Here is a 72,089-nt window from a genome sequence, read left to right as displayed (position 1 = left end):
CAATTGCAACAGTGAGTGATATCGATGACATGACCATACAATTAATTAGTTTTCTAAAACTACTTTTTTTGTGACTCATGTCGATCGATGATACCCTGTATAGCTAATACAGCACTATTGATTGTAGCACATTAACAAATTACATGTATTTTTTACTAAATATATAACAAAGAACCCTTCACATATTTGCATTATGCCATTCAGTGTTCATCATGGTGTTAAGTCCTATGGTTTTTCAAGACAATGTACATGTCCCTTTAATTTTAAACCGTTAAAATTTATAGGATTTTTCTGATTAAGAGTGGGTTTTTTTCGTGATCTATTTAATATAAGTATTTGTTTTCCTAAATTTTCAGTTTGTAATTATATTTAACCGTGTGTACTTCTTAATCTGTTAAAAAAGTAATTCTATATTTGAAACCTCAAATTGCCGGAGCTTTGTAAATCTACATAAGGAGTGTAAGGCTTTGGAAATGTCTCCTATATCAAGTTGGTCTTACCTTTATTTGGTTCACGGAAGGACTTTATTCTACTTCTCATTTTCAATTTGTTCAACATGTTTTCAGAAACTTCAGTTCTCAACGCTCTTCCATTTCGTACTTTACTTTGACATTTTATTGTTTTGGGATACTTGCGTCACTGATGAGTATTTTGTAGACGAAAAGCGCGTCTGGTGTAAATACAAAATTCAATTCTGGAATATATGATGAGTTTAGTTTTGAAGTGAAAAGTAAATCAAATAATTTGGTCAACCAGCACAATTAACTATAGAGAGAGGGTTTCTCTTCAAGAATTAAAAAACGAGGAAATTCATATAATCCCCATAACGGTATGCTTATGATGTTCATGAAACAATGAAATTATTCCTTTAAGTGTATTCCCAATATGAAACATTATACAAACGAACAGCTGAAGTCATTGATTAAAAATACAAATATATGACACACTAGAACCATTGACTTAGAACGCGCACATTTAAAACGTGTCGTTTGTACATATTGTAGCAATAGTTGTATTCGTCCCCTTTCATTATATATACAGACACTACTTCAAAATACATCATTTGTAAGTTGATCAACTCTTCAAATTGGCGTTACGCACGAATTGTGTGTACTCTAGCTTCTTTAGCAATAAACACTTACCACCAATCAGTAGCAGTCTTAAAAGTTATGATCAACAGCAATTTATAAATTAATATAATATCTATACTTTTGTCCAGTGTCAAAAATATTATGTTTCCTATTCGATTTCTGCTTATGTGTCCATATAATTTTAAACACTATTTCCATTCCATTTATCTCTCCTTTTTTTTCTTTTCGTTCCAAAAGTTGATGGTCATTACATTTACCTTCAAGCTAAAGGTTCAGAAAATTCTGGTTTGAAGTCTAAATTCACAAGTACCATTATCAATCCTGATGGTGATATTTGTTTAACTTTCTGGTATTATATGCGAAGACAAGACCCAGATACATTAAGAGTGTACATAGATTCAGGAAACATCACTCAGCTGCTTTGGACACAGAACGGAAGTTTCTTAGACAAGTGGAACTTTGCTAGTTTAACAATTTCTAAATCAGAACCGTACATGATTATATTTGAGGGGGTTCGAGGAACTGGTTATTGGAGTTTTGTAGCATTGGATGATATTTCACTGCTTAATCGTTCGTGTTCAGGTGAGAAAGACAATCATTAGGATACGTTAGGTTCGACATATTGTTCATCTCATTTATTAAAATTAAATAATCACATTACATAGATATAGGAAGATGTGGTGTGAGTGCCAATGAGACAACTCTCCATCCAAATAACAATTTAAAAATTAAACCATTATAGGTTAAAGTACGGCCTTCAACACGGAGCATTGGCTCACACCGAACAACAAGCTATAAAGGGCCCCAAAATTACTAGTGTAAAACCATTCAAACGGGAAAACCAACGGTCTAATCTATATAAACAAAACGAGAAACGAGAAACACGTATATATTACATAAACAAACGACAACTACTGTACATCAGATTCCTGACTTAGGACAGGTGCAAACATTTGCAGCGGGATTAAACGTTTTAATGGGCCCAAACCTTCTCCCTTTTTCTGAAACAATAGCATAACATCACAACATATAAAAACATACGATAAAATATCAATTAGCAGACTTAACTCAATCAAAAAACGTATGATTACACAAAGAACGAATAAATTTGATCTGCGATATCTGAATACAAATGCACAGTTAATTAAATATTAGAGACAAACAGTCATGACCAAAAGGCTATCAAACAAATTCAAACACACTGAGAAATATTTAACCAATCAATGTTCACTTTAGAAAAAAACCGTTTTTTTATAATCTTGAAGTTTATACAAATGTTGTAAGAATAAGTGAAAAATTGAAGATATTACAAATAATCAAAGCTGGTATACAGCCAAGATCCATATAAATAAAAAATGACAAAGAAGCATTATAAACAGTATCAACAGGTCGAATTAACAAGAAAATACGATTTGAGAGTACTCGCAGTTACTGACAGCTAGTTAAAAGCCAAAACCAATTAATAGTAAAAAATCATGCATCAGAGACTAAAATCGACTAAAACACATCACAGGGATTTAGTATTTTAACGTCATTAATAGTCAAAGAAGACATGACTTGTGCAATGCCAAAAATAAATGTATCGACAGGTAGTAGTATAGTGAAGAGCGACTTCTATAGAAATAAAAGTTAACGTGGCTGTGTCCCCTATACATCTCGCCTCAAAAGATAATGAAATTTAGTTATGTTTTAATTTGCTAATGACAAAATCAATATTAGTGCCAATGTGAACTATATTCAGAGATCTAATTACAATATTGGTACGATAACCCTTACTTATAAGTTTGTTTAAAGGTTCGATGAGTTTACAAGGATCACATAGTGATTTCCTCGCTTTAAGTACAATATTACCATAAAATTTAGGATGAGAAATACCATTTTTAATAAGCTTTCTACAGGTATAGCCAAATTTACTAATCAAATCTTTGTATCTATGAAAGAATTTAGTAAAAGTTTTAAGTAATTTATGGTATCGAAATCCCTGACACAACAATTTACCAGTGATGCATTGATTACGTTCGTTAAAATCTATGACATCAGAACACACACGGGCAAACCGAACGAGTTGCGATATATAAACACCGTATGATGGATCCAAAGGCACATCGCCGTCTAAAAAAGGAAAATTAACAATAGGAAATGAAAAATCGTCTCTTTTGTCGTAAATTTTAGTGTGAAGTTTCCCGTTTGAAATTGAAATGTCTAAATCTAGAAAAGGACAACTGCTGCTGTTTATGTTAGATTTAGTTAAAGTAAGTTCGTTTGGGTAAATTTCTGAAGTATATTTAGAGAACTCTGGATTATTCAACGAAAAAATATCATCCAGATAACGGTAGGTATTTTTGAATGTATCAACCAAATGTAACAATGATGGGTCTTTACTGAGTTTGGTCATAAACTGAGATTCATAGCAATATAGAAATAAATCTGCTATTAAAGGGGCACAGTTGGTGCCCATAGGAATACCTACTACCTGACGATACACTTTATCGCCGAAACGTACATAAATGTTATCAAGCAGAAAGTTTAAAGCTTCAATCATATCCTCACATTTCCAGTAAGTGTATCTAGCATACTTTCCTTTTTCGTTACAGAAAAACGCCTTAAACGAGTTACAGCAAATAAAATTACAATGAGATTTTTCGAAAGACCATTTTATCAAATACAAAAACTTTTTCTTTATAAGATTGTGTGGAAGTGTAGTGTACAGAGTAGAAAAATCATAACTGTCAACAGAATTGTAAGGACCATTGAAAGCATGTATTTTATCTAAAACCTCTAAAGAATTTTTTACACTCCAAAAATAATTAATACCATTATTTTCATAAGCTTTATTACAAAAGTTAATAACCAGTTCTTTGATAGTAGTAAGGGAGGTGGTTAGAAGCACTGATAGATTAGTAGTAGAACACTTACTCGAAGCGGAGATGAAACGGAATTTAAATGGTTTTTTGTGTAATTTCGGTAACCAGTACATGGTAGGGACTTTCAAATGTTCGGAAGATGCTTTAAGCTGGGCAGTGGCAGTGGTATGCTTGTTAAAGGAGAAGGAAACCAAAAAAAAAAATTTGGATAAATTAATAGAAAATTATTATATAAATATATTTTTAACAACGTTTGTATTAAAAAAGTGTACCGTTATGAAATAAATCAATATTTTACAATTATCAATTTTGAAATTCCCGCCTCCATGTAGGCAGCCATTATTGTTTTAGCCCTGACGTCACTCCTACGGTTCCGGTTTACCTGTTCCAGCATCTGAAACTTTGCAAAACTAATTCTATTTACACACGTACCGCGATGGAAAACGGAAATATCCAAAATCAGATGGGTCTTGTTGCTTACAACTTCGAACCTGAGCTCACTGTTCAAGAACTTGAAGATCGAAATAGAGCTGCATTAGCATCTTCTGAAGCTGTAGTTCAGACATTGGATGAATGGTGCGAGTGTGGGAACTGTCAGGAAATGCCGTCCCTTGAAGAAAATGTTTGTTGTAGGGTATCAGATTTGGTGCTACCGAACTTGGAAGACCACAACTGCATTACCATGCACCATAGTTATGACACCTTAATTTTAAATTCCGATGTATTAGCACTGGCTTACATTCAGATGATGATGTACAAGGGACAGCAAGGCCGAGCGCCGGAAGAATTGAGCAACAGGTGAATTTTTGGACATTTTAAAAGTTTTATTAACCAGAATTAAATAAAAAGGTTTCCTTTCAAACTAACTTATATCTGGTTGTCTGCACAAATAATAGACACAGAGACAATTTATTTAAAAAAATATTAGGGGGGGGGGGGGGGTAGGGTGAGGTGGTCCTTCAAAAATTTTAATATTGTCATTTCCCATTAAGTACACGTCGATTAATAATGAGTTTGAACACTACCTACTATAAATTGAAATTGTTCTCTCACTATGAGACAAAAAAAAAAGTGAATTACAAAAAAATCTATTTTTTTTTTCTTTTTTTTTTCAAAGTTTTCACCAACAAATGCAAACTTTAACAGGAACCATGAGTCAGAGTGGGTCAACTGAACTTGGAACTGTATACACCGAATGTGACTATTATTAATGTCAGCATAACTTTCATTCTATTGAAAAGAAAATATAATATTTGCTCCGATTTTTCGAGTGTCTTAAAGTGGAATGATACTATATAAAAAAGAAGCTGTATGACTGCCATGAGACAACTCTCCACAAGAGACCAAAATGACACAGAAATTAATAAAATGTATTTTTGAATGTCATAACCACAATCCCTTTCTATTCTTCTTTGAATATGACTTCCTGAAATCAACAAATTTGTACTAATATATAAGACATATATCAAGCACCACCTCTTGAGCAGAATCAGCCTGCCTTTCCCCGAGTTAAGTGGTTTCTGGTTGCAGTCTTGTTTTCAATGTTTTATTTTGAGGACTGCTGTTTGCCTAGTCGTCAAATGCTCAATGTTGGGAGACTTTTTCATAATTAATGCCCAATGTCTTTTGGACAGATAGAATGACAGATGGAGTAAAGTGGTTACTATATATATCTTTTCTCATCTTTGGTGACCATGTGAAATAAATTAAACTACATGCATTATTGTCAGTTCTGTTGAAATTTGGATAAATCCATTTTTTCCAAAATCTATCATATATTTGATGCTTTCATTTTCATTTGTATATTTTATTACAGACAATCCCGTCTTGTTGCTTACAGACAATTCATTTGTTGGATGCTTAAAGGAGAAAAACTTGGAAAAGGAAGAAGGGTGGTAATTCCTTCTTGTGTTGTCAAAGACATTAGAGATTCCTTCCCAGAGAACAACAATGATTATACAGGATTTCAAGCTGCTATAGATGTGAGAGAACTGTTTTGTTGAAATGTTTTAAAATCATAATGACAAAGGATTTGCAAAGAAACACAAAAATTATACATGAATGTGATAGTTTTGTATGAAGCTAATAATATATTGTTAATTATATAAACTTGTATAAACTGTTGCCTTTGAATAATTATTAAAAACTACTGCATTTATATATGCACCTGTCCGGAGCCTGTTGTTTAGTGGTAGTCTTTTGTTGGTGTAGTTCATATGTGTTTTTTTACTTTTAGTGGTCTAAAACCAATGTCTCTATTCATACAAGAGTGCACACGCTGAAATGTCTCGCCTTCTTTACTTATCATTGATATTATGTTGAGTCCTAAATATAAAGCTTTATTACTCTGAGCAATGACAATGAGGTCAAGGTCAAATAAAACCTGCATGACTGACATATAGATCATAAAATATTTCCATACACCAAATATAGTTGACCTATTGCATATAGTATTAGAAAAAAAGACCAAAAACTCAAAAACTTAACTTTGACCCCTGAACCATAAAAATGAGGTCAAGGTCAGATGACACCTGTCAGCTAGACATGTACACCTTACAATCATTCCATTCACCAAATATAGTAGACCTATTGCATATAGTACAAATGTAGTATAAGAAAAACCGACCAAAACACAAAAACTTAACTATAACCACTGAACCATGAAAATGAGGTCAAGGTCAGATGACACCTGCCAGTTGGACATGTACACCTCACAGTCCTTCCATACACCGAATATACTAGACCTACTGCTTACAGTATCTGAAATATGGACTTGACCACCAAAACTTAACCTTGTTCACTGATCCATGAAATGAGGTCGAGGTCCAGTGAAAACTGTCTGACAGGCATGAGGACCTTGCAAGGTACGCACATACCAAATATAGTTATCCTATTACTTATAATAAGAGAGAATTTAACATTACAAAAAATCTCAACTTTTTTTTCAAGTAGTCACTGAACCATGAAAATGAGGTCAAGGACATTGGACATGTGACTGACAGAAAGTTCGTAACATGAGGCATCTATATACAAAGTATGAAGTCTTCCGCCTTCTAAAATATAAAGCTTTTAAGAAGTTAGCTAATGCCGCCGCCGGATCACTATGTACACCAAACAATCATCATAATCATTACATAAACAAAATGTAGTTATCCTTTAAGCTGTGTAGAGATTGAAGAAAACAACTGAATATACTAATGATATAATTCACCAAAAAACATACATACAATCAAACTCCCCCCCCCCTTTCACCTAACAACCAAACTATATGCAAGATATGATTTGCAGCAGGCCAAGTTTACGAGCATATTACATCCACGCCAGGGACTTACAACCTTACGACTTTTCAAGGTGCGCCAGAGGGTTGCATCCTGTACTGCAAATCATGTTCTGCTTAAATTATATGCAAGTATTTGATAAAGCCAAAATGAAATAGAAAATATGGAAATTCGTAAGTACAAAATGTATGTATGTCATTTGGGAAGGCATAAATTTATTTTTTTAAAGAAAAACATGTATATAATGATCATTGTAATCACATTAACATACATCATGTACATGAACAGTATATATCTATTATCAAATTACTTTAACCAAACCCTCTGGTATGAAACTCGAGGTCAAGTTAATCCTTATATTCATAATAAAACTGAAATATTCATTATTCATTGTTGAAAGTGACATTAAACACCAAAAATTAAATCAATCATTCCAAAAAAAAAAACCTCACCAGAACATTATATGATTTCATACCATGCTGCATGTATGAACTGAATGACAAATTTATCATGTTTGTACAAATGTACAGTGCTGGGAAAAAAGATGCTTGCATGATACAAAAAAATACCCCCAGTAAAATGGTTGTTTCATATTTATATCAAGAAAAATATTCAACTGGATTTTTCAAATCGAGAAAAATGTTTCTGAATCAATGCAGATTTTGAGGGAACAGGCAAAGGAGCAATATTTCCTTCCTGTGCCCTTTCCTTTACTGGCAGTGTCATTGTTTCTTTTTGAACCAACACGTTTTCGATCATAGCAAATACCCACTGATAATTTTTGTTATTAAACACTGGCTTTGCCACCCATTGCCCAGTTGCCTTTGGACAAACCAATTTGTATGCTTTTTCACCATCTTTGTTGACCTTTTGACCACGATTTTGGTTAAGATTATGATCAATTACCGCCAAAGCAGTACGTGTCCACATTTGATCATTATCGAATTCCTGGCGTTTTGGTGTATATTTCAGCAACAGACTGTGAAAAACTTCTAAATTTCCTGTATGACAAAATTCATTTAGCTGACGAATGTCCTTTCTCAAACGCTTGTCCAACACTACTTCCTTTAATGCCTTATGGGCTTTTGAATCTTTTACAAGCCATTTTTTAGTGTCAGACACTTCAGGTTCAATTGGTGTGTGAGCACATTGCTTGAAGAATTTACCCTCAAAAGAGTGTATATCAACAGTATGATTTACAATGGAAATCCAGCTTTCTTCCAAAATGTCCTTATCTCCACCACAATTACTGGCACACCACCACAAATGATTACAAATAGATTTCATCCAATGGTTTAAATCTTCGCAACCTTTCCCTTTAGCCTTCAATGTTAGCTTTTTTTTAATCGATTTGCACAAGTGCCAAACATCAAACTGATGTTGCACTTCCGGAAATTCCTTCTTCATGATGCTTCTTATCTGAACATGCCGATCCGTAGCTAACACCTCAATCCTGAACCCCATGTCAAGCAGAAGAGTCATGCATCTTCGAAAACCTTCAACTTCCATTTTTGAAGATGACCCAGTTTCAGTAACCTTGACAACAACAAATGTAATAATGCGTTGGGTTTCAATATCAAGTAGAGAATAAGTGCAATACTTTGCACTAAAACCTGGTGAATCACACCTTCCATCACCTGCTAGCCGTATCTGGCGATTTTGTTCTTTGATTTTCTTTAACTCTACTTCTTGCAGTAAGGACCACGTGTGTTGAACAACAGGCATTAAATATTGTCTTTGAATTTTGTTGTAGGTGGTGTGTGAAATATATTGTAAGTTACAAAATTCTGCAAACTGTGATATGTGGCTGTATGTTTGACCACAGAATAATGTTGCAGCACTAACTAATAAATTTCCAACTGGCATCTTGCCAAGGAATGGTTGTGAACTCCATTTTACAACTATGTGTCCACTGGTACAATTGGCAGTGATGGTTATTACAGTTCCATTGGACAAGTCTTTAACAATGTCATCTGGATCAACCGGACATTCACAAATGTTGCATTTTAATTTGTTGATTAAAGTGTCAATTGCACTTTCAAATACAATAAATTTGTTTTCTTTAATTAACTTCTGCTCTTCGGTGTAGCATGTTGAAATGTCATTTTCAAAATTGTCTGAATCGGACTCTACCTGGTCAACACTTAGACTGTAATCAACATCTTCTGGATCATCCTCTTGTGTCAAACTTACAAATGACTCATCCAAAATATGTACAGGAGTAAAAATTGGTTCTACTGCACATTTTTGAAAATCAGTTTTTAAAGGAGTAGAAGAAATGAAGATTGGTTTGTCTTTTTTAGCAGGTGTTTCACTAGAACTGGCATGTTGAATTTCTGAAGACGTATCTACCTCTGCTTTAGATTTTGAGTAGCTATGATCAAAAACCAATACATTTTCATCTCCTTTAATTTTTCTGCATACTTCACATGGATGTCCACAAGGAAGAATTTCTGGTATGGTCAATAAAGGTAATTTATCATGTTGTTCAGCATGAACAGGAACATTCTACAATAAATAAAATAAAATCATGTTATTTTTTTTAATCAGCATACATTTAATGCCCCTACAGAAAAACTAGAGTTGACACACTTTTTACACGAGTTCAATGTGAGATAAACTCTTTCAGACAGACATGTACGTGGTTGTCGTTTGTTTATGTGTTACATATTTGTTTTTCTTTCCTTTTTTTATATAAATAAGGCCGTTAGTTTTCTTGTTTGAATTGTTTTACATTGTCATTTCAGGGCCTTTTATAGCTGACTATGCGGTATGAGCTGTGCTCATGGTTGAAGGCTTTACGGTGACCTATGGTTGTTAATTTCTGTGTCATTTTGGTCTCTTGTGGAGAGTTGTCTCATTGGCAATCATACCATATCTTCTTTTTTATATGTAGGCCATACAATCATTCCATACACCAAATTTAGTTAACCTATTGCTAAAAGTATCTCAGAAACAGACCTCATAAAGAAATTGAAATTTGACCAATGAACCATGAAAGTTCAACTGACACCTACCAGACAGACATACACACCATACAATATTCCATACACCACAAATAGTACAAATCAGAGAAATTAAGCATTGACCAATTGCAATGAACCATGACAATAAGTTCAAGGCCAGATGACACATGTCAGTTGGACATGTACACCTTACAATCATTCCATACACCAAACATGCCAAATATAAAAGACCTATTGCTTATAGTATCTGAGATAGACTTGACCTAGAAAACTTCACCTTGTTCACTGACCCATGAAATGAGTTTGAGGTCAATATGAAAACTGACAGAAATGAGAACCTTGCAAGGATTCAGATAGAAAAATATGCAATGGGGGACCAAACAACACATGAATTCACTAATGGCTATAGTGCATGAGTAAATTATCAGTGTTTTTCAGTTATGTATTGAATATTTTATCATATTTTAATTCTTGGATTTTATGGAATCTGAACTATAATGATTAAATTACAGATTTTTTATGGCATAATTCTGGTAGGAATCTTGATAATAATGGAAATGGGATTTTCCCAGATTATGACGATGTAAAAAAGTTTTTTAAAATAAAATTTATTTTCAGCATGTAATAGGAAACATACATATTATATTAATATTTGGCCAAATTGCAATATTGACATACATAGAATAAAGGATGGAAACAGAGAATGTGTCAAAGAGACAACAACCCGACCAAAATTTACATAACAACTCAATGCCACCAATGGGTCTTCAACGTGAGAAATCCAGCATCCAGAGGCAGGCTTTCGATTTTTATCAAGCGTTTAATTTAAATTAGCAACATATTTCATGTACGGTAGTAATAAATTCACGAAAAGCCTATCCATTACTGCATTAGTTGTCGTATATATGACATTTCGTAATAAATTTTCATTTCATTTTTAGAAAACTAAACGAAGTAACCAAATTTAGTTTTTTTTTATATTATTAAACAAAGTCATTACTGACAGTCTTTACACATGAAAAATGTCTATAAATGACAAAATACAGTTGAAAAATAAATTTCTTTTACTAACCGTTTTTTTATGCTGCATTTAAAAACAAAGTCTGTCATTGTAGCATAATCTTCTTTATTTTTATTTTTGACACCCTTTTGAAACTCTACTAATCCTACCACAGGGGCGGATGCAGGAATTTTTGAAAGGGGGGGTGCTAACCCAGGGCAAAGGGGGGGGGGGTGCAAAACATATGTCCCGATACAAATGCATTGATCGACAAAAATAAAGGGGGGGTGCGCACCTCCGGAACCCCCCCTGGATCCGCCACTGTACCACAACCCAGGGTTGATGTCGAATTAACTCGGGTAGGTTCAAAAGGTAAAACTCGAGGGGTTCGATTGTCAGTCGAGTAAACTCAACAGACTATACTAACCCCAGTTGGACGATAAGTAGGCCGCGATGAAAATATTAATAAAATATACACAAATTACCTCAAATGAAATATCATCTGACTGTTGAGGATGAACTGCAGTTGAACTTTTGAACTTCTTTGGTTTTGTTGCTTTACTGTCTGTACTTTCTGACAATGTCCTTTTGTTGGAACTTTTTTCCTTGGTGTTTACAAAGGCAGTTACACTACTTCTGAGCTGAAATAATCAAAAAGCTTTTTTTTTTACAAAAATAAAAAAAAGTGTTCCTGTACTTAACACTTCATGCAGTGTACACTTACGACTTTATGTACAGTACATGAAACAACTTTTTTTAACATATATATACAAAACATGATAGAAATCAATAAAAGCTAATTAGATGCATCACATGTATTTCACAAATTATTTTTTTTCACCAAGATACATTGTACCTGATTTACAATGTGTTTCAATGCTTCACATAGCATTGAGTAGATATTGTGAGCCCCAAAACATGTTGTGTTTACTGCATTTTACAGTGAAACCTGTCTTAACTACAAAATGTAGCTAGTTTTAACCGAATCATAAATAAACAAAGAATGTAAACATATAGTCAGCATCACATTTTTCTGTGTTTAACCCTCTTTTTGCCAGATTCAAATTTCAAACAACGTTACGTACGCCACAATACATGTAGTTTAGGACGTTCACAGTATTTTGTTTCATTTTCAAAATTCAAAATGCACAATGTGACGTCTTTAAAATTACAATTCAGACAATTTGATTTGTTTTAAAAAAGTACACAAATTAAGAAATTGCTACAGCTACATTACATATTCAAATTTTACTTTATATCATTTATGAGGAAGTTTATTTCAGAAACAGCTTTGTAATCATAAAAATTAAAACCAGTGATTTTGTCATTGAAAAGGACATATGTGATCGTGTGGCAAGCTATCAGTGATGGACACATATGTCCGTGTGGCAGCAAGAGGGTTAAGAAATCTTTGTAACTGTGTCACCAACGGGGAAAGCAGGTCTATAACCGCTCCACTCTGTCCGTCAAAGACAGTGGCGGATCCAGGGGGGGGGGTTCCGGGGGTGCGCACCCCCCCCTTTGCCCTGGGTGCCCTGGGTTAGCACCCCCCTTTCGAAAATTCCTGCATCCGCCCCTGAAAGAGACGCTAAATAATGTGTTGTGTGTGACACAGGATTTTATGAAAATTTTAAGTGTGAACTTCGATGGCGGATCCAGGGGGGGGGGGTCCGGGGGTTGGAACCCCCCTTTTTTCAGGATGATCAATGAATTTGAATGGGGACATATAGTTGGAACCGCCCCTTTGTCTGGGGTTAGGAACCCTCTTTTTAAAATGGCTGGATCCGCCCCTGCCCTTTCACGAGATCACCCCCACTTTTTGGTGGGATTCGTTTAGTTTTCTATGTTGTGTTTAGTGTACTCTTTGTCTGTTTCCTTTTTAGGCATGGCTTTGTCAGTTTATTTTTACTTATGAGTTTGAATGTCCCTTTGGTATCTTTCGCCCCTCTTTAACTTTCAGGTGACATCATTGGGTCATAAAAAATAATTCATAATTGGTGTATATATATATATGTACAGTTACAAAGTTATGTGATATGCTTACAAATATCCCCTAAAGTACAACATCCCGAGTGTAGAAATTCAGTACTCAGCCTCCCCCTTTTTTGTATCCTCCACATATGTGTTCATGTGTCCTGTGTGCACTATAGTCTTTCCCCTATAATGCTATATTTTATCTGTAGGACCATAAGCATGTGAAGAAACAAGACTGTGAGAAAAACAAGTAAATTCTCATAATTACCTGTGCCTTCCGTCTCTTCTCCTGAAATATTTTGGTAGAAGTCCTTTCCTTTTGACGATCAGCTACACCAGGGCCAGGTTTTACTAAGGTTGGAACTGCTCCAGGCTTCAGTGTGAGTCTTCCAGATTTAAACCCCAGGGATTCAGCCATCAGATTCCTTTCAAAACAATCTTGTTCAAAATGTTCCTCACAAACAACTCTGCCTTTACTCCACACAAAAGTTTCGATTTTCAGTTTATCATTGCGCAAATGATCTATCCAAAGTTTGCAGAGTTTACGTTTCTCGCTAGATTTTAACGGATCTGGTATTTCAAAAAAGCTCTTCCCACACTTTCCTCTTTCATTTACACAATTGATAGCTTGACAAGACGGCATAATATCGTATTGTTGAAAGAAAAATTTGATGAATATGGTTGCTTCTGGTTAGACCGGAACAGTAGGGATGACGTGGCAAATTTCAACTTCTGTACTCTCCAATACAGAAGAGCTCCTCAAAATGTCGATCTCCAGTAATTGGCGGGAAATTTAAAATTTTTATATTTAAACTAACGGGTTTGACATTTCTGAGCATAATTTTGAATAACTTTAAACAGTAAACCTTATTATTAACAATAATTCTTTCAACTGAGCTAAAAAAAAAATTTGGGTTTCCTTCTCCTTTAACGATTTGACATTACATGCATGTTTCAGCAGAATAAGTTATTTTAATTGGAGAACAACGCTTGTGCGTCATTCTAAAATTTACCTTCATATCCCAATGAAAATTAATGAAGACAAGTACTATCACACAAAAGTGCACAGGTTATTTAAAGAAATAGATGATTAAACTGATTTTTCATTATCATAGCGAAACATGTAGGCATAAGTATTGCAGGCTTCTTTTAGTTGTTTCATAAGGTTGTAACGGCGTTGACCGTGCACCACTTTTTTAAAATGAAAAGCTTCCGCGCTTCATAAAAAATGTACTTCGGTCAACACTTTTACACCCTAATGAATTTCTAAAACAAGCATTCAATATCAAATAAAAATGTGTTAAGTAAAAAAATTGTCAAAGGATATGTTCGTATGGTGTTGATTTAAAGTTGGTTCCTAATGAAAAGGGTGTATTTTGATATTCACAGCCATGTGTGTGTCTGTCTGTGCTACCACAATGAAAATTACATTTTACCTGCCATTATAAAAAAAAATATCTGCCGTGAAGGTCATCTTCAAAAGATTTTAAATGACGGAAAGTATTTATTGTTTTATGAGTAACAAGGGTACATTGAGACCGCCTTTGAGATTTCTCACCTTTAATGTAAATAAATAAATGTTATTATTAATGTTGTAATCATATACAATGTACAGAAGTACTTTTTATTTTAGTTCCTTGATTCATGAACTGGAAATTGAAGTTAAAATTATAGTTTGATATCAAATTTACCTCAGCTCTCTTTAGATATTTGCAAATTATAAAGGTATTTCTTTGGCATTTGGTGGCCCAAAAATTGACCTGTATAAGGTCAATTGGACGTGACATTTTGAAATACAACAATTTGGTAAAGCATTAAATTTTGTGATAAAGGTCCGTATATATTTTGTTTTTTATTTGATAACCCTAATAATTTAATCATCCCCCGTAAGGATCCTTATTTCTTTAGAGGAACTACATTCCTAACACACTACACATTCTTCACAAATCCTAGATTTTAATCGTTAACCTGTGGGAAAACCAAGCAGATAAATTCTATTGGAATAAGAAATTTTTCGGCTTACTCCATTTGAATGATTCGCGTGCTTTTTCTATCCATGCATTAATCTACCCATGCAGCCTTCGTAGCTATAGAGAAGCAGAAATACACTACTTAACTATTCGGCAAGGGAATTACGGATGTTACGTATCGTTTAAAAACAGAAATGAACTTTGGAAAATCGGAAGTTGTTAGAAATTGTTTCAAACAAAAAGTATTTTGAAAACAGATATTAGAATCATTAGGATGACAGTAATATTTTATGCCGTGAGTTTCCAATTAGCAACTAATGAAATCCTTTATTTCATAAAAAAGGACAATACAATATATAGTTTAAAATCAAAGCAAAATAAGCTAAATTCTGTCGTTAAAAATGACAAACAAGTATAATTATTCATATCATTATGATCGATATTATGACAATATATGTTTATAATTATTATTAACAATATTAGTAGTAGTAGTACTATTACTACGTCTATTACCATTCATTATCATATTGATTGCAAGGTCATTTTCTAAATTGTGAGGTTTGGTATTTGTAGGTTTGATTAATGCTTCACAGAAATGTCACAACATTGATGAATCTATATCGCTTAATGAATGTTCAAAATATTATCTACAACCTAATGACACATCTTTAGAATTTCATCCAGAATTTGACAACTGTTCAACCGTATACCAAGATATCCAAACATCAGTTACAACTTCATGTAACAATATGAACAATTCAGACGTTTGTACCTTCGATCTTCTGGAACAAATTAAAGAAGACCATAGTCACAGATGTTTTCAATCAAACTGGCTTTCAGTCGAATATCGATGTGAAGGTAACTTTTCATATATAATGACTTAATATTTTTTGTTGATATGCCTAAGGAGAATAAACCTTTTTTTAAAGCATAAACGATATTTTGTTGTTCGACATAAACCTCATTTGACTCGAATCATTACGTTTCTATCCGAAAGTGTGTACTTCTTTCCCGGATGTCCGGCTCCAATTATCAGTATAAAATGGCATCCACGGAAAAGCCAAATTTTTTTAAAGTTGATTATATCACTAATCTTACAAAAATGTATAGTTATCATTTTATTTTGTGTCTTTATTATACATGTATAAAATAATACGTGTTCGTCAGACAAGGTTCATTGAACCCTGACCTGGTTCAAGAATAAGGAAACAATCGTTACATTTCATGGTTTAACCCTGGTACAGATACTAATAGCAATATATCAAATATATTATTTTAGGAGTGAGTATTTGTTGAGTTGTCCGTTTGATAGTTTCATATGACCTTGATCACGTTTTTATGCTTTTATTGGGTCAACGTTAGTCTTGCGTGGGTAAGAATGATCCCTAGAATCAGTTTTTTTTTCAAAAAGTTGACAATTGAAAAAAGTCCAACTTAAACCGTGTTATGTTGTCTTAACATGTTAATTTCCTTTTTTTATATTGATAATGTGAAGTGCTGTAGAACGGGTAATAAAACTTTTTTTAACATATATTTCATTACTGTGCAGAAGGAAAGCGATGCATGTGTGCTTATTCACAGTTAGTTTTCATAAAACACCTAGTCAAAAAAAGGTAGCATACGTATCTATCATTTGAACGGTATTTGTTCGGACAGCAATCTCGTTTATAGCATTAAACCAAAAATTAACAATATTAAAGTCATAAGAAACCTCAAATCAAAAAAAATAATGCATATGTTTTTTATAACTCAATGGATAGTTTTCATTATAAAACTTATGTACATATACTTTTTTCTGAAGAAAATTCTTTAATTCATTCATATTTAGAAGAAGTTTACTTTATTTTAAATGCTTGCTTCCAGCAACCAATTCCCCCGACATATTTTCCGTATGCAAAGTGACCTCAGTGTGACCCATCTCGTAAAAATCCGGTGATCACAATACGCATGGATGTCCTTAAAATAAACTATTATCTGAATTCACATGTTAAACACGTGCTCTCTTTCCATGCTTTTTTGTTTATTTTTTGTCGATTGTTGACAAATAGGTGACCATCGTTAAACTTCGGCTTCAAAACACGAACTTTAATTACCTACCATATTTTCACAACAACACTGACCGATTGAAAAAAATATTGACGATTATACGAAATTTACACGAAAAAAATGATAAATTCGTGCACATAAGACTAAGTTTATGATATTTGTATGCATTGGTTCAAGAATTGGAAGAACATAATTTTTCACCGGTCACTCGTTTCTTATGACTTTAAGTATATAAACTCCCAAAGGTCTCCTGTCACACAATTTTAAACGGCGGCGTTGGTTATAGAAAACGATGACAAATAAAGTGTGTTGTACTTTATATTTGTTTGTAGTTTTGTAGTGATTTACTTTACTGTCCAGTTTGCTCAGTCTTTGGTTTTCAGTATTGTTGTTTGTTTGTTTGTTTGTTTTTTTTTTTTTTGCTTTTTTAACCATGGCGATGTTTGTGTCTTTCAACTTATGTGTTTCAATTTCCTTTTTAAATCTGTCGCCTTTTTACCTAAATTTATCATAAACTTCAAGTGTTTTTGTTTTCCAGTTGAGGTACCTTCTACCAGTAAAAGTTCAAGTGAAGGTAACACAAGTTAAAATCAAAAGGTGTAATCTCCAAGATAACAAAAAGGGTCAGCATAAAAACAATATAAGAAAAACATGTTACTCATTCCTTCCATTTTCAATTATATTGTATTTACTACAATAATTGTAACGTTCAGTCTTCTTAAGAAATTAAAACATTATGAGACTCAAAAATACTCTACATAGATTTATGGTACGTATCCAACAATAAGAATGAATATCAAAATAACAATAGTCTCATAGATTGTAGCAGTTTATTTTGTCTTACACACAAAGAGAAACCGAACAAGGAAAGACTACACAAATTTATGTGAACCTACTAAAAGTTGAACCTAAAGCAGAAAGGTATTTACCACTGTTTTTATTTTCAGTCGAGGACACTACTACAATAGCATCAGATTTCACCTCTAGAGACGATTCAAGTGCAGGTCAGTCTTATACGGAAAACATGCAGACTTAAATGACACTCCTTTCATTAAAAAAAAATCGTATTATTTCAGATACATGATACTTTTTTTCGATTGTTTCATTGATCATTGTTTTGTTGTTTTCTTTTATAAACTTACATTTAAGAAATATACAATTGAAATCAATTCACGAAAAGCAGCAATCCCCCAAACCAAAAAATTAAACAAAAACATAATTATGCATTTAGAGAATTACCCGCTGGTAGGACATGTCATTCTTATTATCGGTTAATTATCTTATTAGAAGATTTCAAAAAGCAGTGTCGTAATCAAGCTAGAGGACACAGTTTCGAGTACTATATAGTAAAAGCTCTGACGAATTCCAACAAAGATAACTAAAGGTCTTTTACGAAAATCACTTTTGCTTAAAATTGTAACAGATATGTTTAAATAATCACGATAATAAAAACGATGTTAATCTTTCAGTATGGAACGCCAACACTGTCTTATTATGCCCATTTTTCATTATATGTTGTGCATTTACCTTTATATGTTGTGCATTTAACTTTATATGATGTGCATGTACCTTTATATGATGTGCACTTGTCATCATATGATGTGCAAACACCTTTATATGATGTGCAAATATCCTTATATAATATGCAAACATCCTTATGTGATGTGCAAACATACTTATATGATGTGCAAACATACTTATATGATGCGCATATATACTTATATGATGCGCATATATACTTATATGATGTGCAAATATACTTATATGATGTGAAAATGTACTTATATGATGTGCAAACATTCTTATTTGATGTGAAAATATACTTATATTATGTTGAAAGATCCTTATATGATGTGCAAATATACTGATATGCTGTGCAAATATACTTATATGATGTGTACATATCATTATATGATGTGCAGTTTCCCTTATATTATGTGCAAACATCTTTATATGATGTGTTTGTGTCATTATATTATGTGCTTGTAAACTAATATTATGTGGTTTTATTTACTTCATTATGTGATGTCGAAACGTCATTATATGATGTGCTTTCATCGTCGTTATGGTCAATGAACATGATTACGATTAGAATGATTACTATCTGCGTCATAACTGATTCCGATCTGCTTCTGCGGAGTAACCGTTACTACTAATTAGGATCAAATCTGTTGCTACCGTTTGGAAAATGGTTGAGCTTTAAGATAAACCTTGGCATGTTAATACCTCGTTTTAAGATGCGAAAAATCACATCTGATATTGTTGGAAAATTGTAAAAATATAAATGAATTGCAAAGTTTTGTTTAAATCGCAAGTCTTTAATAATAAACATACGGAGTCTAAAATACGGTTAAGGTTATCAAATTTAATAAATAATTCTTTTATGTCATGCTCTATGATCATTTAAACGAGGGAAGGCATTATATTTGTCCATTTCGGTATACCTAACGTTAGTAATTTTTCTATAAGAAGATAATACACGAAGTTTAGTATTTTCATTGATGTAAATATTGCCTTTCTGATCATTTTAGCTGTTCGAGTTTCTCTTTATATATTCTTAAGATAGACACAAACAGTTGGGAATAAAACGGACTCTGATAGAGTAATTGCTCATATAAGGAACCGGTCATTTGTAACCCAAAAATAAGAGGGAATAGGAAAAGTGTCATTCAATTGTATAAAGTTATAAATTTGCCGCAGTATAATTTTATGCCGAATTCTTTGTCAACCGTAGGCATCAATCTCTACGCCTCGTTTTGCTCACCTGAATTGTTAAAACCTGAAAATTTAGTTTCAACAATTTCTCCTAGCAGAGAATTTTTCATAGGATGCTATTATTGAATGAAGGTGTGGTAAATATTAATGAAATCCAAACTAAGTTCCCTGAATTCGCAAATAACTTTCATACTTCAGTACTTTGATTATATATGTTCTTGTCTATACCTTGCAAGAAAAGGTTTCTCTATTATTAGTTATCAAGATAATAGCCAATAAAACAACAAAACTCTGAAAAGCCAAAACTGCCCAAAAAGTACCTTTACTATAGAGTATATTCAGACACATTGCACTATTTTTATTTTTATTTAATATATTATGTTTCCAGGATAAACGCAAAATATTAAAAGCCGCTGCCGTAAATCTTATATCTATCTGTAAGAGAACAACAGGTCTCAGTAAAAAATAAATAAATGCAGTGTTTTAAGTTCTTTTAGACAGCAGATTAAAAACGCTCAATTCTCTGGTTTTGTTGGATTGATACCTACCCTCAAAAATTTAAAGGTTGAAATGTCATTGGCTGATGTAATATATACAAGGACAGAAAATAAAATGACGTGTTGTCAGATCCTTGTATCCAAAGCTTAAAGAGATGATCTGTACATTGTATATTAATAAATAAATGTGTAAGACACCGACTCTAGTTTGAGGGAAGGAGCACGTGTATTTCCTTGTTCGAAATTAAAAAAAACAAAAATAATATGTTTTTTTTTTTAAGTTTCATCATTGTTTTATTTTTCCTCATTGTAAATGGAAACAAACTATTTCGCTTCCCTTCTGAAATAGATAAAATCTCTTTCAAGAAATTGAGAATCCAACATTTACAAAACAACTCCCCCCCCCCTTCACATAAAAAATATCAATGGTCGGTACGTTAGCCCTGTTTAATTTAGTCTAGAGATGAATACTAGTATATGAGCGGCTTCCCACGAATCCTTTTATATATTACTGTCTATATAGCTAGTGGTGGTACTTTCGTCGTAGCATGTTCGCCTTAAGGGAGAGAGAGGTCGTGGGTTCGAACCCCGGCCGGGTCAAAACCAAAGACTTTAAAATTCATATTTACATGCTGCTTCCCAGCTAATTATATCAGCACGCGGGATTAAGGATTAAGAGCAAAAGCTGGTCGGCTCGGAATCAGAAAAATGTGTCCGGGTAAGGTGATATACATGTCTTCCTTCGGAATTTTACCTTTTGAACTAGCTCAGGGTGTCTGTCTAGTACAAAACATGGTTAATATTCATATCACATTAACATGTTCTTGTACGAATATGCATATATCAAAGAATCCACCCATAATCATCTATAGTTGAAACTGTGAAATATATGCACAAAAACATGATAAAAAGCTGCACGTAAATGTAAGGCACCGAGTTCAGGTTCATTCCATATCTCCTTTAATCCATTTCAGGTGAAAGGGATGGGCGCTCGGTGGTCGAGTGGTTCCATTGTTATTTCGTGGCCTTTTATAGATGAATATGCGGTATGAGCTTTGATCATTGTTGAAGGCCGTACGGTAACCTTTTATTGTTAATTTCTGTGTCATTTTGACCTCTTGTAGAGAGTTTTCTCTTTAGCAGTCATAACACATCTTCTTTTTTATAAGTAGTCGAACGGATGTATCACTAGCATGTCAACACTTAGGTGTGCGATTTTAAATCCCGCAAGTGACAGGTAAGCTCGATTCCAATCTTAATTGATCAGAATTGTCTGTTTTCCAAACGAAGGTCAGGGGGTCTCTCCGGGCACTTCTGCTCTCTCCACCAATATAAACTCACCGCCACGAAATAGCATGAAAGTGTTGAAAGTGGCGCTAAATAACAGTCAATCAATCATCAATACCGGTATACTTATGGCCTCAAAATCTATATATTTAGTCTCACAAAGTCAATGTATGACATCAGTATACAGAGATAAAAATAATAACTATTTACAGTATACTATACAAAACAAGAGAGAGAGAGAGGTTTCAATTTACTGAGCCAGCTGGTGGACAAACGCACGTGTTAATTTTTTTTTTTATAAACGAACAAGCTGAAGTTGACATTTTACAGAAATCTTATACATCCTTCCTGTTTTCAAGTTTTCGTACATGGCTTAAAGTCTTGTCGGATAAATGTGTTTTTGTCATATTAAAATTTCCCGTTTTAGTAACAATTCCCAAATAGTTAATTTGTTTTATCATCTCAATGTTAGTATCATTGTAAGAAAATCGAAGATTTTTTGGCTTCCGTCCAAAAAAAAAACCCCACTAAGACTTTAATTTTGTCAACTTTCCTTTCAAGTTCCAAGCCTTACAATAATCTTGGAAAGCATTGAGTTGAGTCTGCAGGCCCTGTGCTTTTTCAGTCAACAACACCGTGTCATTTGCAAACAATTTAACAAAACACTTAAGATATATTTCTAATTTTCTTTCCAGATTTTCTGGTATAGTTCTGTTTAGTCCTGTAATGTTATTAGTCACTAAGAAATTATTTTAGTCAATCAAAAGAAAATAGAATAGGAAAGGTGATACGTTTTCTCCTTGTCGAACACCATTGTCACAAGCAAGCAAAGTATTCTGTATTATAATTACTACCGTGTATCATCGGTACAGCGGATATAGCTTCATAGGTACTTCGAAGCGTGAAAAACTATATACCGTACATTTATTTAACTACCGTACAGAAGGATTCACGTGGTCAGCTATACACAACGCTTCTTGTCGGAATAAAATATCGATAAATAACATATGTACAAAATATTTCAACGCCAACAGTGGCCTTCTATCAGAAAAAGAGATGCAATGAATATAGAATCATATCGGATGAGACGAGCGCCAACTTCTTTGACAAGTATTTGCACATGTTTTTAGTAAGGATTCTTGTTTTGGGCAAATAGTGAGACTTCTCTAATCAATAACCTACCACAAAATAATTTCTTAAAACAAAAAATATTTTTAGATTGAAGTACATACTGATATAATGTAAACATAACAAAGATTTTCGTACCGTGCCAGAAGAAAAATCGATCACGACCCATTGGTTAGTACCAAATCTGCTGTACCGATGATACAAGGAGATGCCAGCGAGTGGGCAAGTGTTGAAACAAAGAGTGATGACACAGTAATAAGGTGGACACAGTAATGACAAGGTTAATGCTTTTTATTCTATTTTTTTTAAAGAGACGAAAAAGAGGAACAAAATGCAAAAGACGGGCGTCACCCCATTCATCTCGTTTGGAAAATAAAAATATTAAATACCCTATATTGGAAAAAGTGTGGCAAAATGTGATTTTCAGTGTTTTTTTCCCCCTTTTAACTCAATAACTGTATCGTCTACGTAAAATCCGTTGCCATTACCGAAAAGCATCAAAATAAGTACCACAACGGTAAAATCCGTTCTAATCGGACGAAAAAAATAAATCTAAAACACTTCGTAAGGAATCAACCCTTCATATCTCAGAAATCGTTGACGCTACTCCAAATCTGTTGACATACTAGTACTCATGTTTCCTTGTTAGCAGCAACCCTCTATCAAGTTCGACCAATCAAATATATCCTTGAATTTTATTAGCATTTAAAAAATCTCCATTAAAATAAGTTGAAAATAAACAATCTGTATATGCCAATATGTGCTCATTGTTGAAGATCGTATGGTGACCTATAGTTATTGATTTCTGTGTCATTTGGTCTGTTGTGGAGAGTTGTCTCATTAGCAAAGATACCAGTTTTCTTTTTTTATAATTACCCACATAGCCATTTCGCACTACGTCGACTAAGCTTGCAGTCTTCGAAATTGTTGGGTATTTTCTCACATAATTGGCTTTTTCTGTGGAAAAAAGATTGGTTCAAAGACAAATGAAAAGTCCTATCACACATATTTTCGACTTGGTATGGTTTTAGAGGAAATGAAATCAATCTCGTCCTTTAGTAGCATAGATTATATGATATACTAGATTTAATATCATTGTACATATGCAATACTACATTATACATCTTACCATTTACAGATTATTATCACATATTTTGTACTGATATGTACGTTTTTGCATGGCCAATAATAGCCGGAAGTCAAGGCTGGTTATCAGCCCTCGGGGCCGATATCGATATCAGCCCTCGAAATCCATATCAAGCCCCCGAGTTTAACTTCCGGTAACCTGTCAATCAAAGACTATTTGTAAACAAGTTGAACACAATGAAAAGAAATTTAGAAAGTTACGAATCTGTTGTAGTAGAAAAAAGGAGAAATCAACAGTGAACTGAAATCACAAAAAAATTGCCGTCATAAAGAATTTAAAAAACATAAATGACGCCACACTGGAATGAGTAGCGATATAGGATTCTTCCTAAGCATTTTTTAGCATTTGAAATGTAACACTTTAAAGTCGTTTAATATTTGCAATTCCTGGAATTAATATGTTAATTGTAAATCATTTCTGAAAATTTTCACAAAACTTTGTTTACCTACTGTGATACCAGAGACATATATACATATATGTCTCTGGTGATACGAACTTTTTTTTTTTAACTTACAGTGATACATATTTTAAATTTTTTTGGGTTAAATATCTTTTTGATTTTTGATGAAATATCAAACATAATTTGGTTTAAGCTATTTATTTTCTCTTGCTTGAAAATATGTGATAAATAGATTATAACATGTCATTTTCCATATGGTCCATGGTATCAGCCCACGACCCATATCAAGCCCTCGGGCTAAAGCCCTCTGGCTTGATATGGGAGTCTAGAGCTGATACCAGGGCCATATGGAAAATGCCATGTAATAATCTATAAATATTACTAGTATTCAATAACATTTCATAAAACAAACCATCTCGCCATAGTATGCATTAGTAGATAATTTTATATTGTTATTTTTATGAAATATTTTTGAAAATACTGTGATTTCAATGGTGTCTTTTGCAATGAATAGAAATAAGCAGATGTGGTATGAGAGCCACTGAGACAACTCTCCATCCAAGTCATAATTTGTAAGAGGAAACAATTATAGGTCATAGTACGACCTTCAACACGGAGCAAATGCTTAAACCAAATAGCAAGCTATAAAAGGCTCTTAAATTTGTTATCATTTTCTCCACAGCCGGGAATTTCTTAAACTAGCTCCTGTATTAACTGATCTTAATCTTCAACCGAAATTTTTGAAACGTTGATTTTGTTAAATTGCTTTGTCTCATTTTCCCTATAAATTTGCACTTTCGCTAGCGATTGACACATATTTGAGCCGGGTTAATAGTTTACAGAAGCAGATCGGAATCAGTTATGACGTAGATAGTAATCATTCTAATCGTAATCATATTCATTGACCATAACGACGATGAAAGCACATCATATAATGACGTTTCGACATCATATAATGAAGTAAACCTAACCACATAATATAAGATTACAAGCACATAATATAATGACACAACCACATCATATAAAGATGTATGCACGTAATATAAGGGAAACTGTACATCATAAAATGATGTGTACACACCATATAAGGATCTTTGCACATCATATAAGTATATTTGCACATCATATAAGGATCTTTGCACATAATATAAGTACATTTTCACATCATATAATAATGTTTGCACATCATATAAGAATGTTTGCACATCATATAAGTATATTTGCACATCATATAAGTATATTTGTACATCATATAAGTATGTTTGCACATAATATAATGATGTTTGAACATCATATAAGGATATTTGAAAATCATATAAGGATCTTTGCACATCATATAAGGAAATTTGCACATCATATAAAGGTTTTTGCACATCATATAATGACAAGTGCACATCATATAAAGGTAAAAGCACAGCATATAAAGGTAAATGCACATCATATAAAGGTAAAAGCACATCATATAATGAAAATGGTCATAACAAGACAGTGTTGGCGTTCCATATTTCAGGATTCAAAGCAGCTGTATAAATGAAATCATATTTTTATTGTTTAACTTCTTACTAAAATTCATCAACACCATATATATCAAAATTCAAACCTGTTATTCGAGATAATTTATCAGATGCAAATTAACCTAGTTTTAAAATCGAACGATATTCTGAAAAAGTTAATATACTTTGAATGTTCCGCAGTCTACAAATGTAATGATAAATAGTTTTTCAATAATAATATGATTAACGTAAATCTTTCATTTTGAATTACAGAAACAACAGTTCCTTTGCTGTTAACATCAGAATCTCTATCGCAAGGTATAAATGTCAAAATAAAATATCTTACAAATTGGTAAAAGCCATAATGTACATATTCATGTATTCAATTAATTCACTCATTTTCAACACATTGTATTTGCGTCATGTCAATATTGGCATCATGTATTGTCCTTCGTTCACCCTCTGAATGGATTTAATCAAATTCTACTAAACTTTTGTTTTATGATTCTTTAAAGAGTCTCAAGTAATTTTTAAAAACGTGGAGTGACAATATCCAGTTCTAATGCGCTCCTTAAACACTGTTAAACCTATCTACGATATAGGTTGATAGCAATGTATCTTTAATGTTTGCCTTGTCCGTTCGTAACAATATGGTTTGTTTAATATCGGTCAAACTAAGAACAATGGACGAACGACGAGGAAACACAATTTCCTATTTTTACAAGTGTCAGAATTATTTCACATGTTTTTCATATTTTGTATGAAAGTGAGAAAAACATTTCAAATCTAGATAGTTATTTAATAACAATTTTATAATTTTTACTTTTATACCTCAGTATAATATATATGATAAAGAGAGAGCAGCTTTGGTTTTAACTGTTATGAAAATTTACATCTCGACCGTAACCTGTGATGAAGGTTTTTCCTAAATCATGTGGCATGCTAATTTTCATTGGTATTTTAATATTTCCTCCAGCAAACCATAAACATTATAAGTATATAAAAAACAAAATGTTCTAACTCAGAATTTTAGCACTTGCAAAGAAATCTTCGAAAGCAATCACCTACAGAGGAGTGCTACAATGTTAAGAAATTGAACTATCAAAAAATTTGAACACAGTAATAAACTAAATTTCATCAACAATAACATGAACATTAAACTGGGTTATTTTTTCCAGTTGTAGAAACAACAATTTCTCTACTATCGACATCAGATGCTGTATCGCAAGGTATGATGTACATAATATACACAATTAACGAAATGTATAAAGCAAAAACATATTTTTTAGAAACAGCCTATTCATTTTTTTTGGCTTACATATTTCAAATTTAGAATAAAATATGTAATAGATGATGCATATTTTAAGGTTTTTCTTAAAAAGAAGGTAGGTCTTTCTTTGAGCAATCCTGACACCCCAAGCTGTTTTCTGCGACAAGAAAAACCTTCACATATGCATTATCTGACTTTTATACCGTCAAACAAACATTATTCTTATAAAGATTTACAAAACTTGGTATCCTTTATTACCGACCAGACTAAACATGCTTAAGTAGGATATTCCTTTCTAATTTCTTTAGGTTTAAATACGCCGTACGGCTCATTTAGAATGTGAAATAAAACTCACTAATTAATCTAGATAAACATTATTATCCATACACAATAAAAATACTACTGTAACTGCATGAAGAAAGAAACAAATGAAGTGTTACCATCCGATAACGGTGTATGACAAATACAAGACACATTGTAAGTAATTTATTGTTCCAACTTAGTTAATAGAAAAGGAAGGGGTATTTTTTTGTTGTTGTGAGTTACATGATTATTTTACAATAGAATATAATAATATCTGTTGATAGAGTAAAAGGTATACATGGATTTAAAAAAGTTAAGAACTGACACGAAGACGAATTTAATAACATGAAGGTCACAGTATGAGAGCGTATTCAATGTGTATCGTCCTGAACATGCATGATATATTTGCCACTGGACGTGAAGCAAGCAACCAACAATTAATCAACCTACTCAGTGTGACATTTTCAAAATCTTCAACGCGAATATGTCAAACCTGGCTTAATTGTATGAAAGTCTATATTAAAAGTTATCTCATATGTAAGATAATATATGATAATGAGTCTGTGATGTAGCGACAGGTTAATAAAATTAAAATGCGGGCAAAGACGATTTTTTTACACCTTTCATCGAAGTAAATTATAGATTGCATTTTTATCAAGGAAAATAATTACCTCAAACGGGTCATCATTTTATGCCTTTAGGCACACTTCATTGAAATATTTTATCGTTCGGATTGATTCTGAAAAAGAATTACCTATTGTTCTGAGAAAATAACTCCATATAGGTATATAAAGCCTGTTAATGGTATTTGATTTTGCATTTAAAGTATAATTGTAAACACAACACTTGGCATAAACATTGTAGTGAAATGAAGGCAGTATTAGTCCACATGATATCAATTATGAGAAGTAATAAAGATGAAATTAAACGAACGAACATTTTAATTAAGAAAAGAAATAGGAAAGTTGTAAAATATGAAAATATTTCAATAGATATAAGCGAACATTGTATATATCAACAAATAAATGTATATGTTTATATCAATTATTGATTATTTATATTCCAAGATAATGTATTGTAATATTTTGTTTTTTCAAACTTAATTGTTTTGACAAACTACCCGAATAAAGCAAATATAAATGTTGATTAATAAGGTTATCAGAGTTAATAATTTTATAATCTCTTTTTATCCATTAATATATGACTAATCCAGCATTATAATGAAAGGTCCCTCTATTTCTTGACAAGAAATACAGGGCTATTTTTAAACATATCTATCTATAGTTGATTGGGAAACAAGTTTTGCAACTTATATTAATCCCGTTCCACCAGACCATACTCGCAAATGGTGTCGAGGGAGAGCCAAACATTGAGTTTATGAAATTTTCATCCCACACCGGAATCGAACAAGGAACCTTTGTGTTAGTAGTCCGATGCACTAACCACTACACCACGGCTCTCCAGGGCTATTCTCTGGTAATCATTCTTATTTTACGGTTCATCAACGTCTCAGCTTGTATTCATACACTCTTGCTTTCATTCGACATGTTGTTCCTTTATACGACACTGATTGTTTACCTACAAAATGAAAGCATATCAAGAAAATTCATTGATAAGTTTTTGAGTAAATAAAAGATCAATGTGTTTAATGAATTAAACACCTACTATCAATATGTAATAGTATCAATCAAACGATTTAAGCTATACAATTCAATTATCAAAATATTATTTACAGGTCTAATTGTCGGGTTAGTTATTGGTTCATTCGTGCTGGTATTCATTGTAGCTGTTGTTTGTTTAATCAGAAGGTACGTTAAATAAAAAATAAAAAAAATGTCGGTATATTCAAATACATGAACAGCGAGTCCGGTTTGGAAATCCTCACATTTCATATACCCTGCACCCTCAATACACCGCAATTTAGTCAACAAGCATCACTGCAAAAACAACCACAAAAATCAGAAGGCTAATAAGTACTGTACTCTGAAAACTAATATCTAAAACATATGAAGCCAACCAAACAAATTTTTAGGGGAATTAAATAGCTACAACGTGTACAAAAGTTTAGCCCTGTTACGTTAGAAAACTTGTCACCAGAATTCAGATATTACTTGTTTTATGCTCATTCACTTAGTTCAAGCTAGGGCAAATTAATGTAAAAAGCACGTCCAATCAAATAAGTATATGACGGGCAAAATTTCCTTTATGCCATTAAGCTCATACATGTCCACATAATGGTTGTCGACTGTAAAATAAAACCAGCATATGAGTTGCTACAAAGACAATGCACCGTTCGTGCATATGGTCACTGTAAATGATTTTATAATTCATGTCTTTAAGTTCTCTCTAGGTTTAATGTAAGAGATGTCAAAAGATTTAACCTCAAACTAATTCTATAAACAAATGAATCGTAAAATTGATTGTATTTTGGTGTACGTTTTATTAGACTGCACTCTATTTGGGAATTATGGCACTCAACTTATCTTGTGCGGTAAAGGTGAGAATATTCTTTAAATAAATTATATATCAACACACATTTTTTCTACTGAAATCAATACATAATAGATATTTTGTTTTAATTCAGGTTTTTAATGGAGAAATACAATTTAGAAAAGATTGAAAATCTTCAAGGAAATGACTATACCGCACATCAAACTATAGCTCTACAGCAGTCTTCGAGTCCACTACATTATGAAGTTGTTCAAAATACAAATAACCAATATGCTTTTACAAACATAGCTATTACTAACTCTAATGAAATTATTAACAATGTTAAATTCGACGACGAACGCAATCAAATTGCACCTCTCGGAAATGAAACCCGAAGTAAAAATGAATCCAAAGTGAATCAATATGATGTTATCGATCCTACAGTCATAACAAGCTCTTGTCGTTCAACAGAAGATAAATCCGTGGAAACCGAAAATCATACAGTTTTAGATCAGAATGAAACCGACTTAGACCGACCAAAAATGTCCGACAAAACCCAAGCTTATGATGTTACTAGAGCTATCAATGTTGTAGGACCACACGCTTGTGCTGGTTTTCATTCAAGAGATGATGAAACCGTGGAAACAAAATCCGAAGATAGAAGCAATCATATTGTTCCTCTTGAAGATGAATCCAAGGGAAAATTTGAAATCAAAGACAATCAATATGAGGATATTGATCCAACAGCTATCACAAGTTTATGTCGTTCAACAGAAAATAAACCCAGGGAAACAGAAAATAATACAGTTTTAGATCAGAAAGGATCGGAGTTTGACCGATCAAAATTGTCCGACAAAACCAAGTCGTATGATTTAACTAAAACTATCAATGTAGAACATGATAATTCTGTTATGTCTAAAGTAGGACCACACGCATGTGTTGGTGGTCATTTAAAAGATGATAAAACCAAAACCGTGATAACAGAAACCGACGATGAAAGCAAACATAGTGCACCTCTTGAAGATGAAACCAAGGGAAAATTGGAAACCAAAGGCAATCAATATGAGGAAATTGATCATATCGCCAATATAAGCGTTTGGCATTCGACAGAAGATAAACCCAGTGTAATAAACAATTATACCGTTTTAGATCCCAAGGAGACCGGATTTGATCGATCAAAAATTATAACCAATAAACAATCTTATGAGCTTGCCAAACCAGTCCGTGCCGAAAATGAGGAGTATGGTTTGTCAAAGGACGGAACAAACGACTGTGCTGGTAGAAGCAATCACAAGGAATTGGAAAATATTTATAACCATGCAATTGATAATGTTTATGATTCTGGAAGTCATGAACGAACAGATTTTGGGAATGAAAACGCATACGATCATTTTGTAAGACAGAAGGACGGAAGATGAATAATATTTATCAATACAAACCTAATGAAGATAGTAGCTTTTTATTCTCAATTTAATCCCGAGTATCATTTAAGAACAAGTATAATTGTGTAATAAAGTGAATGCTGATAGATTGAAGCCAATATAACTATAGTTTTAAATATAGTTAATATTGAATTTTGAGTCGTTCAGTATTGGTACGACTTGACTAACATTTATTGAAAATCGCAGTCTTTTGTAGAAACAACAAATTATACTAAAACATTTTATGTCATTATTATTTGCTTATGGGTTTGAAAATGTGAACCCTTTCTTATTATATGTGTTTTTGTTTCCTTTATTGTTTCATGTGTCACGTTAAAAAAACATAATTATTAAATAACATTACTAAATGAATAAAGTTTTAAATTACAAAATGTATGCCTGAATTTGACTTATCATACGCTTTTTCATGCCGATTACTTTTTGTTTTTGTTTTCTAGAGCCACAATAACCATCACGCAACTGTGGTAACCTCATCTCGCTACGTGCAGTATTAAACCCATGTTATTCTGCTTTGAATTTTGTTTGTTTTTTCAGAGTCAAGTTATTTGTCACTCTTTTATTTGCTAGTATGTGCAGCTTCTTCTTAATGTTCATTTTCCGTAGCCAACACGGAAGTAGATGGGCTTACGCAAAACCAGTTTAAAGTAAACCGCGGTGTGTGTCTGTACCAAATAATGATATCTTTCTGAAATGGCAATTTGTTTTGTTTGTTGTTGGTATTTGTTTATTCGTCGATGAAAAATAAAAAATAACAAAACTTTTATATAAATATGACAAATGTAATACATATTAATAGTTAATACTTTTAGGATTCCCAGTTTCAAAACAGATACATCTCCTAAGAGAGAGAATATTGCAGTTTAGTGCAAACAAAAATGAAAATAAGCTCCGCACATCATGTTGAACAAAAGGGGTATCATCAGATCGACTATATTTTATTTAATCACTGTCTTCAATTATTATATTATAGAATTTCCCCAACTAATAAGTTTGTTTGATGAACCAGGACCAAGTGTAATATGAATAAGACTTGAATGAAAATACAATGTAGATCTTTGGGAGGATAACACAAGATAGATTTTTCCTATATATTTGCCAAGTCAATCAGATGAAAATGTTTCACTGTTTACAAATATTTATTTTTTCACATGTCAAAATACAATAGTTGTTTTCATGTAGAAATTAAATGACATTTATTAAAAATGTGAATGATCATAGTTCGCATTTTATAATTGAATTTCTTTATTTTATTAATAGGGTGTACGTCAATAAACAAGAAAAAATGGTTTCACACTGTACTAACTGTGGAAATTTTATTGTGGAAGTCTGCTAAAAAAAAGTCATGGTTAAATTTAGCAAACTGACTAGTACATATTCGATTTAGATTCGAACATCCGTCAAATTAAAAGAAATAAATTTAACCATAACATTCAACAAGTCATACTTCTTATATAATTTGCATATCTATAAATACATGAATTGGATTGGTCGATTAGAAATTTTTCTCTTGGTTTACATTTTGATTAATCATGTTTCCCAAAATACTTCCGTAACCTTAATCTCCGAAACTACTTCCGTAACCTTCACTTTCATCTATTTATGCACAGTACACATGCGTGGACCCCGGGATTTTCAACAAATTGAGAATGAAAAACAAAAACATTAAAAACAGTTGTTTCTATTCTAATGCATATGTATTGTATATTTTAACTAAGTTTAGTATATGATCACTTGATGGAACATTCAATGAAAAGCAAACATTATATGAATATGAATATTTCAATGCAATTGTTATGACACATAATATGAATCTTGATTAATAAAATATCACAGTCCTCCCCAAGTAATAGAAAATAACAATTGCTTGTTATAGATATTACATATCTCCCTGGAAATATTAATACATCTATATATAATCTCTAGAGCTAATATGTTTAATCCGATGATCAATTACCCGTAAACTTTACTGATTTTCAAGCTATCAATAACACGTACACCATTTAAGACATCCATAAATATCATTGGTATGTCCACATGCGATGAACATAATGAAGTACAAGCAGGCGACACATCTCAATTCAATCAACATGTCAATGATGTCACTGTAACATATCATGTACAGTCAAATGCATAAGTTTTATACCAGTATTCCCGATATTTCAGATATTGTTCTTCATACAAACGCGTCTCTAGATGAATATAAGAAGACCTGTTATGTGTGTCAATAAGACAAATCTCTCATCTAGGTCACAATGTGTAAAGGTAAACCTTTATAGGTCACAGTAAACTATGGTCGCCAACACATATAGATTATTGGCTCACACCAGACAGCAAGATATAAAGGGCCCTAAAAAACATATGTAAAACCATTAAAACGGAAAACCCAACGGTATTATATAAATAACAAACGAGAATTGAGAAACCACATCAACAAACGACAACTACTGAACATAAGATTTCTGACTTAGAACTGTAGGACTGGAACAAACAATTTCATCGGGTTTAAATATTTGCCCTAAGCTGAAGCAATAGTGCAACATCACAACATATTAAAGACGATATGCAAGTTAATGGTCGTCATTTTGCTCAAATTTATATTCATGAACACAAACGATCAAAGTTGAAAGAGAGATAAATGCAGATTACAAATCTTTTTAGGAATCAAATGGTAAAGTTCTTCACACAATCTCACTCTCAATGTTACAAAATCTCACTCCAAGGTTACAAAATAGAAAATAATTGAGCTCACTCCTATAAGGTATTGTAGAACATATCCGATCACTGTAGGACACATATTAACCACGACAAAGCTATTTAATGGTAACAAGAGATGTATGGTACACGTTAGTAATAGCCAAGTTCGTCCGATTATATTTTCGAGAACTAAGGCGTTTCTTCCTCATGAATAAAATAGCTTTTCTGTAGTTAGCAATGCATTTCGGAATGTTTGCTCCTAATAGCTACACAACTTTGTATTTTTATCTTTTTTTATTCGAGCGTCGGTGAATAGTCTTTGTAGACTTTGTGCGTCTGACGCAAATACAAAATTGTGATAGTGGTATCTGTAATTGGTTTAGCCCCGCCACATTATTTATGTATGTGCCTATCCCAAGTCAGGAGCCTGTAATTCATAGTCGTTTGTTTATGTGTTACATATTTGTTTTTCGTTCATTTTTTTTTTACATAAATAAGGCCGTTAGTTTTCTCATTTGAATTATTTTACATTGTCTTATCGGGGCCTTTTATAGCTGACTATATGCGGTATGGGCTTTGCTCATTGTTGAAGGCCGTACAGTGAACTATAATTGTTAATGTTTGTGTCCTTTTGGTCTTTTGTGGATAGTTGTCTCATTGGCAATCATACCACATCTTCTTTTTTATATTATTATTATATCTATTTACATTAATATTGATGATGGTAACCAGTTATTCTGAACACGTTGTCCGTACCGATACGCAAACACATAGATCATCCAAAAAGATCGTAATCGCTAATGTTGGTTCGGTTAAACAAGGTATAGAAGACTATACATGCTATACTCGGTTTGATAAAAGTACATTGAGGTGACGTCGACATTTGAAGATAAATTGGATTAAACTACAAACGGAGACGAAATAGAGTGCATGTACCTTTCAAGGTTAGGTGACTAAAATATACAAGTCAGGCACATGAAATCAGAAATAGTTTATATGCAAACAAATGAAGACGAAATAAACCACTATATGTATTTATCATTTCGGAAATTTCTGCGCCATTACAAACTCTCGTATCATCCATGACTTATGTATGACACTAGTTATGAAGTAAAGTGCCTTTGAAGTCCGCTGAAAAAATGTTCGCAGTTGAAATACTAATTGAAGCTAATAACGTACAGATTATTGTAGGAGATGAAATAATTGGATGAAAATCGAGGATTCGTTAAACAGAAAAATAACAAAAAATACAGATAAAAATTAAGATTTATAGTGTTGATAAAGATTACATCAAACCAAACCTAAAACTTTAGTACATACCACAAGACTTCAAGATTGTGAAGAAGCCAATCAGGATCGTATATATACATGTATGAACGCAGATGTAAACAGAATCCCGACATTACTAACTTAATTGACTGATTACTTAAGTTTTCCCCGAAACTAAATAAAGACTTAACAATCCTACTTTTATTCCGCAAATTAAGTACACAGTATTTGCCACTGCTGGTGGAGATTTATTTCCCCGAGGGTATCACAAGCCCAGTAGTCAGCACTTTTTGTGCTGACATGAATTGTCATTGATATGCATATGGTTATATTTATAAATTTACTGTTTTCAAAAATTTAATTTTTTTTAAAATACTAAGGCTTTTCTACGTCAGGCATAGATTACCTTAGCCATATTTGGCAACACTTTTAGGCATTTTTGTCCTCAATGCTCTTCAACTTCGTACTTTATTTGGCCTATTTGACTTTTTTGGATTCGAGCGTCACTGATGAGTCTTTCGTAGACGAAACGCGCGTCTGGCGTATATTTGTACAAAATTTAGTCCTCGTATCTATGATGAGTTCATTTATACACCAAAGAGACGTTTCTAAAATAAAGGAGTGGATATTGATCACCGGGACGTAACTATGTGTTTCTGGTTCAGTATATGCGCACACTTGATACTGAACGCCATTTTATCCAAATACTTGCATACAAATACATTCGATTTCAAAGAAAAACCTGACCGAAGATTAGAATGTTGATGTACCAATTATAAGACTTAGTGTGTCAGCATATTAGCATTGTAAAATGTCAGTTGCGGTAAAATCGTCCTTTGATTGTCGTTGTTTACAGAAATAGTTTCTTGTGTTGACAAGGTAGTCAGAACTTGTTATTTTTTTCTTACATTTTTCTAATCTAGTTCTTATATTTTATGCATCAAATAGTAATTGTAGTAAGTAGAGGAATAAAATTACATTCCAAATATATTAAGGAAATAAAAGTTTCGAATTTTTGAAAAACTAAGGCTTATCTACCCCAGGAATAGATTTCCTTATCTGTATTCGGAAAAACGTTTAGGAATTGTACGTCCTCAATGCTCTTCAACTTCGTATTTTTTTTTTTGGTCTTTTAAAATGTTTTTGATTCGAGCGTCACTGATGAGTCTGTTGTAGACGAAACGCGCGTCTGGCGTAATAATAAAAATGAATTCCTGCATGCATGGTATCTATGATGAGTTAATTGGTATTAAAGTGATTTGATCCAGTTTGAAAAAAGTATACATTAGTAGGTCCGCAGCTAGAAAACTAGTTTTATATTTTGATTTGAGTTTTGAAAATAACTTCAGGTTTCGATTACAATCCCTGACTGACTTAATAAATTATATATGCATCTAGCCACTTGACCAGTTGACGACTCGCATATAAATTTGATTGCACATTAAAAGTTCGAATGAATTTTATTTAACAGCTGCTTTGTAATGATGTCAGATTTGATAGAAATACGTGTGAAGTATTATATGTAACAAATCTTTTTTTTTAAACGGAATGTTAAAAGACATATAAAAAGAAAGTGATAATCAATTTGAGTTTGTTAGCTTTATTTAATTGAAAAATAAGTCATACAATATTACAAAAATGTATATGTACAATAAATTTGTCAAATATGATACTACTTGTAAAAGGCATGCATATAATCATTATAGGCCCAAAATAATCAAATCAATATTAGTAAGATTGAATATTTTTATAATAAAATTGTGTGTGTTGTGTGTTAATGACAGTGCTGATGGGCTTAGTAGCACCAGCACAATATTCAGAACTTCTGTGTTTGTACCATAGTAAAGGTGCATAAAACATTATTCTAGTCCGTTTGTCCCGAACGTCCAAAAAAAGGGTTCTGTTCTCTTAACTTTAGTTGCCTCAACCAAATACTACAAAACTTATACACAAAATTAAAAAAAAAGATGTGGCATGAGTGCCAAAAAGAACTCTCCACAAAAGACTAGATAGCACAGAAATTAACAGCTATAAGTCACCCTACGGCCTTCAACAATACACAAAGTCCATACTTCATAGTCAGCTATAAAAGGCACTGAAATGACAATTTAAAGCAATTCAAACGAGAAAGAAACGGACAAATTTATGTACAAAAAATGAACAAAAACAAATATGTAACACATTAACAAACGACATGAATTACAGTCTCCTGACTGAAGACATGCACATACAAACAGAATGAGGCGGATTAAATATGCTAGCGGGATCCTAACCCTCCACTTAATGTGGCATGAGTGCCAAAAAAGAACTCTCCACAAGAGACCAGATGACACAGAAGTTAACAACTATATGTCACCATACGGCCTTCAACATTGAGCAAATAGATATAGGAAGATGTGGTATGAGTGCCAATGAGACAACTCTCCATCCAAATATCAATTTATAAAAGTAAACCATTATAGGTCAATGTACGGCCTTCAACACGGAGCCTTGGCTCACATCGAACCACAAGCTATAAAGGGCCCCAAATTACTAGACTAGTGTAAAACCATTTAAACGGGAAAACCAACGGTCTAATTTATATAAAAAAAGAAGCACGTATAAATTACTAAAACAAACGACAGCTAATGTACATCAGATCCCTGAATGAGGACATGTGCAAAGATTTGCAGCGGGTTTTATAAAATCACAAAATAGGAAAACACACTATTAAACGAAATTCAAACGAGAAAAGAAACGGACAAATGTATTGGCTCCTGAGTTGCGACAGGCGCATACATACTGAATCAGGTGGGTTGAACATGTTAGCGAAGACTTGCAATAACACCAAACGTACTTTGAAATCTAAAAACAATTATTTCCAGTAGGAAGACGAAATGCAATACCATTTTAACACAAACAAAATTAATTATTTTTAGTAGTTATTCTTGTATTTAAAACATTTCTTTAGCTTATCCTCTTTTTAATAGTGTTCTCTGATTAGAGATGGGTTTCTTGCGTTTATGTTTGAATAATCATGAATGAGGGAGAGGTATGACAAGCATATGCAATAATTTATTCGTAAACGAAATTGAATGATTGATTGAAATCAAATTTTCAGTTCACACTCAACTAGTGTAACGATACAATTTAGCCGTCTAGCTTATATATAGGTTTGAAAAGAAAAGAAAGAAAGAAAAAAATAGTCAGAATTCGGAACGTCAAGCATTTTGTGTTGTTGTTAGATTTATTGTAGTAATAAAAGCTTACAACTATATTACGCTCATTTTTTTCTTTATGCAGTATTAATAAATACTTACAACTATATTACACGCAGTTTTTTTTCTTTGTGCAGTAGTAATAAAATAAAGCTTACAACTCTATTACACGCAGGTTTTTTTCTTTATGCAGTAGTAATAAAAGTTTACTACTATATAACACGCATTTTTTTCTTTTATGCAGTATTAATAAAAGCTTACAACTATATTACACGCAGTTTTTTTTCTTTATGCAGTAGTAATAAAATAAAGCTTACAACTATATTACACGCAGTTTTTTTCTTTATGCAGTAGTAATAAAAGCTTACACCTATATTCCACGCAGGTTTTTTTCTTTATGCAGTAGTAATAAAAGCTTACAACTATATAACACGCCGTTTTTTTCTTTATGCAGTATTAATAAAAGCTTACAACTATATTACACGCAGTTTTTTTCTTTATGCAGTAGTAATAAAAGCTTCCAACTATATTACACGCAGTTTTCTTCTTCTTCTAGAAGGGTCCTAGTGGGTCAAAAAGCTTTGCCATAGGGGAAATTTTATGAAAGAAAGGAGGGGGGAGTATAAAGTCACCCTTCCCTTACTTTGGACCTCAATTAAAAAAGTTCCGTAACTTTACCCACCTGGGTCTTTGGGCTAGGCAATATTGGACAAGTGCTTATCATTTGTACCTATTTGGCAAAAAAAAAAATTGCCGTAAGGCCAATTCAATGAAGAAAAGGAGTAATATGGTAATGTTTCCCTATCCCAACTTTGGACTTCAATGAAAAAAGTTCCGTAACATTACCCATCTGGGTCTTTAACGCAAGGCAACCTTGGGCAAGTGCCTATCATTTGTACTAAGTGGGCAAAAAAGCTTTGCCGTAGGGAAAATCTTATGACGGAAAGGAAGAGAATGGTAGGGTCACCCTACACTAACTTTTGACCTTAATTCAAAAAGTTCCGTAACTTTACCCACTTGGGTCTTTGGGCCTAGGCAACCTTGGGCAAAGGCCTATCATTTGTACCTATTTGGCAAAAACAACTTTGCCGTAATTTAATGAAGGAAAGGAGGAAGATGGTAAGGTCACCCTATCCCAACTTTGGACTTCAATGAAAAAAGTTCCGTAACATTACCCACTTGAGTCTTTGGGATCAGGCAACCTTAGACAACTGCTTTGCCGTAGGGAAAAAATATGAAGGAAAGGATGGGGGGGGGGGGGGGTAGGGTCACCTGTCCCAATTTTGAAACTCAATTAAAACAAACTTCCGTAACTTCCCAATATAAAAAAATCAAAATTAAGATTAAATATTTTTTATAATAAAATTGTGTGTTTGTTGATGACAGTACTAATATCACCAGCACAATAGTCAGATATTCTGTGTTGGCGCCATAGTGAAGTGGCATAAAGTGTTACCCTAGTCCGTCCGTCCCGAACGTCCAAAAATAGGTTCCGTTCTCCTAACTTTAGTTTGCCTCAACCAGATACTACAAAATTTATACACAAAATAAAAAAAGAAGATGTGGCATGAGTGCAAATGAGAACTCTCGACAAGAGACCAAATGACATAGAAATTACCAACTTTTTAATATTATAACTTAAACGCGTACATTTAAACTTTAAAAACTTCCTGTTCATTACCACATACATCCGTTATGTTTAAAATGGATACGTTATTGATAAATGCGTTCTTATTTTCATGTATTGAATATGTTGATATATCAACGATGCAGGTAGCAGGTAGGATTTGTTTCTTTAAATTCTATGTACAACCCTTTTCATGTTTTTTTTTATCATCAATGAAATATTTGTATTCCTTAACTACACCAAACGGTAACTATGTTTAGTTTTCGGAATTATATTCTTTTAATAAATGTATGGTTTTTTTTCAAATATAAGTAAAATCTAACTTGAGAAAGATTAAGAAAGTCACCATTTAAAATTCCTATCGAGATTTGCATTGAAAAGGGAGCTAACTCTTGCAAAAAAGCAGAAATATCAATAAAAATTGATACAAAATTAAAACTTAATCGCTTCTGTTCATTAGAATGTTTTGATTCTTGGTTTTTAGCGGTCTTTAGAGTATAACAATTGTTATCAAAGATACCAGGATTATAAGTTAGTACGCCAGACGCGCGTTTCGTCTACATAAGACTCATCAGTGACGCTCATATCAAAATAGTAATAAACCAAACAAATACAAAGTTGAAGAGCATTGAGGATCCAAAATTCCAAAAAGTTGTGCCAAATACGGCTAAGGTAATCTATGCCTGGGATAAGAAAATCCTTAGTTTTTCGAAAAATTCAAAGTTACAAACAACTCTAAAGGTGTTTTCATATATTTTATCAAGCTATAATCTAGATTTTGTAATTCATTAGTTGACCATTTATTGAATTTTTCAACATGTCAAGAATCTCAAATTTAATAAAAATAATTAAGCATGTAGGTTTAAAGGTTCTTAAGATGAGTAAGTTGTTAATTATAGTATAACTTATCGCCGTATCTGAATATGAAAATTAAGACAACGCTTGACCGAACGACGCATGGAGCACGAGTTTAATCCATAGCGGCATTCGGTCACAACTTGTCTTATTTTTTATATTGAAATACGGCGATTAGTTATTCTTTTTATTACATTGGCAAATAGCTTTTTTTTTTATGAAATTAATGTAGAAAATGTAAGGAACTATATCATTTTTCCAACGCATTGACAATTTGTTTTGATCCGACGTTATCGACGTCTTGACAACGCCTATTGTTGGATGACGTCAGAGAGAGATATAACCATGTTTATTTCACATGTGAAATTATCGGATTTATTTTACTGGGAAATCAATCACTGTGCTTAACCCTCTTACTGCGGGAAGGACATATGTGTCCTCCCCTGGCTTACTGCGGGAAGGACATATATGTCCTTTGTGTATTAAATACAGCTGTTTTTCATAGAATGTGCTAAACTACATAGCCCTTCCCTCATTTATTGTATAGATTAAAAATATTAGAATAATTAAAATATTTGTTTTTGTTTACTCTTCTTTTTCGTGAAACGTCATGATTACGTCATAACTTATATGACGTCATAAGACGTAGCATTCGAGTTGACCATTTTGACGGTAAAATAGAGCTAACAAAAATAGCAATGAGCGATTTTGAATCCATGGAATACGACTCAGAAATGTCAGAAATGAATATGGATACAGCGTCCGATTTAGAAGATGAAATGTTAAATCCTGGTCCATGGTTTCCTGTATTTGACACGGAAGAGTTTGACATGCCAGAAATGCAGGAATTTCGGGGAAATCGTCTGGGACCAGTTGATGTTCGGCCGGATGATAAGCCTCATGAATTGTTCCTTTCAATGGTGACGGACCCAGAAAATGTGGACAACAATGTGGTGGACCTTCTAGTAAAAGAAACCAACAGATACGCAGAAGATAGGAAAGCAGTCGGAAATTTGAAACCACGATCAAGGCTCCATATGTGGCGTCCAGTCAATAATGAAGAAATGAAAGCTTTTCTGGGACTCCTGCTGCTAATGGAAATAATACAGAAGCCAACATTAGCTTCGTATTGGGAAACACAAGACAAGCTGTGGTTGAGACGAACGCCTTCTTTCCGTTCCGTGATGACAAGGGACCGATTTTTAGCCATTTTGTCTAATCTTCACATCAATAATAACCAGACAGCACTGCCAAGGGACCATCCACAGTATGATCCAATGCATAAAGTGAGACCAGCTATAGATGTATGCAACATGGCATTTAGGAAGAATTACAGGTACCTCATTAATGATTCTTTAATATGATCTCATTTTCATCCAATGAAAAAGTATGTCTGTGACAAGCTATAAATTTCCAGTGGCAAATATTTAAATTACATACAAACTTGCACAGAAGTCAATTGTAAAGAATTACATAAACAAAAACGTAAATAGAACGGTTAAATTACTACACGAACAAATAAAAAAAAAGTAGATACTTCAGTACACAAGTAAATTGTTAGATGTTTTTTCCATGCAGAAGCGATCAATTTTAAGAATGCAAGAGGATAGTTTTATCCGATTTGTATTTACTAAATGACAAATTTGCCATGGAGTTAGGTTGATTCGGTCAATTTCTGAGCGGTCAATAAATATATTTTTTATCAAAATACGCGTGTATATCATGTATATTAAAATATTACCTCTTTTCGATTTTTTTGATGTTTTATAAAGATTTAAATTGATTAGACCACGACAACATATTTAAAAAAAATCGTTTTAAAATTAAAGTGATTTTCATTAGAAATCTTTTCTACCTCAGGTTAGGAAGAGACATTTGTGTAGATGAAAGAATAGTCGGATTTAAAGGTAGACATAATATCGTCCAATATATTTCAAAGAAAAAGTCCCATCAGTGGGGAGCCAAGCTATGGGTTCTAAGTGAATCTGATACAGGTTATACTGAGCAAGTACAGTTGTACTTTGGAAGACGTAACCGTCAGCAGCCATATCCCAATGGAGTTGGCTATTCAGTTGTTACAGAGTTAGTGGAGCCACATTATAATAAATTTCATCATGTCACAACAGACAGCCTTTTTACCAGTCCTAAACTAACACACGACTTGCTGGGTAATGACACTTACTCCACTGGAACAGTCTTAGCAGGCAGGAAGGGAATGCCATTAAGTTTTAAAACGTTGAAAACCCCTAAAGGAACGGTTAATGCTAAGAAGCAGGGAAATATACTAGCAATTCACTGGTCTGATCGTCGGCAGGTGCGATTTCTTACATCATCTGATCATTGCAGGTTTGTTATGTGCATTTAAGCTATAAATAGATAAGCTGCCTAAGAACCTTCATATTTTCAAAATAATGATATTTAAATACATTTGCAATTTGTAATTCGATGTGTTCCGAAAATAGAAATCATAATTTTAATAAGAATAATATTTGTTATAACAGTAATAGTTATAGAAATAAGAGAAATAGTAAACAACAACTATGATAACTGGCGATGATAACAATAGATAAAAAAGGTGATGAATGATAATGTTCTGTTGTAGGAAAATCTATAATATAAAAGTAGACTTATATTCTATTAGAAATCTTATTTGATAGTTATTTTTATTGCAAGGTTGGAAACTGCTTCAAATTCTAAGGGAAAGGAAAAGGTCGCTCCGGGAGTTGTCCATACTTACAATGAAAACATGGGAGGAGTAGATTTAGGAGATCAACTTTTATCAGTGTATGATCCAGACATACGTTCGGTGAAACTATGGAAAAAGATTCTTGTTAATCTTTTATTGACTGCTTGTGGTTAGTATTAAAGTAACTTACATGTATAATACAATAATAAAATCATATATTGTTCATATACATATATATGCATATATGTATATATATTTACAACTCGTCTAAACATCAACCCAACAATGTTTGATCTGTAAATTTGTTTTCGCAAATTTTTTATCTTTCGTCGCCTGGATTATATACGTATATAAATTGATTCAAATGATATAAAGAATACCAACGTCCGTCTTACATGTCTTATTAGCAAACAATTCAACATGCATATGCTAAATATTAAATTCGTTATCCTCGTCATATTAAAGAAGTATCTTAATTAGCTGAGGATGTCAAAAATATAGCGTAGCTGTGTAATAAAAAAAAGGAGATGTGGTATGATTACCAAAGAGACAACTAACCACAAAAGTTTAAATGAAGTAAATGTACTAAGCTATTATAAACAATCGTAATTCCTTCAACTATAAGGGAAAAAAACGTACCGTAAAGTCGGCAATAAAAGACCTCGACATGAATATATGAAACAATTCAATTGAGAAAAATATCGGCATAATTTATGATAAAATAGTTTACTAAAACAAATATGAAAACATGAACCAACGACAACCACTGAACTACCGGCACTGGTTTGGGGCAGGCACTGGAAGAATATGGCGGGGTTTAACAGATTTTAGGGCGCGTTTTATGTTATAAAAAATTGACAACTAATATACATTTCATACACAAAAGTAGAATGTTATTCTAGCTCATAAAGTCAAATTGTCAATGTACGGCAGCAACACAATGACGTAATCGCTGAAACGATCTTTGGACGTTTTTTCACAGTTAAAACTTAATTATGTAAAATATTTCCAAAAAATAAACTACTATTCATGTTACTATATATATTTTATACTATTCCTGCTTACAGTGAATGCATATATTTGCCACAAGAGATCATTCCTCTTGGGTAGAAAGTTAACCCATCTTCAGTTTCAACAAGAAATTGTGACTGGCTTAGTTGGGGACCATACATTTCAACGAAGAGTTTTGGATAGGAATGGAGAAGGTGCGACTAGTAGAGCAACCTCAGAGCATTTCCTCTTTGAAATCCCTGGAAGAAAAAGAAGGAATTGTGTTTCCTGTCATAACCGGAAGGTTAGAACTTGGTGCCAACAGTGCAGAGAAGGTCTCTGTCTAGGAAAATGTTTCAAGGACTTCCACAAACAAAAGCAACGTCAAGACGTGCACGAAGAGTAAATTAACTAATAAAATTCATTACCACTGTGTACGTCGCTGTATTACTAGATGTATATATACGATTTGTAATGATGTGTGAGGTGAACTGTTTTTGAACAGAATTAAAAATATGAAAATATGTATGTTTTATTTCTGTTGACCAAATAAAAATAAAGATACAATTTAATGCCTCAAACTTAATGACATGAGAAAGACCAATTGTATAGGGTTCAAATAGTTCTTTTAACGATTTCATTAGTTTTTTGTGGTTGTATGACGCTTCGGTAAAAAAAAACTTTTTCTGTTTTGTATTATAAAGTGCTTGACGTTATTTAATTGAAAAGCGCCAAACTTGCTGAAGACGTGACGTTCTAACCTTATGACGTTATGCAATGACATGTAAATAACGTTATTTTAAAAAAAAAATAAACATGTTGACTTTATATCTTAGTAATTTCTCAATTATTTAAGTTAACATACTGTTATTCAAGACTAAATAACAATTAAATATTTTTGATATTTTTTACTGAAATTGTCCCGTTTCTGGACAATGTTTTGATATTTAGCTACGCACTAAGAGGGTTAAACGGCCGTGGGTAACTTAAGTTACCCACAGCCCAAGATGGAGCCGCCTGGCTTCGGTTAGGAAGTTTGCTCCTATATAATAACAATACCATGCATACAAAAGAAATGTTCAGTAATTAAAAAGTTAAATAAATCTTTTAGGGAAACTCTGCAATGTAAAACGTGGTTTGTTACTACAAAATAAACGATTACAGCACGATTTGCCAAAACACTAATGATGTCCGTAACTTCAAAACAACTTGTCCGTAACTTTTTTCCTTGTACCAATAGGGATGTCCGTAACTTCAGCATGATGCCAGTAACTTTCAAAGAATCTTTATTCATGGATGTAATTATTGATAAATAACAATAATACCGAACTCCTAGGAATATTCAAACGGGAAGTTCTTTATGGAATGGCAAATCCAAAAGCAGAGTCAATTTAACACACCAAACGAATGGAAAACAACGGTCATATTCCCAAGACATTAAAAAGTAAAATAACAAAAATACTGAACTCTGAAGAAAATTCAAAAAGGAAGGTCCCTTATCAAATAGAAAAATTTAAAGCTTAACAAAATGGATAACAGTTAACCGTTGATCTGGTCTTTTGCTTATACAATTATAATGTCGTATGTGTTTTACCGATGTCAAGTTTAACATCAGACATTTTAAAACATTTTGTTCGCTTTAAAATGTAATACAATTTAACAAAAAAAGGATTTCAGTTCAAAATTGCAAGTGTTTTGTATATTATTGACGAGTTCACATAAATCCTTTTCAAAGAACTTAAAATTCATTGTCTGAACCTTCGAACGTTGTTAATGAACTAAAGAATAGTCAAAGGTAATATCTTGCAAGTTACAACACTTCTCCTGTCATATAGAGAACCAATCAATGTCTTAACAAAAATCTCCTCCTCTGAAACTACTGGGCCAAATTCATACAAACTTGGCCAAAATCATTTTGGGTATCAAGTTTCAAAAATGTGTGGCATGACCCGGCTAACCCACCAAGATGGCTGCCACGGCTAAAATAGAACATAGGGGTAAAATGTTGTTTTTGGCTTATAACTCAAAAACCAAAGCAAATAGAGGAAATCTGACATGGTAAACATCTATCTGCCTTGAAATTTTCAGATGGCTCGGACAACCTGTTGTTAGGTTGCTGCCCCTCAAATTGGTTATTTGAAGGAAATTTTGCCGTTTTTTGTTATTATCTTGAATATTATTTTTTTTTAACACTTGGATAAAAATTTATTGCACTAAAGCTGTTATCAATGACCTTATCGCTACAGCTTTAACTATAAGGTACCCGGAAATGGTTAGTATCTAAATATCTTGAATATTATTATAGATAAGAGATAAACTGTAAATAGCAATAATGTACAGTAAAGTAAGACCTAAAAATAAGTCAACATGACCAAAATGGTCAATTGACCCCCTAAGGAGTTATTGTCCTTTATAGTCAATTTATCAATTTTCATAAAAGGAGTAGGTCCGGTAAGGGCCGATTTTGGTCTCAAATTTTAGGTTCATCTAACGAAAGTGTTTGGACACTTTTTAAACACTCAAGTGTCTATTTCAATTGATTCGATTAGTTTAAGTGAACAATTTTTAGTCATTAAAAACGCTCTGATTCAAGCTTAAATATGCAAAATCTATCAAATATGCCAAAACACGTCACTTTTCAGATGTTTTTTTTTGTCAAAAACGAAAGTGGCCGCACCCGTGTTCATCCTCAACCTTTATATATGTTTTGTATTATCATCAAATACAACTCACATTTGAATATTATGAATGAACACGAATGCGTCCACTTTCATTTTAGACGGAAACCGTCCAAAAATTAACCAAAATGCTACAATTTTGAAGATTTCAGTAATTTAGCCTGACTAAATGATGCTAGAACGCGATATTTGTGCATTGTATTGTCAAAAACAGGACATATTTATGTAGCAGAAGCATTTTACTTTCCACAATATAGCTTAAAGATTACATTTTCACGGTTTTTTAAAACTGCTATATTGTGGGGCCAAAAAGGCTCTTACTGAACTTACTCCTTTGTAATTTTTTACTAATATTTTCCACTGAAACTACTGGGCCAAATTCCTTATAGATAGAAATAATTGAAAGCAGCAAGAATGTTCAGTAAATTAAGATGTACAAACACATCACCATCACCAAAATACAATTTTGTCATGAATCCATCTGCGTCTTTTGTTCAATATTCACATAGACCAAGGTCAGCGACACAGGCTCTTTAGAGCCTCTAGTTTAACTTTCGAGGAAAATTATTGAATAGAAAAAAAAGATAACAGCTTTAATGTTCATCCTTATCAAAATAGTTACAGGCTTCAACCACTTGCAGATTTATCAAATGGTAAAAGAAATCCTGATTTCTGATTACTAGTATTAAGTCTGGTCACGCATTTTCTTTCACGATCGAAATAATACGTTGCACGATCTTTCACGATCAAGTTTGAAGGAAATTCAACAAATTCAAGGTTTTCATAAACACATTAACGCTTTTAATGGAAGAACAGGCTTTAAATTTACTGTACTATCAGATACACCAAAGATTAAATTTCAAGTATATCATAATATTCTGAAATATGACCATTATAGGTACAAAAAGCGTGTAATGTGTAATTAATTTCATAGACACACATTGTGCCGTTTGTGTTTTTTCAAAAAGTACTTCATATTTTCTTTAACTTCTTTCACAGTTATGTTGAGGAAGTTAAACCATTTTGACAGACATTTTTTTTTGTTACGATTTGTTCCGCGTTTTGAAAATTAAGCGAATTTTTCAAAGATTCTGAACTAGATTGAACATTAAATGTCTTTCGCGATCCGTTACCAGAACTTTCACGATCGTCTCTCAATACTTGACCGCCGTTGGATATTATTTCACGATCATTTCTCTCGATAAACCGAATGACACCCTTGTGAATATGTGTTTTGCTTGTAGCACAATATGATTAATTGGTTCATGCAAATTATTGTTTGCAGCTTGCAGTGAAATGTTAATTAACCATTTAGATTTTTAATACCATTTAAAATTAAACCATTATTTTATTCATACAAAGGATATCGATAATGCCTGTTTGTGTTTGTGTCCAAGATATAAAGACCTTGATGATAAATATTCCGTATCAACTTATGATATACACGATTATTTCTTATGCAGCAAAAGTAATGCAATCTGATTGGTTGACTATCCCGGTGTAAATAACACCCTACCGAGTTCACCCGGGGATAAATAAAATTCTGCTAAATTTTAAAATAAAATGAAATTTTGCCGAAAAAATTAAAAATATAAAATTTTGAAAAGAACACAAAAATGTTCTGAATTTTTCCAAAAATAAAGTAAAAAAGTATTTGACAATGTGCAGCAGCATGGATATTGAAACAATATTACGCTGGAAGTTTTTCATTACCATTTTTACAATTTTACATCCTGGTTTCAAAATTAATAAAGGAATTGTTCAAAAGAAATAAATTCGTTATCTTGGTGTAATCAGGGGTATACGGAATTTTACACCGTTGTTGAAAATGCAGACACCCATTCGGCTGCGCCGCAGGGTGTATGAATTTTCCACAACGGTGTAAAATTATGTACACCCCTGATTACACCAAGATTACTAATATGATCTTGGAGTATAGATTCTAGGAACCGACGTTGTTTATCATTCAAATAATTTGTTATAGTATTCTTGTGTTTGCCTTTCTAAAATTACTTCTTTTACTGCTTATAGATATAGGAAGATGTGGTGTGAGTGCCAATGAGTGTCAAAATAACAATTTAGAAAAGTAAACCATTATAGGTCAATGTACGGCCTTCAACACGGAGCCTTGGCTCACATCGAACAAAAAGCTACAAAGGACCCAAACATAACTAGTGTAAAACCATTCAAACGGGAAAACCAACGGTCTAATCTATATATATATATATAAAAAAAAAACGAGAAACTACTGTACATCAGATTTCTGACTTAGGACAGGTGCAAACATTTGCAGCGGGATTAGTCTATTTAGTCTATTTTTGGCATTATCCATTTGACGTGGCTCAGTACATGTACATTTTATTTTCAATCTATGAGTTTGACTGTTCATTTGAGATCTTTCGCTTCTATTTTACAATTGAAGTACGCTGTTTGGTATAAACGTAAGAAACTGAAATTTAAAATCAACACATACGAATTGATGTGAAACAAGTGGTGGACAATAATAGCCTACATGGATAAAAGATTTGCACAGTGCCTTTGCCAAGTTTGACCACACTGCTTTTAATACCATGCTGCTTAATTTATTTTCTGAAAAATCAATCCTTTTCAAGTTACCGTTAATATTACAATTCATAATAGTTTCACTCATTCAGTATGCTGGTTTACTATATAATTAAAAGCATTAAACGATAGGCGAAAGATATCCAAGGAACATTCAAACTCACAACTCGAAAATAAACTGACAGCGCACCGGCATGAGTAAATGCAACATCACATTTGGTTTCACCTGGTTTCTATTAACTGTTAAATATAAATTCAAGTATAGTTTATATGGGGCTTTTTTCAAAAGTTTACATTTATTTATCTGTAACGTGTCCTAATCGATGTTTTTGGAACAATCATTGACGACAGCACAAAAAATGCAACTGGTATATTTACCAAAAGCATTAATGATATTATAATAATCTAGTCGGTTACTCATTGTGTTGAAGCATACCTTATGTTATAGCATCTTGTATGGAACGCCAAAACTGTCTTGTTATGACCATTTTCATTATATGATGTGCATTTACCTTTATATGATGTGCATTTATCTTTATATGCTGTGCTTTTACCTTTATATGATGTGCACTTATCATTATATGATGTGCAAACACCTTTATATGATGTGCAAATATCCTTATATGATGTGCAAATATCCTTATATGATGTGCAAACATCATTATAGTATGTGCAAACATACTTATATGATGTGCATATATACTCATATGATGTGCAAATATACTTATATGATGTGCAAATATACTTATATGATGTGCAAACATTCTTATATGATGTGCAAACATTCTTATATGATGTGCAAACATTATTACATGATGTGCAAATGTACTTATATTATGTGCAAAGATCCTTATATGATGTGCAAAGATCCTTATATGGTGTGTACATATCCAGTTTCCCTTATATTACGTGCAAACATCTTTATATGATGTGGTACTGTCATTATATTATGTCCTTGTAATCTTATATTATGTGGTTAGGTTTACTTCATTATATGATGTCGAAACGTCATTATATGATGTGCTTTCATCGTCGTTATGGTCAATGAACATGATTACGATTAGAATGATTACTGTCTACGTCATAACTGATTCCGATCTGCTTCTGTAAACTATTAACCCGGCTCAAATATGTGTCTATCGCTAGCGAAAGTGCAATGTATAGGGAAAATGAGACAAAGCAATTTAACAAAATCAACGTTTCAAACATTTCGGTTGAAGATTAAAATCAGTTAATACAGGAGCTAGTTGAAGAAATCGCCGTCTGTGGAGAAAATGATAACAAATTTAAGAGCCTTTTATAACTTGCTTTTCGGTTTACGCATAGGCTCCATGTTGAAGGTCGTACTATGACCTATAATTGTTTCCTCTTACAAATTATGACTTGGATGGAGAGTTGTCTCAGTGGCTCTCATACCACATCTGCTTATTTCTATTCATTGCAAAAGACACCATTGAAATCACAGTCTGTTTCAAAAATATTTCATAACAATAGCTATAAAATTATCTACTGATGCATACTATGGCGAGATGGTTTGTTTTATTAAATGTTATTGAATAATATTAATCTGTAAATGGTAAGATGTATAATGTAGGATTGAATATGTACAATGATATTAAATCTAGTATATCATATAATCTATGCTACTAAAGGAGTAGACCGATTTCATTGAGCCGCAACTCCTCTAAAACCATACCAAGTCAGAAATATGTGTGATAGGACTTTTAATTTGTCTTTGAACCAATCTTTTTTTCCACAGAAAACGCCAATTGTGTGAGAAAATACCTAATTTCGAAGACTGCAAGCTTAGTCGACGTAGTGCCCACAAAATGCGAAATGGCTATGTGGGTAATTATAAAAAATGAAAAAGTGGTATCTTTGCTAATGAGACAACTCTCCACAACAGACCAAATGACACAGAAACTAATAACTATAGGTCACCATACGGTCTTCAACAATGAGCACATATTGGCATATACAGATTGTTTATTTTCAACTTATTTTAATGGAGATTTTTTTAATTGCTAATAAAATTCTGAAACATTAGGACTAGTATGTCAACAGATTTGGAGTAGCGTCAACGATTTCTGAGATATAAGGGGTTGATTCCTGATGAAGTGTTTTAGATTTAATTTTTCGTCCGATTAGATCGGATTTTACCTTTGTGGTACTTATTTTGATCCTTTTCGGTAATGGCAACGGATTTTACGTAGACGATACAGTTATTGAGTTAAAAGGGGGAAAAAAAACACTGAAAATCACACTTTGCCACACTTTTTCCAATTTAGGGTATTTAATATTTTTATTTTCCAACCGAGATGAATGGGGTGACGCCCGTCTTTTGCATTTTGTTCCTCTTTTTCGTCTCTTTAAAAAAATAGAATAAAAACCATTAACTTTGTCATTACTGTGTCCACCTTATTACTGTGTCATCACTCTTTGTTTCAACACTTGCCCACTCGCTGGCGTCTCCTTGTATCATCGGTACAGCGGATATAGGTACTAACCAAGGGGTTGTGATCGATTTTTCTTCTGACACGGTACGAAAATCTTTGTTTTGTTTACATTATATCAATGTGTACTTCAATCTAAACATATTTGTTGTTTTAAGAAATGATTTGGTCGTAGGTTGGTTATTAGAGAAGTCTCACTATTTGCCCAAAACAAGAATCCTTACTAAAAACATGTGCAAATACTTGTCAAAGAAGTTGGCGCTCGTCTCATCCGATATGATTCTATATTCATTGCAACTCTTTTTCTGATAGAAGGCCACTGTTTGTGCGTAATAAGTAAAGCTGTTTCAATAATTGGCATTGAAATATTTTGTACATATAGTATTTTTCGATATTTTATTCCGACAAGAAGCGTTGTGTATAGCTGACCACATGAATCCTTCTGTACGGTGCATAGTTAAATGAATGTACAGTATATAGTTTTTCATGCTTCGAAGTACCTACAAAGCTATATCCGCTGTACCGATGATACACGACAGTAATTATAATTCGGAATACTTTGCTTGCTTGTGACAATGGTGTTCGACAAGGAGAAAACTTATCACCTTTCCTATTTTATTTACTTTTGATTGACTAAAATAATTTCTTAGTGACTAGAAATATTACATGACTTAACAGAACAATACCAGAAGATCTGGAAAGTGAATTAGAAATATATCTTAAGTGTTTTGTTATATTGTTTGCAGATGACACGGTGTTGTTGGCTGAAACAGCACAGGACCTGCAGACTCAACTCAATGCTTTCAATGATTATTGTAAGGCTTGGCACTTGAAAGGAAAGTTGTCAAAATTAAAGTCTTAGTGAGGGGTTTTTTTGGACGGAAGCCAAAATCTCCGATTTTCTTACAATGATACTAACATTGAGATGATAAAACAATATAACTATTTGGGAATTGTTGTTACTAAAACGGGAAATTTCAATATGACAAAAAACATTTATCCGATAAGGCTTTAAGCCATGTACGAAAACTTGAAAACAGGAAGGATGTATAAGATTTCTGTAAAATGTCAACTTCAGCTTGTTCGTTTATAAAAAAATATATAAACACGTACGTTTGTCCTCCAGCTGGCTTAGTAATTTTGAAACCTCTCTCTCTTGTTTTGTATATACTGTAAATAGTTATTATTTTTTATCTCTGTATACTGATGTCATACATTGACATTGTGAGACTAAATATATAGATTTAGAGGCCATAAGTGTACCGGTATGGATGATTGATTGACTGTTATTTAGCGCCACTTTCAACACTTTCATGCTATTTCGTGGCGGTGAGTTTATATTGGTGGAGAAAGCAGAAGTGCCCGGAGAGACCCCCTGACCTTCGTTTGGAAAACATACAATTCTGGTCAATTAAGATTAGAATCGAGCTTACCTGCCACGTGCGGGATTTGAAATCGCACACCTAAGTGTTGACATGCTAGTGATACAGCAGTTCGACTACTTATAAAAAAAGAAGAAGTGGTATGACTGCTAAAGTGACAACTCTCCACAAGAGGTCAAAATGACACAGAAATTAACAAGTATAGGTCACCGTACGGCCTACAACAATGATCAAAGCCCATACCGCATATTCAGCTATAAAAAGCCACGAAATGACAATGTAACCACTCGACCACCTAGCGCCCATCACTTTCACCAGAAATGGATTAAAGGAGATATGGAATGAACCTGAACTCGGTGTATTACATTAACGTGCAGCTTTTTATCATGTTTTTGTGCATATATTTCACAGTTTCAACTATAGATGATTATGGGTGGATTCTTGAGGTCCAGCGGCAAATTGATATATGCATATTCGTACAAGAACAAGTTAATGTGGTATGAATATTAACCCTGTTTTGTACTAGACCGACACCCTGAGCCGGATTTTTTAACATGCTAGTTCAAAAGGTAGCATTCCGAAGGAAGACATGTTTATCACCTTACCCGGACACATTTTTCTGATTCCGAGCCGACCAGCTTTTGCTCTTAATCCCTAATCCCGCGTGCTTATATAATTGGCTGGGAAGCAGCATGTAAATAAGAATTTTAAAGTCTTTCGTTTTGACCCGGCCGGGGTTCGAACCCACGACCTCTCTCACTCAAGATGAACATGCTACGACGAAAGTACCACCACTAGACATGCAGTAACCTGCAATATAAAAGGTTTCGTGGGAAGCCGCTCATATACTAGTATTCACCTCTAGACTCAATTAAACAGGGCTAACGTACCGACCATTGATATTTTTATGTGAGGGTGGGGGGCAAGTTGTTTTGTAAATGTTGGATTCTAAATTTCTTGAAAGAGATTTCATCTATTTCAGAAGGGAAGCGAAATAGTTTGTTTTTATTTAAAATGAGGAAAAAAAAAACAATGATGAAACTTAAAGAAAAAAAAACCATGTTTTTTGTTGGGGTTTTTTAATTTCGAAAAAGGAAATACACGTGCTCCTTCCCTCAAACTAGAGTCGGTGTCGAACACATTTATTTATTAATATATAATGTACAGATCATCTGTTTCAGCTTTGGATACAAGGATCTGACAACACGTCATTTTATTTTCTGTCCTTGTATATATTACATCAGCCAATGACATTTCAGTCTTCAAATTTTTGAAGGTGTGTATCAATCCAACAAAACCAGAGAATTGAGCGTTTTTAATCTGGTGTCTAAATGAACTTAAAACACTGCATTTATTTATTTTTTACTGAGATCTGTTGTTCTCTTATAGATAGAGAGTGGTGTTTTGAATTTTTCAAAGTGAAGATTTACGGCAGCGGCTTTTAATATTTGGCGTTTATCCTGGAAACATAATGGATTTGAAAAAAAACAAATAGTGCAATGTGTCTGAATAAACTCTATAGTAAAGGTACTTTTTGGGTAGTTTTGGCTTTTCAGAGTTTTGTTGTTTTGTTGGCTATTATCTTGATAACTAATAATAGAGAAACCTTTTCTTGCAAGGTATAGACAAGAACATATATAATCAAAGTACTGAAGTATGAAAATTGTTTGCGACTTCAGCGAACTAGTTTATTCTTATGTTGCACTGTTATACCACTGTTCCAGGTCAAGAGGGAGGGTTGGGATCCCTCTAACATGTTTAACCCCGCCACATTATTTATGTATGTGCCTGTCCCAAGTCAGGAGCCTGTAATTCAGTGGTTGTCGTTTGTTTATGTGTTACATATTTGTTTTTCGTTCATTTTTTTTTTACATAAATAAGGCAGTTAGTTTTCTCGTTTGAATTGTTTTACATTTTCTTATCGGGGCCTTTTATAGCTGACTATGGGGTATGGGCTTTGCTCATTGTTGAAGGCCGTACGATGACCTATAGTTGTTAATGTTAGTGTCATTTTGGTCTTTTGTGGATAGTTGTCTCATTGGCAATCAAACCACATCTTCTTTTTTATATTAGTTTGGATTTGCCGTTTGTGGTTTCATTAATATTTACCACACCTTCATTCAATAAAAGCATCCAATGAAAAATTCTCTGCTAGAAGAAATTGTTGAAACTAAATATTCACGTTTTAACAATTCAGATGAGCGAAACGAGGCGTAAAGATTGATGCCTACGGTTGACGAAGAATTCGCCATAACATTATACCGCGGCAAATTTATAACTATATAAAATTGAATGCCACTGTAATTCCTATCCCCTCTTTTTTTTGGTTACAAATGACCGGTTCCTTATATGAACCATTACTCTATCAGAGTCCGATTTATTCCCAATTGTTTGTGTCTATCTTGAGAATATATAAAGAGAAACTCGAACAGCTAACATGATCAGAAAGGCAATATTTACATAAATGAAGATACTAAACTTCGTGTATTATCTTCTTATAGAAAAATTGCTAACGTTAGGTATACCGAAATTGACAAATATAATGCCTTCCCTCGTTAAAACGATCATATAGCATGACATAAAAGAATTATTTATTCAATTCAATAACCTTAACCGTATTGTAGACTCCGTATGTTTATTATTAAAGATTTGCGATTTAAACAAAACTTTGCAATTCATATATATTTTTACAATTTTCCAACAATATCAGATGTGATTTTTTTGCATCTTAAAACGAGGTACTAACATGCCAAGATTTATCTCAAGTCTCAACCATTTTCCAAACGGTAGCAACAGATTTGATCCTAATTAGTAGAAACGGTTACTCCGCAGAAGCAGATCGGAATCAGTTATGACGTAGACAGTAATCTTTCTAATCGTAATCATGTTCATTGACCATAACGACGATGAAAGCACATCATATAATGACGTTTCGACATCATATAATGAAGTAAACATAACCACATAATATAAGATTACAAGCCCATAATATAATGACACAACCACATCATATAAAGATGTTTGCACGTAATATAAGGGAAACTGCACATTATATAATGATATGTACACATCATATAAGTATATTTGCACAGCATATAAGTATATTTGCACATCATATAAGGATCTTTCAACATAATATAAGTATATTTTCACATCATATAAGAAAGTTGCACATCATATAAGTACATTTGCACATCATATAAGTATATTTGCACATCATATAAGTATATATGCATATCATATAATGATGTTTGCACATCATATAAGGATATTTGCACATCATATAATGATGTTTGCACATCATATAAGGATATTTGCACATCATATGATGACAAGTGCACAATATATAAAGGTAAATGCACATCATATAAAGGTAAATGCACATCATATAAAGGTAACTACACATCATATAAAGATAAATGCACAACATATAATGAAAAATGGGCATACTTAGACAGTGTTGGCGTTCCATAATCTTGCATAGAATGCGTGTTTGAGATACTGACATGTAGCGCAAATGCACAAATGGTTGCTGTTGTCCATTCATCAGGTATTAAGTTTGCATTGATGACTGATGATATGACAATTGCTAGTTCATTTTATTTTGTTTAGATATTCAATGTGGTCAGTTTCTTCTTGCCCTCATACTTTTGACGTATTGAGTCCATGTTCTAATTCTTCTCTTGTCCTTACTTAAGTTATGATGTCTTACCATTTTGGACATAACGGTTTATTTTGTTTTACATATTTAGTTGTTAGTTGATACAACTATGGTCAATTGTTTATTCAATGTCTCTGCTCTGTCATGGTCGTTTTCTGCTGGTAACCCTGCTTTAATCTTTAGTGATGGTGTACTTTGAGAGTGTTTTTCATTATCTGACCTGGCCATACCAAGAGAGTTTTTCTCGTCACTTTGCGTCCGTCTGACAGTGTTGGTTAAACTTAGATATTAACCCTGCTTTGCAAGACAAGATAGCCGACTTGACTAAAATTAAAACATAGTGATAAAATTCTAGTGCTGCCTATCGAGATCCGCTGTGAAAAACGGGCACTCACATTGCATCTTCCTATATCTATTAGAAGTTCAGCTCTAACTAATGTCTATTCACGTCAAAACAGTCAAATGATTTCTTATAGGAGTTATCGCCCTTAACAAGTTTTACCACTTTCAATGTTTGCCTATTATATTAAAATATATAATAAATAGATAGAAACTTTAAATAGGAAAATTAACCACCAAAACAAGGAGGTCATAATGTCTTGTGTCATTGTTAGTCGACTCGTTATTGGAGTTTTTGTTATAAATGATTTTACCAATCTTTACTGCTATTTTAAATAATCTTGAAAATTTAAAGCGATAGCTAGATACTCTTACACAAAAAGGATCCTCAAGATACAAGAATATTTTTGTGTAATTATAGTAAGTAGACATTTTTAACGTAAAGATTGCCCTTAAATATAATTTCTTGTGTTTTGGGTTTAAAACTAAAGAAGACAGTGCTTTTTGTTAAAAACTATTTAAGTCTATAATATTGGAGGGTTCTAATTGTTTTAGATGCAAATAGACCTAGATGAATTGCTCATGCTCTGTAAATCTTCTTTTTTTTTGTATAGTTGTTATGTATATTCAAAACTGTTTGCCATTTTCTTTGATATCTAGCTTCTATCCTATTGTCAACATATTTGTTGTGTGATTTCGTTTATGCAGACGGTTAATAATTTTCGTAGTTCTTTCCATTTCCCCTTTAAATTCCGTTCATATAAATATTTCTTTCCTTTTCCGTTCAGTTATCCGTATTCGTCATTTAGCAACACGCCAATACACTGCATTGTTTTAAAATCTAGAATTAGTCGTAAATTTTCTACTCATTTAGGGGCCGTGTGCTATAATTAGTTTGTTCATAATTGTATTCACTACCATGTGATAATTGAGCTTGTAAGTGCGAATATCGTTCATGAATGGTGCACTCGACTCCGGTATTAATTACATGTACATGGATGACAAGTTTTCTTTTCTAAGGGTCTACTATCTAACAAGCGATAAACTTTTCGCCATGATAAAAGCAAAAGTGTTGCAAAGATTTAAGCTGAATTATTGGACGGATGGACAGGTGTTAAACAATTTGCAACAAAATTAACCCCCAAAAAAACTTTTAAGTAAAAAGGGGGGATAAAAACAGCGAAAAATCTCTATTTCCTTGGTTTCTGACTTTTCGTGTACTTGTAACGATGTTGTGACATGAACTGATACATCATATTGTTTCCATAATGCAAATGAACTCACTATACGTACCAGATATTTTTTTCCCGCAGTTAGTGTGTCATTGGTGAAACCTTTCCTGTGCCTAAAGTAAAGGCTATTGTTATTTTCATGTAAAAATGTACCTATAAACAACGGTATATTGCTTGGTCTTCAACGTGCTCCACGAACTTTCCTTCTAATTTATTAACATCAATTGTATCAACAATCAAAGCCGGTTTTCAAAGTTATTCTGAAACTAAATATTCTAGAGGTGGCGTGAACCAGATATGGATACTAAACAAATCCAAAGATATTTTAATACATAAAATCTAAGACCCTGTCATCTCGCAACAGTTTTAAAACATTTGACTTTTCTACACTATAATTCCCCATTCCAAACTAAAAGATAAATGTCACATGCGGAGCAGGATCTGCTTACTCTTTCAGAGCACATTAGATCACCCCAGTTTTTGGTGGAGTTCGTGTTGCTCTGACAGTCTTTAAATTTGTTTGTTTTGTTGTGTTAAATATACTATTATTTGTCTGTTGGTCTTTTTCCTTTTAATCATGGCGTTGCCAGTGTTTATTTTCGACTCATGAGTTTGATTATCCCTTTGGTATCTTTTTTTCAGCCTGTCTTTTACAGTTTAGGCAAATTTATTTTTTAGAAACATTCTCTTCGGTGTGCTCTCTTCGTTTTTTTATTTTAAATTGTTATTCGGTCCAATCGAATTATTTTATCCATTTATATGTACTTTCCCGTCAAGCTATGTATTATTAATCAGTATATGTAACTGTTAGATTGTTGATGCATATTACAGGGAGATTATCGAATATTTCACGAGATAATTTGCTAAATTTCTATGACAATATTATTTTTTATAGCATTATGACACTTTTTTGCAAGATATAACATATCATTTTTGAAAATACACCTCAAATATAGCGTAACTGACACCAACCAAAGAATGTTTCCCAAAACTCTGCTAGGAGTCGACTGAAATAAGAGTATTTTTTGTGCCATTCTTACTTTGAGATGAGAAACCCCGAAATAAAATAAAAAAATAATTCCCTTTGCTTTTGATATTTTTTTCGTGCGGTTGGATATTTTTGATTTCATAAATGTTACACATGTATCCTGCTTACTTAAAAAGAAGGTAGTTTAAATTACATTTTTTATTATTTATTTCTATTCATAGCTTTTGATTAACAAAGGGTCAAAAGTTTTGAATGATAACATGCTGTATTCAGTTCCATATACCAAATGAAAAAACGCCCCTCTGGACGGACAGCACCTTTGCACCCAATTATAGTACCGATATGATCGTTTTCATACACATGTGCCAGTTAGGCCATTTCTTTGGGAACAATGCGTATTCTCCTTCGGAAACTTTTTGGATCTTCCACTCGCCTGCCGCACCTGGCTTTGTTTTGGTCGACTGAATCCTTTATCTTCAATTCGATGGGATAAATGCGTTCAACATAGTCACCAAATGTTGAAGTATTAGTGAAAGAACGTCATCTTTATAGCGGAAAGTAGAGTAAAATATTTCTTTGCAATTTTTATGGCATAAAATATGAGCCTTGCTTTGTACAAGGTAACAGTCCTTTCCAAGTAACAGGAGATAAAACTTGCTTGTTGTAGAAAAATTATCTCCCTGGAAACCTTGTTCTTTGATATCAACTCGAGTTATTTAATTTTGAAATACATCATACTTTTTAAATTAAATAACGACAGTTGATGTCAAGTGATAAGCAGTTCTAACAAGTTAATGAAGTTGTTGAAGAGATTTCTCTTATGTCAGCACTTTCATTGTGTTGAATTAAAAATACAGTTAACCGTTGATCTGGCATTTTGCTTATACAATTATAATGTCGTATGTGTTTTACCGATGTCAAGTTTAACATCAGACATTTTAAAACATTTTGTTCGCTTTAAAATGTAATACAATTTAACAAAAAAAAAGGATTTCAGTTCAAAATTGCAAGTGTTTTGTATATTATTGACGAGTTCACATAAATCCTTTTCAAAGAACTTAAAATTCATTGTCTGAACCTTCGAACGTTGTTAATGAACTAAAGAATAATCAATGGTAATATCTTGTAAGTTACAACACTTCTCCTGTCATATAGAGAACCATTCAATGTCTTAACAAAAATCTCCTCCTCTGAAACTACTGGGCCAAATTCAAACAAACTTGGCCACAATCATTTTGGGTATCAAGTTTCAAAAATGTGTGGCGTGACCCGGCTAACCCACCAAGATGGCTGCCACGGCTAAAAAAAACATAGGGGTAAAATGTTGTTTTTGGCTTATAACTCAAAAACCAATGCAAATAGAGGAAATCTGACATGGTAAACATCTATCTGCCTTGAAATTTTCAGATGGCTCGGACAACCTGTTGTTAGGTTGCTGCCCCTCAAATTGGTTATTTGAAGGAAATTTTGCCGTTTTTTGTTATTATCTTGAATATTTATTTTTTTTAACACTTGAATATAAATTTATTGCACTAAAGCTGTTATCAATGGCCTTACCGCTACAGCTTTAACTATAAGGTACCCGGAAATGGTTAGTATCTAAATATCTTGAATATTATTATAGATAAGAGATAAATTGTAAATAGCAATAATGTACAGTAAAGTAAGACCTAAAAATAAGTCAACATGACCAAAATGGTCAATTGACCCCCTAAGGAGTTATTGTCCTTTATAGTCAATTTATCAATTTTCATAAAAGGGCCGATTTTGGTCTCAAATTTTAGGTTCATCTAACGAAAGTGTTTGGACACTTTTTAAACACTCAAGTGTCTATTTCAATTGATTCGATTAGTTTAAGTGAACAATTTTTAGTCATTAAAAACGCTCTGATTCAAGCTTAAATATGCAAAATCTATCAAATATGCCAAAATACGTCACTTTTCAGATGTGTTTTTGTCAAAAACGAAAGTGGCCGCACCCGTGTTCATCCTCAACCTTTATATATGTTTTGTATTATCATAAATACAACTCACATTTGAATATTATGAATGAACACGAATGCGTCCACTTTCATTTTAGACGGAAACCGTCCAAAAATTAACCAAAATGCTACAATTTTGAAGATTTCAGTAATTTAGCCTGACTAAATGATGCTAGAACGCGATATTTGTGCATTGTATTGTCAAAAACAGGACATATTTATGTAGCAGAATCATTTTACTTTCCACAATATAGCTTAAAGATTACATTTTCACAGTTTTTTTGAAACTGCTATATTTTGGGGCCAAAAAGGCTCTTACTGAACTTACTCCTTTGTAATTTTTTACTAATATTTTCCACTGAAACTACTGGGCCAAATTCCTTATAGATAGAAATAATTGAAAGCAGCAAGAATGTTCAGTAAAGTAAGATGTACAAACACATCACCATCACCAAAATACAATTTTGTCATGAATCCATATGCGTCTTTTGTTCAATATTCACATAGACCAAGGTCAGCGACACAGGCTCTTTAGAGCCTCTAGTTTAACTTTCGAGGAAAATTGTTGAATAGAAAAAAAGATAACAGCTTTAATGTTCATCCTTATCAAAATAGTTACAGGCTTCAACCACTTGCAGATTTATCAAATGGTAAAAGAAATCCTGATTTCTGATTACTAGTATTAAGTATGGTCACGCATTTTCTTTCACGATCGAAATAATACGTTGCACGATCTTTCACGATCAAGTTTGAAGGAAATTCAACAAATTCAAGGTTTTCATAAACACATTAACGCTTTTAATGGAAGAACATGCTTTAAATTTACTGTACTATCAGATACACCAAAGATTAAATTTCAAGTATATCATAATATTCAAGAATATGACCATTATAGGTACAAAAAGCGTGTTATGTGTAATTAATTTCATAGACACACATTGTGCCTTTTGTGATTTTTCAAAAAGTACTTCATATTTTCTTTAACTTCTTTCACAGTTATGTTGAGGAAGTTAAACCATTTTGACAGACATTTTTTTTTTGTTCGGATTTGTTCCGCGTTTTGAAAATTAAGCGAATTTTTCAAAGATTCTGAACTAGATTGAACATTAAATGTCTTTCGCGATCCGTTACCAGAACTTTCACGATCGTCTCTCAATACTTGACCGCCGTTGGATATTCTTTCACGATCATTTCTCTCGATAAACCGAATGACACCCTTGTGAATATGTGTTTTGCTTGTAGCACAATATGATTAATTCACGGGTGTCATTCGGTTTATCGAGAGAAATGATCGTGAAAGAATATCTAACGGCGGTCAAGTATTGAGAGACGATCGTGAAAGTTCTGGTAACGGATCGTGAAAGACATTTAATCGAGAAGACATGAAAGTCCAGTAAATATTTTAATTTAATTAATTACACAGACAAATTCACGACAAAATAAAACTGTCTGTCAAAATGGTTCAACATTATGATCAGTATGTCAGAATATCCAGTTTCAAAAGTACATAGTTATTACAAAACGACAAAAGGCAGATTGCTTCTCGACATTTCAATGACATAAAAAATGTAAACAAACACGATTTTTTCAGAAATTGGACTAGATAAACTACGTTTATCAGAATAAGGGCATTGTATTTGAATTAATTAAACGGTTTTCATAGTTATTTTGTATAAATTTAATCTGAAACTTGGTAAATAAAGAACTATCTACACAAAATTGATTTTTTGGATCGTGAAAGATCACGTACCGCATTTTTTGAAGATCGTGAAAAGGATCGTGAAAGATCTGATGCTACGAAGACGTTTACATTATTCTTACAATATATGATAATTGATATTTGTTATAGATATTGAAAAAGGCTAAATGGGTCAACATCCTCAATAGGTTTAAGCCAAACAAATAAAATGTATTTGTGAACATGTTGTTTGTAAAATATTTGGATGATTGTAGGATGAAGTTGTTTATTGTCATGTGAAGTACTCAGTTATCATGAGTTATAGGATACCCATATTTTGTATATTGGATCCTATATTAAATGTCCGTCAGACAAGAATCACCTGACCCTCAATTTGCCTCATTTCATGGATGAAGATTCATTTTAGTGGTCAAGTCCGTATTGAAGCTTCGTAAAGCTTTAGGATAACTGTCTGTTGTTATGATTGTGAGGTGTAAAATTTCGACTTTTGCAAGGTTTCAACTTACATTGAACTAAGTATCATGCATTATTCGGCAATGTTTGTTTTATGTTGTGTGGCCTTTTGAATATACATATTTTGTACCTGTATGCTATAGCCACAAGGTGTTTCGTGTATGGTGTACATGTCTGCCTGCATGTTTCTTATATGACCATGATGTGTTTGTGTTTATTAAATGACTATTAAATGATACCAGTAGTAAGATGTCTATGCCTGTCTGTCGGTCAGGGTTCATATACCTTTGACCTTATGTTCAGAATTAATTGGCCAAGCTTAACTTTTACAATTGTCAGTTTCTAAGGAACTGTAAGGATCGGAACACTTTTATTTGGTGTACGATATATTTGTAGAGATCTGTATGGCATGGTTCATCTGACCATGACCTTTTTTTTTATGAAACATTGACAATCTCAAGCGCATCTGACACTTCTAGTAAAACCCTCGATATTATAGACGTTCAACAAATACTATAATAAGTAAAGCCAACCAACCAAGATCATCATTGGGGTTTCTAGTTTAAAAAATGTGTGGCGTGACCCGGCCAACCAACCAAGATGGCCACCATGGCTAAAAATAGATTAAAGGGATGAAATGCAGTTTTTGGCTTATAACTCAAAAACCAAAGCATTTAGAGCAAATCTGACTAAGAGGTAAAAATGTTTATCAGGTCAAGATCTATCTGACAAGAAAAATTCAGATGAATCTGACAACCTGTTATTGGGTTGCTGCCCCTGAATTAGTAGTTTTAGGAAATTTTTTGCTGTTTTAGGTTATTTATCTTGAATATTATTAAAGATAGAGATAAACTGTAAACAGCAACAATATTCAGCAAAATAAGATGGACAAATACGGCAACATGACAAAAATGGTCAGTTGACCCCTTTAGGAGTTATTGCCCTTAATAGTCAATTTTAATAATTTTTCATAAATCTTACTAATCTTTGACAAAAATCTTCTATGAAACTACTAGGCCAAATTAATCCAAGCTTGGCCACAATCATCTTTGAGGTATCAAGTTTTAAATATTTGAGGCGTGACCCGCACAACTAACCAAGATGGCTACCACGGCTAAAAATAGAACATAGGGGTAAAATGTAGTTTTTGGCTTTTAACTCAAAAATCAAAGCATATAGAGCAAATCTGACATGGTGTAAAATTGTTTATCAGGTTAAGATCTATCTGCCTTGAAATGTTCAGATGGATCGGACTTCCTGTTGTTAGGTTGCTGCCCCTGAATTGGTTATTTTAAGGAAATTTTGCCTTTTTTTGTTATTATCTTAAATATTATTATAAATAGAGATAAACTGTAAACAGCAATAATGTAAAGCAAAGTAAAACCTAAAAATAAGTCAACATGACCAAAATGGTTAATTGACCCTTAAGGAGTTATTGTCCTTAATAGTCAATTTAACAATTTTCATTAAATTTGTAAATTTTTACTAACATTTTCCACTGAAATTACTGGGCCAAGTTCATTATAGATAGAAATAATTGTAAGTAGCAAGAATGTTCAGTAAAGTAAGATGTACAAACACATCACCATCATCAAAACACAATGTTGTCCTTTGTTTAATATTCACATAGACCAAGGTGAACGACACAGGCTCTTTAGAGCCTCTAGTGTAACTTTCGAGGTAAAGTGTTGAATAGAAAAAAGATAATTATTATTATAGCTTTAATGTTCATCCTTATCAAAAAAGTTACAGGCTTCAACCACTTGCAGATTTATCAAATGGTATAAGAAATACTGATTTCTGATTACTAGTATTAAGTCTGGTCACGCATTTTCTTTCACGATCAAAATAATACGTTGCCTGATCTTTCACGATCAAGTTTGATTGAAATTCAACAACTTCAAGGTTTTCATAAACAAATTAACGCTTTTAATGGAAGAACATACTTTAATTTTACTGTACTATCAGATACACCAACGATTAAATTTCAAATATATCATGATATCCTGAAATATGACCATTATAGGTACAAAAAGCGTGTTATTTGTAATTAATTTCATAGGCACGCATTGCGCCTTTTGTGTTTTTTCATAAAGTACTTCATATTTTCTTTATCTTCTTTCACAGTTATGTTGAGAAAGTTGAACCATTTTGACAGACATATTTTTTTGTTCGGATTTGTTCCGCGTTTTGAAAATTAAGCGATTTTTTCAAAGATTCTGAACTAGAATGTACATTAAATGTCTTTCACGATCCGTTACCAGAACTTTCACGATCGTCTCTCAATACTTGACCGCCGTTGGATATTCTTTCACGATCATTTCTCTCGATAAACCGAATGACACCCGTGTAATTGGTTCATGCAAATTATTGTTTGCAGCTTGCAGTGAAATGTTAATTAACAATTTAGATTGTTAATACAATTTAAAATTAAACCATTATTTTATTCATACAAAGGATATCGATAATGCCTGTTTGTGTTTGTGTCCAAGATATAAAGACCTTGATGATAAATATTCCGTATCAACTTATGATATACACGATTATTTCTTATGCAGCAAAAGTAATGCAATCTGATTGGTTGACTATCCCGGTGTAAACAACACCCTACCGAGTTCACCCGGGGATAAATAAAATTATGCTAAATTTAAAAATAAAATGAAATTTTGCCGAAAAAATCTAAAATCTAAAATTTTGAAAAGAACACAAAAATGTTCTGAATTTTTCCAAAAATAAAGTAAAAAAGTATTTGACAATGTGCAGAAGCATGGATATTGAAACAATATTACGCTGGAAGTTTTTCATTACCATTTTTACAATTTTACATCCTGGTTTCAAAATTAATAAAGGAATTGTTCAAAAGAAATAAATTCGTTATCTTGGTGTAATCAGGGGTATACGGAATTTTATACCGTTGTTGAAAATGCATACACCCATTCGGCTGCGCCGCAGGGTGTATGAATTTTCCACAACGGTGTAAAATTATGTACACCCCTGATTACACCAAGATTACTAATATGATCTATAGAGTATAGATTCTAGGAACCGACGTTGTTTATCATTTAAATAATTTGTTATAGTATTCTTGTGTTTGCCTTTCTAAAATTACTTCTTTTACTGCTTATAGATATAGGAAGATGTGGTGTGAGTGCCAATGAGTGTCAAAATATCAATTTAGAAAAGTAAACCATTATAGGTCAATGTACGGCCTTCAACACGGAGCCTTGGCTCACATCGAACAAAAAGCTACAAAGGGCCCAAACATAACTAGGTGTAAAACCATTCAAACGGGAAAACCAACGGTCTAATCTATATATATATATAAAAAAAAAACGAGAAACTACTGTACATCAGATTTCTGACTTAGGACAGGTGCAAACATTTGCAGCGGGATTAGTCTATTTAGTCTATTTTTGGCATTATCCATTTGACGTGGCTCAGTACATGTACATTTTATTTTCAATCTATGAGTTTGACTGTTCATTTGAGATCTTTCGCTTCTATTTTACAATTGAAGTACGCTGTTTGGTATAAACGTAAGAAACTGAAATTTAAAATCAACACATACGAATTGATGTGAAACAAGTGGTGGAAAATAATAGCCTACATGGATAAAAGATTTGCACAGTGCCTTTGCCAAGTTTGTCCACACTGCTTTTAATACCATGCTGCTTAATTTATTTTCTGAAAAATCAATCCTTTTCAAGTTACCGTTAATATTACAATTCATGATAGTTTCACTCATTCAGTATGCTGGTTTACTATATAGTTAAAAACATTAAACGATAGGCGAAAGATATCCAAGGAACATTCAAACTCACAACTCGAAAATAAACTGACAACGCACCGGCATGAGTAAATGCAACATCACATTTGGTTTCACATGGTTTCTATTAACTGTTAAATATAAATTCAAGTATAGTTTATATGGGGCTTTTTCAAAAGTTTACATTTATTTATCTGTAACGTGTCCTAATCGATGTTTTTGGAACAATCATTGACGACAGTACAAAAAATGCAACTGGTATATTTACCAAAAGCATTAATGATATTATAATAATCTAGTCGGTTACTCATTGTGTTGAAGCATACCTTATGTTATAGCATCTTGCATAGAATGCGTGATTGAGATACTGACATGTAGCGCAAATGCACAAATGGTTGCTGTTGTCCATTCATCAGGTATTAAGTTTGCATTGATGACTGATGATATGACAATTGCTTGTTCATTTTATTTTGTTTAGATATTCAATGTGGTCAGTTTCTTCTTGCCCTCATACTTTTGACGTATTGAGTCCATGTTCTAATTCTTCTCTTGTCCTTACTTAAGTTATGATGTCTTACCATTTTGGACATAACGGTTTATTTTGTGTTACATATTTAGTTGTTAGTTGATACAATTATGGTCAATTGTTTATTCAATGTCTCTGCTCTGTCATGGTCGTTTTCTGCTGGTAACCCTGCTTTAATCTTTAGTGATGGTGTACTTTGAGAATGTTTTTCATTATCTGACCTGGCCATACCAAGAGAGTTTTTCTCGTCACTTTGCGTCCGTCTGACAGTGTTGGTTAAACTTAGATATTAACCCTGCTTTGCCAGACAAGATAGCCGACTTGACTAAAATTACAACATAGTGATAAAATTCTAGTGCTGCCTATCGAGATCCGCTGTGAAAAACGGGCACTCACATTGCATCTTCCTATATCTATTAGAAGTTCAGCTCTAACTAATGTCTATTCACGTCAAAACAGTCAAATGATTTCTTATAGGAGTTATTGCCCTTAACAAGTTTTACCACTTTCAATGTTTGCCTATTATATTAAAATATATAATAAATAGATAGAATCTTTAAATAGGAAAATTAACCACCAAAACAAGGAGGTCATAATGTCTTGTGTCATTGTTAGTCGACTCGTTATTGGAGTTTTTGTTATAAATGATTTTACCAATATTTACTACTATTTTAAATAATCTTGAAAATTTAAAGCGATAGCTAGATACTCTTACACAAAAAGGATCCTCAAGATACAAGAATATTTTTGTGTAATTATAGTAAGTAGACATTTTTAACGTAAAGATTGCCCTTAAATATAATTTCTTGTGTTTTGGGTTTAAAACTAAAGAAGACAGTGCTTTTTGTTAAAAACTATTTAAGTCTATAATATTGGAGGGTTCTAATTGTTTTAGATGCAAATAGACCTAGATGAATTGCTCATGCTCTGTAAATCTTCTTTTTTTTTGTATAGTTGTTATGTATATTCAAAACTGTTTGCCATTTTCTTTGATATCTAGCTTCTATCCTATTGTCAACATATTTGTTGTGTGATTTCGTTTATGCAGACGGCTAATAATTTTCGTAGTTCTTTCCATTTCCCCTTTAAATTCCGTTCATATAAATATTTCTTTCCTTTTCCGTTCAGTTATCCGTTATCGTCATTTAGCAACACGCCAATACACTGCATTGTTTTAAAATCTAGAATTAGTCGTAAATTTTCTACTCATTTAGGGGCCGTGTGCTATAATTAGTTTGTTCATAATTGTATTCACTACCATGTGATAATTGAGCTTGTAAGTGCGAATATCGTTCATGAATGGTGCACTCGACTCCGGTATTAATTACATGTACATGGATGACAAGTTTTCTTTTCTAAGGGTCTACTATCTAACAAGCGATAAACTTTTCGCCATGATAAAAGCAAAAGTGTTGCAAAGATTTAAGCTGAATTATTGGACGGATGGACAGGTGTTAAACAATTTGCAACAAAATTAACCCCCAAAAAAACTTTTAAGTAAAAAGGGGGGATAAAAACAGCGAAAAATCTCTATTTCCTTGGTTTCTGACTTTTCGTGTACTTGTAACGATGTTGTGACATGAACTGATACATCATATTGTTTCCATAATGCAAATGAACTCACTATACGTACCAGATATTTTTTTCCCGCAGTTAGTGTGTCATTGGTGAAACCTTTCCTGTGCCTAAAGTAAAGGCTATTGTTATTTTCATGTAAAAATGTACCTATAAACAACGGTATATTGCTTGGTCTTCAACGTGCTCCACGAACTTTCCTTCTAATTTATTAACATCAATTGTATCAACAATCAAAGCCGGTTTTCAAAGTTATTCTGAAACTAAATATTCTAGAGGTGGCGTGAACCAGATATGGATACTAAACAAATCCAAAGATATTTTAATACATAAAATCTAAGACCCTGTCATCTCGCAACAGTTTTAAAACATTTGACTTTTCTACACTATAATTCCCCATTCCAAACTAAAAGATAAATGTCACATGCGGAGCAGGATCTGCTTACTCTTTCAGAGCACATTAGATCACCCCAGTTTTTGGTGGAGTTCGTGTTGCTCTGACAGTCTTTAAATTTGTTTGTTTTGTTGTGTTAAATATACTATTATTTGTCTGTTGGTCTTTTTCCTTTTAATCATGGCGTTGCCAGTGTTTATTTTCGACTCATGAGTTTGATTATCCCTTTGGTATCTTTTTTTCAGCCTGTCTTTTACAGTTTAGGCAAATTTATTTTTTAGAAACATTCTCTTCGGTGTGCTCTCTTCGTTTTTTTATTTTAAATTGTTATTCGGTCCAATCGAATTATTTTATCCATTTATATGTACTTTCCCGTCAAGCTATGTATTATTAATCAGTATATGTAACTGTTAGATTGTTGATGCATATTACAGGGAGATTATCGAATATTTCACGAGATAATTTGCTAAATTTCTATGACAATATTATTTTTTATAGCATTATGACACTTTTTTGCAAGATATAACATATCATTTTTGAAAATACACCTCAAATATAGCGTAACTGACACCAACCAAAGAATGTTTCCCAAAACTCTGCTAGGAGTCGACTGAAATAAGAGTATTTTTTGTGCCATTCTTACTTTGAGATGAGAAACCCCGAAATAAAATAAAAAAATAATTCCCTTTGCTTTTGATATTTTTTTCGTGCGGTTGGATATTTTTGATTTCATATATGTTACACATGTATCCTGCTTACTTAAAAAGAAGGTAGTTTAAATTACATTTTTTATTATTTATTTCTATTCATAGATTTTGATTAACAAAGGGTCAAAAGTTTTGAATGATAACATGCTGTATTCAGTTCCATATACCAAATGAAAAAACGCCCCTCTGGACGGACAGCACCTTTGCACCCAATTATAGTACCGATATGATCGTTTTTCATACACATGTGCCAGTTAGGCCATTTCTTTGGGAACAATGCGTATTCTCCTTCGGAAACTTTTTGGATCTTCCACTCGCCTGCCGCACCTGGCTTTGTTTTGGTCGACTGAATCAAACCCTCTGGTGTATTTGTCATGAAGACATACCAATCGTTCCATTTCTTTGATGTTATGTAAAAATATGGTTTGTTGGTATGTATGCGTTCAAAAATAAATGCGTTGTGTTCACCAAAATATCCTTTTGTCCCATGAAGTTGACCCTTTGCATCCGAACCCATTACAAGATACCACTGAGGCCATTTTTCAGGGCGTAGAGTAAAAGAGCGTGCTGTACAATCCATTTCCTCAAGGAAGTTAAGTTCGTCTGATTCTACTGATAATACGAACACTGTGACAGTCATAATTGCGAGTAGAAAAAATCCTCTAGCCTTTTTTTTATGTGTTGGAAAAGCTGAAATTATAATGAAGACGTGATTTTTTTTCGCATTAAAAGAAGAGAAAATATACCAATGTGACACTTGAAAATCATAATGGCAATATAAGACAGAAAGGACAAACAATAATAATAAAACATTATATATAATAATATAAACATTATATATATAGAACACTAAAGACCGAGCAACAAAAACCAAGATTATCTGTGATGCTCCGTGAGGGTAAACATTTCATGCATCACATGCTTTGTCCGTTGTGTTACCCAAGACATTATTACAATTACAACTGCTTGCTCATAAGTAAGTAAGTATTACTAATTAATTTTATTGATTTGAAATCCAAAATTACAGGATTTATACCAAGACAATAAAAAACATACAAACATATACATGTATAT

At 32.9% G+C, this 72,089-nt stretch overlaps 3 protein-coding genes and 1 long non-coding RNA gene across 4 annotated transcripts; 3 read left to right on the top strand and 1 right to left on the bottom strand.

Annotated features, from left to right (window-relative positions):
* Window positions 1-4,162: 4,162 nt before the first annotated feature.
* On the top strand, window positions 4,163-6,078 carry LOC134725220 (P2X purinoceptor 7-like). Its single transcript, XM_063588868.1, has 2 exons — window positions 4,163-4,753; window positions 5,772-6,078. Exons 1-2 carry the CDS (start codon window positions 4,392-4,394, stop codon window positions 5,956-5,958), a joined length of 549 nt encoding a protein of 182 aa, XP_063444938.1. The 5' UTR covers window positions 4,163-4,391; the 3' UTR covers window positions 5,959-6,078.
* Window positions 6,079-7,811: 1,733 nt separating this feature from the next.
* LOC134725219 (uncharacterized) lies at window positions 7,812-14,046 on the bottom strand. Its single transcript, XM_063588865.1, has 3 exons — window positions 13,442-14,046; window positions 11,685-11,840; window positions 7,812-9,741 (listed from the first exon to the last, which is right to left on the bottom strand). Exons 1-3 carry the CDS (start codon window positions 13,814-13,816, stop codon window positions 7,846-7,848), a joined length of 2,427 nt encoding a protein of 808 aa, XP_063444935.1. The 5' UTR covers window positions 13,817-14,046; the 3' UTR covers window positions 7,812-7,845.
* A 12,986-nt stretch (window positions 14,047-27,032) lies between these two features.
* On the top strand, window positions 27,033-30,371 carry LOC134727108 (uncharacterized). The gene is made up of 3 exons (XR_010108718.1): window positions 27,033-27,085; window positions 29,165-29,237; window positions 30,014-30,371. It is a non-coding gene; the product is annotated as an uncharacterized LOC134727108 (long non-coding RNA).
* An 11,270-nt stretch (window positions 30,372-41,641) lies between these two features.
* LOC134726489 (piggyBac transposable element-derived protein 4-like) lies at window positions 41,642-53,174 on the top strand. The gene is made up of 5 exons (XM_063590894.1): window positions 41,642-42,251; window positions 42,731-43,289; window positions 43,617-43,798; window positions 44,697-44,834; window positions 53,059-53,174. Exons 1-5 carry the CDS (start codon window positions 41,642-41,644, stop codon window positions 53,172-53,174), a joined length of 1,605 nt encoding a protein of 534 aa, XP_063446964.1.
* Window positions 53,175-72,089: the final 18,915 nt, after the last annotated feature.

The sequence above is a fragment of the Mytilus trossulus genome, chromosome 7 (genome assembly GCF_036588685.1).
Source record: "Mytilus trossulus isolate FHL-02 chromosome 7, PNRI_Mtr1.1.1.hap1, whole genome shotgun sequence".
NCBI lineage: Eukaryota > Metazoa > Mollusca > Bivalvia > Mytilida > Mytilidae > Mytilus > Mytilus trossulus.
This window is presented reverse-complemented; position numbering and strand designations above follow the sequence as displayed.

Excerpts from the sequence above, each read along its gene's own strand:
- LOC134725219 (XM_063588865.1), bottom strand. The coding sequence starts at position 13,816 with ATGCCGTCTTGTCAAGCTATCAATTGTGTAAATGAAAGAGGAAAGTGT. Across the intron at positions 11,841-13,441 it reads AGAAGAGACGGAAGGCACAG|CTCAGAAGTAGTGTAACTGC; the intron begins GTAATTATGAGA and ends TGATTATTTCAG. Across the intron at positions 9,742-11,684 it reads CAGATGATATTTCATTTGAG|AATGTTCCTGTTCATGCTGA; the intron begins GTAATTTGTGTA and ends TATTTATTGTAG.
- LOC134726489 (XM_063590894.1), top strand. The coding sequence starts at position 41,642 with ATGAGCGATTTTGAATCCATGGAATACGACTCAGAAATGTCAGAAATG. Across the intron at positions 43,799-44,696 it reads TCTTTTATTGACTGCTTGTG|TGAATGCATATATTTGCCAC; the intron begins GTTAGTATTAAA and ends TCCTGCTTACAG. Across the intron at positions 44,835-53,058 it reads TTTGGATAGGAATGGAGAAG|ATGACACGGTGTTGTTGGCT; the intron begins GTGCGACTAGTA and ends TATTGTTTGCAG.
- LOC134725220 (XM_063588868.1), top strand. The coding sequence starts at position 4,392 with ATGGAAAACGGAAATATCCAAAATCAGATGGGTCTTGTTGCTTACAAC. Across the intron at positions 4,754-5,771 it reads CCGGAAGAATTGAGCAACAG|ACAATCCCGTCTTGTTGCTT; the intron begins GTGAATTTTTGG and ends ATTTTATTACAG.